This window comes from Chenopodium album, chromosome 3 (genome assembly GCF_948465745.1).
Source record: "Chenopodium album chromosome 3, dcCheAlbu1.1, whole genome shotgun sequence".
Taxonomy (NCBI): domain Eukaryota; kingdom Viridiplantae; phylum Streptophyta; class Magnoliopsida; order Caryophyllales; family Amaranthaceae; genus Chenopodium; species Chenopodium album.
Genome location: NC_137836.1, coordinates 19,447,920 through 19,520,008, shown reverse-complemented (window position 1 = coordinate 19,520,008; position 72,089 = coordinate 19,447,920). Strand labels below are relative to the sequence as shown.

Genomic DNA, 72,089 nt, shown 5'->3' with positions numbered 1-72,089 from the left:
CGAGCCCCAACTCAGATAAATGGATTGAGGCCATGAAGTCCGAAATGGAATCAATGACTGAAAATGAAGTGTGGACCCTAGTTGACTTGCCTGATGGGGTAAAACCTATTGGTTGCAAATGGGTTTACAAGATTAAAACAGACAAAGATGGAAATGCCTACATCTACAAAGCAAGACTGGTTGCAAAAGGATACAGACAAATTCATGGTATTGACTATGATGAAATCTTTTCCCCAGTAGCTATGCTTAAGTCCATTCGGATTCTTCTAGCGATTGCTGCATTTTTCGATTACGAAATTTGGCATATGGATGTCAAAACCGCCTTCTTGAATGGGTTCTTGACGGAGGAAGTGTATATGATACAACCTACGGGTTTTGAAGATCCAGAAAATCCTAGAAAGGTATGCAAACTTCAGAAATCCATTTATGGATTGAAGCAAGCATCCAGGAGTTGGAATCTTCGTTTTGATAAAGCAATCAAACAGTTTGATTTTGTCAAAAGTAAAGAGGAACCTTGTGTATACAAGAAGTCTAGTGGGAGCAGCATTGTTTTCTTAGTCTTGTATGTAGATGACATACTACTCATAGAAAATGACATACCAATGCTTGACTCAGTCAAGGAATGGTTGAAGAGTTGTTTTTCCATGAAGGACTTAGGTGAGGCTGAATACATATTGGGGATCAAGATACATCAAGACAGATCTCGAAGGATGATTGGATTAAGTCAAGAAACTTATATTGATAAGGTTCTTGATAGGTATTCCATGAAAGACTCTAAGAGAGGATTTCTCCCCATGTCTCATGGCATTACGCTCAGTAAATCTCAATGCCCTAGCACGCCAGAAGAGATGAGACGTATTGTTGATAAACCTTATGCTTCGGCAATAGGGTCAATCATGTATGCCATGATATGTACGAGGCCGGATGTTGCATATGCTCTGAGTATGTGTAGTAGGTTTCAGGAAAATCCAGGAGAAGCACACTGGACAGCTGCTAAGAACATCCTTAAGTACTTGAGAAGGACTAAAGGAATGTTTCTAGTATATGGTGGCGAAGATGAGTTGGTTGTCAAAGGTTATACAGATGCGAGTTTCCAAACAGATAGAGATGATTTCAGATCACAATCTGGATACATTTTCTGTCTGAATGGAGGAGCAGTGAGCTGGAAGAGTTCGAAGCAAAGCACTGTCGCAGACTCTACAACAGAATCAGAATATTTAGTTGTTGTTGAAGCAGCTAAGGAGGCAGTTTGGATTAAGAAGTTCCTAACTTGGCTGGATGTCATACCAAGTGCTCAAAAGGGAATCGAGTTGTATTGTGATAATAATGGCACCATTTCTCAGTCAAAGGAGCCTAGGTCACACTTCAAATCCAAACATGTAGAGAGGAAATATCACCTCATTCGAGAGATCGGTGACAGAGGAGATGTCAAGATGTGCAAAATTCATACGGATGAGAACATTGCTGATCCACTTACTAAACCCCTTCCACTTCCAAAGCATGAGAAACACGCTAGTGAATCTGGATTGAGGCAAATGATGTAATTAGAAGTTGTATTTATTTTTGGAGAAAAATAAGTTACATATGTAATACACTCATTTGAAGAATTATGTTTAATCAAAAATTTTATTATTTCTCTTATTTAATGATGGTTTTCAATATTAAATAAAATGTCCAAAATAATTATGGATTGATAGGCTCATCAGGTTGATGACCTGGTGAATGAAACCCCACAGGTGAACAAAATCCATATATTATTTAAGTTCCTAGTTCAGAATCATTAAACTGGACATAAATGATTTCTTAAATTGGACTAGCATGTAAGATTGATTAGATAGTGCAATTTCATGGGCTATAGGAGCATAGTGATGATGCTCGGTCAATCACATGGATATGCATGAATGATGCATGATCGAACTATTGACCTCTTTGAAGTTCAAGTATAGAGCTTCCGGATATATTAGTGGATTCCTTTGACATGAGTGGAACACTAATTCCATTCAATGATTGATTTAACTGTGGTACATTCAAATGTCCAGCCGTAACTGGGGATTATAAAGGGTGTTTCCCGGTTGCTTCATGAGTTGAGTGGGAGCTTTGGTTGCCACAAGATTGAATTGAGTCTACCTATTTAATTAGGAATGTGTCTTGGCCCCTTGAAGAGGGAGAATTCAGAAAATGCATGGCCGTGCTCAAATGAATTACATAGTAATCATTTGTTCTGTGAATCTCACTCAATATTTCAAGAAAAGATTTGCAGACTAATATGATCACGACATGAGATGAAATCATATTATCAAATCGACACACATTGACTTAAGGAATTTGAATATTGCGCACTTGTCTCAAACAAGTGGGAGATTGAAGGAGTTATGTCTTCGATAAGTGCAATTACTAGATATATCAAGGATCACTATTATGGAGATAATAAGTTCATTCTATACGGTGATCAATGTTTGGTGCTAGATATGACAATTGATCCTTGGGCTAGCTTAATAGCCCAAAGCCTTATAGAATGGATCCTACAAGGTCACACATAAGAGTATTGGGTTAAACAAGTTAGAGGCCCATTATTGGGCCTCATGAGTTCATGACATACCACATTGATATTTGGGCTTTGATAATTAGAAGAGTCTAATGGGTTTTGGACTTGACATGGTTTTATTTCTAGTTATGATATATAAATATAAACCATGCCTAGGGTTGCATGACACAACAATTGACATACAATAAATTGTCACACAAGCAACCAAGCATCCCAAAACCCTAACTCTCTCTCTACTAGGCCCTCTTTCTCTCTCCTCCCTGTCCGTACGGCCCTCCCTTGTGGGTGGCGCGTGTGGTGACTCGTAGGTGGTGTTATGATGTGTTCGTGGCTCGGATCTCCGTTGAAGGTTGATTGAAGTGTTCAGTCACAACTAACTAGCATTAGCGGAGGTTTAATCCGTGCTCGTGGACTAAGTAGAGGAATCACACGTGGGGTTCTTGTTTTCCTTATCGTTCTTGTTCGATCACTTGTGGAATCGCGCTTCAAAGGTATTATTCTTACTCTTTATGTGTTATGCATGAGATCCTTGGTTAGGTGCTATATGAATATAATTCATCATTATTTCCGCTGCGTAATACCTATATTTCCCTACAGCCCGGTCACTTTAAAAAAAAATATCCTTCCTCTTTCGACCAAGTATAACATACAAGACAGCAAAATGCAGCTAAAATGGAGAAAATCCTACAGTAGCAGCTACCACGCCTCGTCAGGGTCCACCGCGCCCCGACAGCAGCCACCGTGGCACGGCAGAATACCCCGTGGCACAGCAAAAAAAAAAATCGTCGTTCCACGTCAGTATCCACCACGCCACGGGAAATGTTACCGTGTCACGGCAATTTGCACCGTGGCACGATGGATTTTTCAAGCATAAAATACAGCAAACATCCCCCGTGTCACGGTATTTTCCAGCGTGACGCACTGACGCGGCAAATTTTTCCGTGCCGCGGCAAACTCTGGACTTTGCAAATTCTGTTATTTTATTGTTTTACAAATATTTGTTCGACAATTGTTATTATTCTTCCATTGCGTCCGACTTCTTGACTCGGATAATAATTATAAAAAAAAAAAAAAAAAAAGAAGTCATTGCAATTTTTATTCAAGGCGAAAATAAATATGCTATTATTATTGAATTAAATGTGACTACAATTATTGGCATCATGCACCTTATTTAAAAATTAAAAATTTAAATCATATAAGCAAAGCAATATCGATCTAATCCTTCTTCACTTTAGGAACTTCCTTCTCTTTTTCATCTAGGTCGGCCTTCACCATAATGTGTCTTTTGTAGCCAGAACCGTCACACCTCTAGTTGAACTTTCACCCCTTTCACCTTTCTTAGAATTCTTCGATTGCTTCTCTCTATAAACCATCTTTTCCTTACCCTTTCCTTTCACATAATTCTTCTTTTAAGGCATTATAGGAGTCTTAAACTTAATTCCTTGTTTTCTCGAACCTAGACGATCTTTAGGAGTGACCTTCTTACTTCCTTGACGTCCCTTCGCATCAAAGTTGTGTGATTCGACTCGATCCCTTCTACTTCTAGGATTCAACCATCCCTTGTATGCACTAGACAAGGGAGGAGGAGCTTGGCTACTCGCAGAAACGGTCCACAAAGGTCTTCCAATCCAATAAGTCTCGTACTTATGAACATTACTTTCATGCAACGATACTTCACGAGGACTATCGTTATAGCATGGAACTACTTGTTCAAGTCCATATTGTCACATCAATCGAGGATGACAATAAAAAGTCAATTTTGAAATACTAGAAACGCGACAATACGGAGTAATTCTTCTACCTACGAACTAGATCATTGGGACCATATTTTTCAGTATTGTTGGGAGATTCAAAAAGTTCTAAACGCTCCATCAACCAAAACTGCAAAAAAACAAAAAAAAAAATCAGTCGGAAAAAGAAATGCAGAACAACACCGTGACTTGGTGCCTACTATGTGTTATGGAGGATAATTAGGGCCCGTTTTTACCAGCAACAGTACTAAGGAGCCCTTATTGATGGCTTTCCGGTCATCTTTTGTTTCGTCAAGGCCACGTAAAGTTTCTCCAAGGCAAGTAGGCATAGGAGATCTCCCAGATTCAACATTTTCAAGCACAGACGCTAAACAATTCAAGCATGTCCTACCCTACCGTTTGCAAATAAAAGTTTGCTAAACATGCAAAAAATATAAGTCCTTCTGCGGTATACATGATAAGACTCAGAGACAGGACGATTGAAATACAAATTTGCAAGCTTTTCTAAATCTACTTCATTACCACACACAATTTTATTTAAATCTGGATCCGTAAAATTCAGATGGCGTTCAAAGTCTTGGTAATAATACTCACGTAGGGTAGGCATTGCAATGAGATTTCTGGCAGGAAAACCAAAGATGGCACCGAATTCCTCCGGAAGGGGATAGATTTCAACATAATCAAATTTGAAACAATGTGTTTCTAGACTCCAATAATCTAAAGCTGCCCTAAGAAAATCATGTTCAATTGCTACATGCCTTAAGGCTAATAAGCCTCTGGCATGAAACAATTATTCCAGCTCTCTTTTGTCCGCATTGGTCAAAGAATAGGACCGGTCACGCAATGTATTATCAAAATTCTAAGACATTATTATTGAAATAAGAAATTCTAATTATTTTATGTTTCGTAATTATGCATATCACGAATAAATTGGTCCAATTTTATAGCCAAAACGCTTGGAAACACTCAAAATCTATCTTTCTATACGCGCAAACTACACCGCTGCAGAACACGCGCATCGTGACACGGGAAATACCACCGTGTCACGGGAATTAGTGCCGCAACACGGCATGTTTTTCCATGACACGGTATACAATGCGTGTCACGATGCCCACGAGTCTTCATATTTTTATCATTTACCTATTTTTATTGTTTTGCCTTCACCGTTTATCTTTTTTTTCGAGAGTTTCATTCCTAATAAAATTCTCCATTTATTTTATTTTTTATTTTTTTATTTATAATTTTTTTTCTTTTTATTTTGGGGGAAGTTGTAAAACTTGTCTCATTTTCATTTTCATTTCTTTTTCTTTTGGGGAAATTGCAAAATTCGTCCCATTTTTTTATTTTGGGAAGTTGTAAAACTTGTCCCATTTTCTTTTTTATCTCTTTTTCTTTTGGGGAAATTGAAAATTTTGTCTCATTTTTCATTTTCTTTTTGTTTTGGGGAAGGTCGGTACCCTCCACTTACAATTTTTTTTTCACATGATTAATAAATACACAATCACACACAATGAGTCTCAAGCACACACTAATACACACTAATAAATGCATAAACTGTGAATAAAATAGTGAATCATGATGCATAAACAGTATCAAGTGTCATCAATCAAAGTACATAATAAAAACCCTTGATCAAAAATCTGCTGAACTAGAAGAGTTATGATCAGTGTCATCTCCAGCCTGCGAATACGAAACGGCGAACCAAGGAGTCCCTCCATCATTCGGGTACGAGGAGTAGTATCCCTACTAGTCCCCATAGCTCCAATAGCAGACAAACTCAAAGCAAGACCTGTCCAACTAGCAAACGACGTAGGCTGACTCCAAGAGGTAGGAAGCATCGGTGGAGGCATCATACCAGACAATAGAACTGAAAATAAGCCCTGCACCGGTGGAGGAAGCGCCTCAGACAATGGAACTGAGTATAAACCCTGGTCCACAGGAGTAATGACTGGCCTGAACTTAGGCTGTGAAGGCTGGGAAGATGAAAGCTGCTGCCACTGATCCTGAAAGTGTTGGAATGGCTGAGAAGACTGAGGTTGTTGCCACTAAGCCTCCTGAAACGGCTGAGAAGGCCGAGGCTGCCGCTGAGACTAAAAATGCTGACGAACCTCAGGAGATCATCTACCGCGACTAGGCTCCCCCTCGTCCGAGTCTCTGTGCCTCGAGCGCGAGCGAGACCTCCGTCGTTCCTGAAAGACACAAAGTGAAAAGATATCAATAGTGCAAGATAAAACAAATGGTAAATATAGGAAAAAAAAGGTGAACATACCTCGAGAACTTCAACAAAGCCGCCCCGACAACTCGCACCACGTCGAAGCTTGATGATGCAGTACTTGAAAGCGTCAACCAACTTTATAAATCCCATCATGTTCGAGTGCGTAGGTTGAGAACAAAGAAATATCAGTAACAAGCGGTATTAAAAAGGATGAATAACGTGTCATAAAGCTTACCGGCTCAAACACATCAGGAAGAGACTCCTGTGCTTGTCTAAAACCCTCTGGCACATCAGCAATATGATCCTCAGTAATACCGATTGGCCCCGGGTAACGGACAGATTGAGGCGGGACCTCAATCTTCCCCCTACGACGAGCAGTCGTCTGAAAATACGATCAAATAATTAGGTTATTCGACGGTTTAAACAGAGACTAGCGACAAAATTCTCAAAAGAAATCATATTTCGGGAAGATCGGACGGAGGAGCCAAAGAAGGAAGCAAGTCTTGTGAATAATCGCCCTTCATACGCACAAGCTCCTACCAAGGAAAAGTGTAGCGCTCCCCCTATTTATCAACGCCTTAAGAAAACGTAAGTCCAGCATCTACTCCGGTGGAGGCAAAGGCACCACAAAGCGGTCAGCGCTGTGCTGACAAACAACGCGCTCCCCAAGATACCAAGCAAAGTGTGCAGTACCAACAAAAACAGTACGATATGCCGAAAGATGCAAGGCCTCGAGAAGATCAGTCATCCCAGCCTAAGGTTGATACTGGATTCAACAGCTACTTGAAAACCACAAAAAAGTTACAATGAATGCCGAAAAATAACATCAAGGTAGAGAATAAAATGCTGCAAGATTAATTCTTACACCAACAAAAGAGGTGCCTCGGCGCAGCAGCCCACGCAACGTAGAGACGGACTTTACTAGTGACTCGGCTCGGTCACGGCAGCTGGCTCCAAAAGGGAAATCATGGACCGCTCCCCGATGCCGTCGAGGGGCCAATCCTGAAAAGTACTCGTAGAACCACAGCTGCAATGAAAATTAATCTCTAAGTGCAGGAGTTAAACTGGTTAAAACAAAACAATAAGAAGAAAGATCGTCACCTCTGCGACTCTCCATAAATCGTAGACAGCAACAGGGGACTGGTGATTCAGCTGTCTGCAGCCATGATGCAGTGACGAGAGTAGATCAGCATATCCAAGGCTAGCCCAACTATAGGATCCTATATCGCCGATCCTAAATAGAGAAGGAAGGTAGCAAACGAGCGCACGTGAACTCCTATCAGGAGAAAGAGTCCCGGAAATAAGGTTCAAGATAAAGATCCGCACTTGCTGCTCAGGTGTCGTCTCAGCCATGTCAAAGCCATGGGCAAGAACAGAAGCCAACTCTGATCGCCCGCTCTTAAGACCACCTCGAGGCACCGGCTGATTCCTGATATACTGAACGACCAGACCTCACAAATCTGCTACCTCAGCAGCCCCCTAAGTGAGATTAGGAATCTGTCGTACGGCCCGCTCGGTGAAGCGTAAGCAGCTGGTCATGCTAAAATCCAGAGGGGTCACTGTCATCTCCCCCCAAGCAAAGTGAAAAGTGTTGTTAGTATCCCAAAAATACTCCAACAACGCAGGAACAACTGTCGAACCACAACCCTAGGGGTTGCGAAATCCTACTACCACTGAATAGAAATCTCCAAAACTAGTAGACTCCCACAAGGCGTTAGTGATAGGATCCCCGTGATAATCCCGTATAGCCTGGGAATCAAATCTCCAGCGTCGGATCCATGATGGCGAAGCGTGCCATCGACTATGCCGGCAATTGGACGGTGAGAAATGTGGTTCTCACGACAGAAAACCAACTCGTCTAGTGTCCACGAAGGTGGAATCCACCTACCCCTACTCGAAGAAGGGCGAGGCTCAGTCTCCAAGGCATCGTCGTCCATACCCTCAGGAGCTATGGGTGTGTCCTCTCAAAAAGCCTGATGCCGGCTACAAGTAGAAAGATCGCGATCCCGTTGTCTAGGCATGCTATTACAAAAATAAAAATCTAAATTCTTAGCATCATTTCCTAAGTTATTTCTTTATTTATTCAAAAGCTGCTTAACATCTACCTCAAATTGCATTTTCTATTATACGCAAGATTTTTACCTCAAGGCTAAAAATTAGCAAAATAATAGAATTAGTTCTAGTATTTAGTTTCTCCATGATGAACTAATGCCACAGTTCTCCTAATCGCATGATACTATGTTCTCCATGACAATATAGTACATACACAAACAAGAGCATGTTTCAAAATTTCATAAAAACAATATATCGGCACATCATATCATATTTTACAAGATCTATAACCAGTATATCACCATTTCCAGTGCAAAGAAATAACATGAACAACAAGAGCACCATTTCACACAAGTAGTACCAAACACTAGTAGAAAAATACAAAAAGGCAACCCCCAAATGCCACCGGTTCAGGTCAAACCGGTGGTAAAAACCAGCCTAAAAATAAGCGGGTTTTTAGACAAAGAGAAATGGCACCAGTTCAGCTCAAACCGGTGCCAAAAATACAAAGTCCACCGGTTTGAACCGGTGCATTCAAAAAAAAAATTAACGCGCCTCTTGTCTTTCTTTCTTCTTCCTTCTCTCTTTCATCTTCATTTCTTTTTTCACTGTTTCATTCCCATTGCCGAAACCCTCACTGCACTCTCTCCATTTTCGCACCACTAGAGCCGCCACCGTCGCCGGCCACCAGCCCTGCCCTTCTCTTTCTCCCCTGCCCTACTCTTTCTCCCCTATCCTTCTCTTTCTCTATTCAATTTCAAGTGGGTTTCCCTCTTAATTAGAGGGTTGTGAAGGTCTTGAAGCCGCGCCACCACCTTAAGCTCGCCGCGCCACAACCCTAAGGTCGCCGCGCCACCGTGCTTCTGCTGCCCTAAGGTCGTCGCGCCACCTACTACTGCTGCCCTCCTCCACCACCGAGCTGCTGCTGCCCTCCATCTTCCCTTCAAGGTTTTTCCTTTTTTTCATTTCACAATTATTTTCCAATTATGTACTTATATTAATGTGTTTTGCATGTTTAATCATTGTTTGCAAATTAAAATTTAGGTTTGAATATAATTATACTCTAATTTTTCTCAATTTTAGGTTGTTTGATTGGGAATTTGTGAAAATATTAGAGATTTTTCTCAATTAGTTGGATTTTATTATGTTTTAATGGTTAATTTATTAATTTGTTTTGGTGGATAATTTTGAATTAATTATAGAATACATATTAACCTTGGTACTTAAATAGTTGAAATTTGGTATGTTACTTTTAATGGTTAATTAGAAGTTGTTTTGATGGGTTATTTTGAATAAGTTAGAGATTAGAAACCTTGTTATTAAATTAGTTGAATTTTGAAATGTTTAAATGGTTAATATTAAGTTGTTTTGATGGGTATATTTGAATAAATTAGAGATTAGTAACCTTGTTACTAAAGTAGATGAATTTTAGAATGTTTTAATGGTTACTTTTAAGTTGTTTTGATGGGTAATTTTGAATAAATTAGATATTAGTAACCTTGTTAGTTTAGCAATTTTGAATAAATTAGATGAAAATTGGAACAAATTAGTGAATACATAGTTTAGCAATTGTTAGTTTGATGAATGATGTGTTTTAGCTTAGAAATAAATTAGTGAATTGACATATTATGAGAAAGAAATAGTAAATACATAATATATAAGCTAATTTTTGTTTTGTTTTTTTTTTTAATAGATTCATATGTGAAACACGAGTTTAGCTTGAGGACTACATATTGAGCTCAAGTGGGTAGTTCATAAGTGTACATCCACTGTACTTGTTATATTGGTATGAATTATAAACTTTACTAAGCTATATTTTTTTCTATTTATCCATTTAATAAAAGTTTATTCATGATATTGCAACTTGTGTATTGTTTAATTGCAAATAAATATAACAATATATAGAATTCTTGCATCATCATATGCCTAGATACCCGTTCAAGGCTTTCTCATTAGGAGAAAGTCTTCAATAGTCCCCGGTTGGGACTTTTCTTGAATGTGTACTCTCACTTAGATGGTGAATGTATGTTTTCTATTCGATTTTAAGGAACATCTTGGCTTACCATTTCCTCACTATGTTCTCTGGGTACATATGTGGGTAATTTATTATCTACATCGTGTACTTGGAGAACTAGGGGAAAATGCTGCCGGATTTTCCTTAAAATTGGAAAGTTGACATACATTTATTAGTGAGAGTAGACATTCAAGGATGGGTTAGGTTGGAGTGATAAGGACCCTTTGGAATCATGCATTTTTTCACTATATGAATGGTATATTCACGTTTTGTACTTGAATTTGATTTATATAAAATATGTAGCAATTACACATTATTCATTATATGTTGCTATATATGTTTAAAGACGATTTAATAAATGGAGAAGGACCGTGGTTGGATGTATGGTAGACGCGATACATTGGAATTTTGGAATGGGGTTCAAGAGTTTTGCGAGAGGGCTTTAGCTTATCAATGCAAACTGGGTGGCAAAGGCCTTTATTGTCCTTGAATTGATTGTAATAATGTGAATGTGGTCGATAGTGTTGAAATCATTAGAGATCATGTATTATGTCGTGGTTTAGGCATAAATACCATGTGTGGATTTGGCACGGAGAAAGTGGAGAGTACAGTGGGGATCTTGATCGGAATGATGTGCGTGTTAGAAGCAATGAGATTCATGTGGACGAGGAATACGAGAATGATGACTATATTGTTGATAATGATGAGGATGGAGTCGATGATGATCAGGCGGATGAGGTCGAGGATGAACAAGTGGATAAGATGTTGCATGATGTTGAAGGTGGAGTGTTTGAGTTGTTATCGGAGGCTTCCAAAAAGCCTTTGTATCCTGGGTGCAAAAAATACTCCAAACTATCGGCCTTGCTAACACTTTTCAACATTAAGTCGAAGCATGGGAGGACGGACATTAGTTTTACTTCTTTGTTGATCGCATTAAGTGATATGTTGCCTGATGGGAATGAAATTCCCAAGTCTTACTATTACACAAAGAAGCTCATGTGTCCCTTTGGTTTGGAGTATAAGAAGATAAATGCATGTCCTAATGACTGTATTCTGTATCGAAATGAATATGAACAATTGCAGGAGTGTCCACGATGCAAGCGGTCGCGCTACAAGCGCATGAGTTGCAATCCTGGTATGGAGGGACCTCATGCTAAGGTGTTGTGGTATCTTCCCATTATTCAAGGGTTTAAGCGTCTATTATCAATACCAAAAGACGCTAAAAACTTGAGGTGGCATGCAGAGGGAAAAAATAAAAACAGGATGCTAAAGCATCCAGCTGACTCTCCACAGTGGAAGAACACTGATTTGAAGTTTGAGAAATTTGGTGATGAAGTTAAAAATTTAAGGCTTGGGTTGTGCACGGACAGGATAAATCCATTTGGCACTCTTAGTACCCAACACAGCACATGGCCGGTACTTTTAGTGATTTCTAATTTGCCTCCTTAGCTGTGCATGAAACGTAAGTATGTAATGCTTTCATTGCTAATAACGAAGCCTAGGAAACCTGGAAACGACATAGATGTTTACCTTGCGCCGCTTATTAACGACTTGAGAAAGATGTGGGACGAAGGGGTTTCCGTTTTCGATGCTCATCAGAACGAGATGTTCACATTACGTGCAGCCCTTATGTGGACCATGAATGACTTCCCTGCATATGGCAACTTGTGTGGGTACAAGGTCAAAGGGAAAAAAGCATGCCCCGTATTTATTGATGACACATCAAGCGTATACCTTACTCATTCTCGCAAATACAAATATGTCTACTTGCGGACTCAAAGGTTCCTTAGGCATGATCACCCGTACCGTAGGCACAAAAAGGATTTCGATGGAATAGTGGAAGAGGATACTGCGCCTAGACCATTGACTGGTGCTGAGATTTGTGCTCGGGTGAAAAGGATACGAATGATCTTTGGAAAATAAGAAAAAACTGTGGTCTCAGCTGCTCTGTTTAAGAAAGAATCAATCTTTTGGAAGCTTCCGTACGGGAGAGAACATGACGTTAGGCACTGTCTTGATGTGATGCATATAGAGAAGAATGTGTGTGATGCTCTTTTGGGAACGCTTATGAATATCCAAGGCAAAACAAAGGACGGTAAGAGTGCACGGTTAGATTTGAAAGAGATGGGGATTCGTTAAGAATTGTGGCCTCGGGAAAAGGTTAGAAAGGGGAAGGAACCGAGAAAAGAAGATGAAAATGTTTCGAAAAAAGGGAAGGAGAAGAGCAAGGGAAAGGGAAAGGGAAAGGCCACAGATGCGTCAAAGAAGAAAGTTGACGGTAAAGGGAAGGTTGAAAAGAATTATTTACCGCCGGCTTGCTATACATTGTCAAGGGTAGAGAAACGTATGTTTTGTGCATGTCTGTACGGCTTTAAGGTTCCATCAGGGTACTTATCTAACATGAAAAGATTTGTAACCTTGAATGGAGAATTGAAGTTGACAAGTATGAAATCCCATGATTGTCACATTATGATGCAAGTATTCCTACCGATTGCAATCCGTGGTATTCTACCGAAGCACGTGAGGGAAGCAATTACAAGCCTTTGTTCGTTTTTCAATACAATTTGTAGCAAAGTGATTAATCCTTGTACACTAGATGCTTTGCAAGCAGATGTGGTTGTGACTTTGTGCAAATTTGAGATGTATTTCCCACCCTCATTTTTTGACATAATGGTTCATCTGTTTCTTCATTTGGTGCGTGAGATTAAGTTGTGCGATTCAGTGTTCATGAGGTGGTGCTACCCTTTTGAAAGGCACATGGGTACATTACAAGATAAAGTACTGAACCAGGCTCACCCTGAAGGAAGTATGATGCAAGGGACCGTGGGTGAGGAGATAGGTAACTTTGTGGCGGACTACATAGCCCTTGCTCAACCTATTGGTCTTCCTACTTCTCGAGATGAAGGTAGACTTGATGGTCATGGCACAATTGGGTCGAAACGAATGTCACCTGACCGACATCAGTTCTTACAAGCACACCTTTATGTGTTGCACCATGTTTCAAATGTGCCCCATATTTAGACGAGCACATGGCTAGTTTGCGTGACGAATTTCCGTCGAAAGGTGAAAGGGCACTTATGCAATTGCATAATAAGAGGTTTGTTAATTGTTTTCGTGATCGAGTAATGAGTCGATTGGATGATACTAATGTGACCGACACAGCACGGTGGCTTGCGTACGATCCTAGGGATGATGTTCATTCATTTGATGGATATGACATCAATTGGTACACTTTTTGGACCGAGGGTTATGATTTGAAATCTTCCTCCACCCAAAACAGTGGTATAACGCTTGTGGCATCGTCAAGGGAGTTTGCAAGTGCTAAGGATAAATCACCTGTCGATGTAGAGTTGTCATACTATGGTCAAATTCAAGAAATATGGGAGCTTGATTATTGTAACTTCACGGTTGCTCTTTTCAAGTGTAAGTGGGTTGATAATATCAGGCGTAACGTCAAATATGAGGACTTTACTCTTGTAGATCTTGGCCACTTGAATGATAGTGCGGAACCATTTATCCTTGCATCTCAAGCTAAGCAAGTGTTCTACGTAACTGACCCAGTCGATTCAAAATGGACTATAGTGCTAGCTGGCAAAAGAAGAATCCTAGGCATTGGAGATGTTAAGGATAAGGAAGAATATGATGCGTTTGATGATTCTGCACCTTTCACTGTTCTTAGACCTGTTGTACTAAATGACATAGACAACGAAGGAGGTTATATGCGATCAGACCACAACGAAGGAATTTCAAATTGAGGTAGTATGATTAAAAGTTAGTAATGGTTTCATTGCAAATATAGTTTAGTTATCATGTATATAGGAGCATAAGTAGGCGAAAATTACCATAAATGACATAAATGAGCGTGTATTTGAACCAAATCCTTTGTTTTGTATATAAACTACCATGTTTGTAGTTTGAAATTGCGTAAGTGTACTCATTATCATGCATATACAAGGTTATAGGACCATAAGTAGGTGAAAATGGATTAAATGACCTTCTACTTTACTCAATTCCTTTGTTTTGTGTATGAACTAACATTTAATCATTCTATCAACTCATATTTATTATATTTAATATGTTTGTTGTTTGAAATTGCCTAAGTGTACTCATTATCATGAATATACAAGGCTATAGGACCATAAGTAGGTGAAAATGGCTTAAATGAGCTTCTACTTAACCTAAGTCCTTTGTTGTGTATGAACTAACATTTAATTATTCTAACAACTCATATTCATTATATTTAACATGTTTGTAGTTTGAAATTACCTAAGTGTACTCATTTGCACTCATACTTTACTATACACTAATATTGTTTTATGATTGTTTTGACAGGTCCTTATATCTCATGGAGGACGATCATGACCCTCTTTGTGTAGAGGACATTGACAATGATGAGTATGAGGACGAGTACGAGGATGAGGATGAGCCTTTTGATGTGAACATGGAGGATGACTTGGGTGAGCCAGAGGATCAGGCTCAAGATGGGTTTGAACGTAGGCTTGAAGAATTTGAAATTTCAGTTAAACGTGCACCGCCTATTGTAAATACAACATGTGAGATTGTTGGTGAGAACCCAACTCCTGAAACTCATGGCAAAGGACAATATTAAAACACCACAGGTGGTGGAGGGGGGGTAAAGGCACTGGCTCAAAGAAAGGGAAGTGGTCCGACGAGAAGTTTTAAGAAACCGGACGGTCCCATGGTCATGGAGTATGACAACAACGGCCAACCCGGGGACGAATGGCGTCGAAAATATGCTGATCAGGTTGGCATGTGTGCTCGGAAAATCCCCATTACACTTGTAATGCGGCAAGTACCTCCAAGTTTGATTCAAATCTTTTGGGATGATACAAGGGTAAGTGTGTTTTTGGCACATTTAGACAATTTAAGAAACCTTAACCTTATGGTTGTTAGTAAATAGAAACTAATAATCGGTTTTTATTTGTGCTTGCAGAGGCTGTTTTCTATTCCTAATGATGCCAAGAAGAGAAGGGTATTTGAATCTTTATTAGCGGAAAGATTTAGAGGCTTTAAGAACAACTTGACTAATGGATGGATCTACAAGAAGAAGAAGAAATCAAAGAAAAAAGTTGTTGAGGATGACCTTCTCCCGTGGAAAAAATGGCCGACCGTGTCAAAAGAAGACTTGGAAGAGTTTGTTACAATGAAGACTCAAAACAAAGCCATTGTAAGTTTGTGTAAATCTGATCTCAATTGAATAATAGCGTGACTCTTTTTTTCTAGTACTGATACTAACATTTGTTTTTATGTAGGAACTTCAAGAGCAAAATTAAAAAAAAATGCAGAGAAGAAGGAGTACGTTTATCATGTGGGGGCTAAAACATTTGCTGAAAAGAGACCTAAGTGGATCAAAAAGGGTTAATACCCTAAATCGCTTCTAGTGGCATCGAAGGAACCCTCTAGTTCCACGATCACTACTTTGGTGAGTCGTGCTGGTGATTTCTTTTGTTTTCTCCATATGTTTGATAAGGAAACCAAAAAATAGGTCATTAAGGGTCTGGAAACCAAAAAAATGGCAGATAAACTTGTTAGTTACCTTTGAACTGTTGAATTTTAAGTCGCTTTTGCATCAAAATCACTATACAAACCATTAACTGTATTACTGGCATCCTTTTTCCTTTTGCTACAGCTTGAGCACACTCAAGAGCTGGTGGAGGGAAAATTGGTCCCAAGTGTGGAGAATGACCCTTTCACCATGGATTTGGGAAGGCCATACCATCCAGGATGAGTAGTAGGTTTGGGAGGGCCATTGCTTGGATGGCAAAAGGTGATGGGTCCTGTTGGGGTTTGGTGAGTCCGACTCACCGCGGAAACAACCCCGACCCAAGGAACCACTCTTAATTAATAAAACCATAAAGCATAAATAAATAAACACAAGAAAAGGAAGAACGAATCATACCCTTGAAGCGAGCTTCGCCCTCTCAAAACGGGCTCTTACTTGAAAGCCTTGAGCACCGCAAATTCCGTGCCTCCAACGGTATCCACCCACAAAGGACGAACACGACTTTTTAGGTCCACTACCTTGGAGTTAGCATGGTCCGACCAAAACCCAAGTGTTAATGGAGTTTAAGAGTTTTTCCCAAAATATGGAATGCTCTTTCTAACTCCCACTCAAGCACTTTACTCCAAATCCACATGTTGGTATTTATAGAGGAAAGTATGAGTGGGAATTTCTATCCCATCAATGTGGGATCATGAAATTCCACAAATTAATTTAAAGCTAAATTAAATTAAAATTGCAAACTAATAATATATCTACAAGTGGCATTACCATGTGAAATGGGTTAGTGAGGACCATATGGAGAGTAGGGGACCATACTTGCTCCCCACTCAATACTCTCCTTGTGCCACATGTCCTTACCCACTTGCTCCCATATTCCTCAAGCTTCCCCATAGTGACCGGCCCTATGGCCCAGCCACGAGCCCAGCCCCGCACCACGATGCGGGCTGCTGCTGTGCGCGCAAGCCACGTACTTGGTGCGGGCTTGCTGTTGTGCGTGGCTGCTAGTGCGTGCGCTGCTAGCACGCCTAGCTTGCGGCAGCTAGCTGCTGCACGCACCACGTGCACGCGGCTGCTAGCTGCTGTTGTGCGTGGCTTCTAGCACGGTGCGTTAGCACGCACCTAGCTAGCCATGCTAGGCTCGGCTTTGTGCACTTGCTAGCCACCTATGCTTAGACATTTTTGCCCCTAGCATTCGGATGCTCGGGGCATTCCGATGCTAGGGGTATTTTGGGAATATGGTCGATTTATTATTATTTTGCGCGTCTCGTCTTTTTATTATTTTTGACTCGACTTTCGACGATCGGTTTCGACGCTCCAAGCTCGAATTACCGACGTCTAAATATTTAACACTCGGGCGACGAATTAATTTCTTCTGAATTAATTCGTCGAGTCGGTTCGTATATTTTGCTTAGGTGTGACCCGAAGGGTTTAGTCAAGATTAAGCTGTAATATTAATTATATTAATATTACTTATCGGAAGCGGCCTCCACCCAGGCATTCCGATCACTTGACTTTACTGAATATATTAGCTTTCTAATAATTCTGAACCCGCTATCAGAATAATACACTTGTTTGAAGGACACCATTCCTTTCTGGTCCAGAATACACGAAATCGGGTAGATCTCGAGCCAGTGTTAACTCACCGGGGGAGTTGGATGCCAAGGTGGCATCAATTAATGAACAAGTACGCAACGAGTTAGTAGGTGAATTCAATGCTTGGGCGAAGCAGATGAACTTACCGACTTTGCCGTTCCTCGCGACTACACCAGTCGCTCATGTTCTCAACCAAAAGGACAAGGAGAAGGTGATAGACATGGAGGAAATGAGTTACATGGTGAAGATGTGCCACTTGAGGTAATTTCCATTGGGTTATTAAAAGATTTAAAATACTGAGTTAATTGAGATCTGAGGTGGCATGATTGATGAACTGTTGCAGGGTCCTACTCCTACGCATGCAGACTCGAGGGAGCTTGATAATCCAACACCGCATGAATATCCTGATTTACTGGTGATTTGTAACCCTTCACCTTAATGAATTTCGTTTTATTATCTATGGTGTAGTAAAGGACCTATTTAACTATCTTCTTTTAGTACTTGTGTATGAAGAAATCCGGTGTGCACTTCTAGCCCCAGGGCATGCAAATAGTATGGAATTGAGTTTCGTGGCATATGGTCGTGCACAAGCGACGACCGGTGCTACGGCGGGGCCACATCATTACTCAGTTGGGATCACTTCGGTGGTTGAGGGGTTCGAAGACATCCCACTACCTGTACCGAAAGAGGAGGTTAAGATAACAAAGCTTTGGTAAGCTATAGGTAGCTTCGTTGATTGGCCACGTGCGTGGGTCAGGTTGATTAACGAGGTAATTTATTTAATTTCAAATTTTTTAGTGTTAAATAACCGTTAGGCACTCTCTAACTACACCTCTGAAAATAAAAACGCCGAAATAGCACGACTCCCCAGCCCCCATCTCCGATGCCGAAACAGAGGCGGCCTCGGCTGGTACTCTATGCGCTGCTCCGGCCCCCGGAGCGGCTGCCGGGGCTGCTCCGGCCTTAGAAGTTGCTAGCGGGGATGCTCTAGCCTCGGAATCAGCTGGTTGCCGGGGCTGCTGCCAGGGCGGCGGCGCCGGCTGCCTTTGCTGTTTCGGCAGCGGGGGTGGCGCCCTCGGCTGGTCCGGCCTTAGCGGAAGGTGCAATTTTAAAAAAAAAAAAATATTTTGAGTCATTATTTTTTTTTTCTCAACTCACTCGGCGGAATGGCTTCTCACATGCCTATTTTCTGCATTTCTCAACTTTTGAACTTATTCTTTCTCAAACCATATCATAATTACATATTAATAAGTGAATGTGACTTGAAATGACATAAAAGAAGCTAATTTCTAAGTTTTTTGCTCCATTTCATCAAAATAAAGCAATTTCTTTCCAAAATGGCTTGTCACTTGCCTATTTTGTTCAATTCTCAACTTCTAAGCTTATTATTTCTCAAACCAACTCAAAATTACATATTAAAAAGTGATTGTGACTTAAAATGACATAAATGAAGCTAATTTTTAAGTTTTTTGCTCCATTTCATCAAAATAAAGCAATTTCTTTCCAAAATGGCTTCTCACTTGCTTATTTTCTTCAATTCTCAACTTATAAACTTATTATTTCTCAAACCCACTCAAAATTACATATTTAAAAGTGATTGTGACTTAAAATGACATAAATGAAACTAAGTTCTAAGTTTTTGGGTCCATTTCATCAAAATAAAGCCATTTGGAGCCGAAATGGCTTCTTACATGCCTATTTTCTTCATTTCTCAACTTATGAACTTATTCTTTGTCAAAACATCTCATAATTACATATTTATAAGTTAATGTGAGTTGAAATGACGTAAAAAAAGCTAATTTCTAAGTTTTTGTGTCCATTTCACTAAAATAAAGTCATATTGGGCAAAATGGCTTCTCACTTGCCTATTTTCAGGTAATTTGAACTTATAAACTTATTCTTTCTCAAAAAATCTCATAATTACATAATAAGTGATTGTGACTTGAAATGACATAAAAGTAGCTAAGTTCTAAATTTTTGGGTCCATTTCATCAAAATAAAGCCATTTTGAGCCGAAATGGCTTCTCACTTGCCTATTTTCTTCATTTCTCAACTTATAAACTTATTCTTTCCCCAAACCATCTCATAATTACATATTTATAAGTGATTGTGAGTTGAAATTACATAAAAGAAGCTAATTTCTAAGTTTATGGGTCCATTTCATCAAAATAAAAGCATTTTAAGCCAAAATAACTTATAATATGCCTATTTTCTTCATATCTCAACTTATAAACTTATTCTTTATCAAACTATATCAGATTTTGCATGGAAGAAAAATTTTAAAGAGAAAGAGGGTGGAGAAGCCTAAAAGCATTGATCAACCTAACAAGAAGCTAAGTGAACAACGGTCCAAGTGTGAACGAGCGTCGAAGTTGTACTCTTCGAAAGGTTCACCCATGCAACCTACTCCACTTGTTGAAGACATTATTCTTCAACCGCTCTCTGCTGACATGACCTTTCTTCACAACCATGCTTGTCATTTGGTCGATCCAATGGAAGTTGCACTTCCTAAGGCAATGTTCCACTATGATGAGGATGTAGTTGCATGGATCAGCAAAGAAGATGTGACGGAATTTCTACGTGGTACAAAGCTTAACATTTCCCTCATTCAAAAATTCATGAGGTACTTCAATGCCCACATAAATCTACACTTTATTCAAGTTATTCAAATTTATGGTGATTATCCTACATGTGATTAATTATTCAATGTTCATGCACGCAACTACAGGAGCACTTAACTGAAATTGATTCTCCTTGTAAAGTTGGGTGGTTATGCCCCGAACAATTATCCACTACTATAATCATAGGAAACCCCCCCCCCCCTGGCGTGTTGTACTATGTTGAACAGAGTATCAGGGAATCAACGCGTACGGGAGACAAGTTCATATTCGCCCCATGTTATAAAGAGTAAGTCTAACCATGTCAAATTCAATCGATTTCGCATCATTATATGTTGACTCCAAAATATTAATTTGCTTGTCTATTGTGAACTTATGTAGGGAGCATTGGAGCCTCACGGTGATTTGTAATTCCAATAACACAATTTATCACCTTGATTCAGCTCGATCATCAGAGAAGTGGCTCGTGAAGTCTATATTGCAAAAGTAAATATATATAGCTACTTAGTGATGATTATTGCTAATAATAACTAATTTAGTAGTCAAACGACTAATCAAATTTGAATGTACTTTATTTACTACAGTTTCATGAAGAAGCTACATTGTCGTGCTCCACAGGGGTCCAACATGGAAGTCACCGTTGGTAATTTACATGATATTGTGATTATCTTCAAAATCTATGTTATTAGTAAATATTTGCTAATTTCCTTTGCATGTTTCATTGATGTGATTTTTTCGTCATATGCTAGTGCACACAACAAGAAAATGGACTTGATTGTGCTTTGTATGTGATGAGAATCATGCTTGACATAGTGACTCATTGTACGAACAGTCAACATCTTGATGAGGTAAGTCCTAAAACTTAATGAAATGCTATTTTGATGTGATTTCTAGCCTTAGACACTTAATATTACCCAACATTGACATGTTATGAGAAATAAATGGGTCATTTGATAAGAAAGGTAGAAAATGGGCTGAAATTAGAAGTCATATGGGCCATATTTGGGCCGTTTTGTGTTATTATGCTCTTTTGATGTGATTTCTTTCCTTATACACCTATAACTAGATAATATTGACATGTTATGAGATCAATAAAGTTCGTTTGATAAGAAATGTAGGAAATGGGCAAAGTAAAGTCATAGGCCATATTTGGGCCATTTTAAGTAAAAAGCGTCTTTAACCTTAATAAAATGCTCTTTTATTTCAATTCTAGGGCTTAGACGCATAAAACTAGGTGACATTGACATGTTATGAATAAGAAAAAGTTCATTTGATAAGAAATGTAGGAAATGGGCTAAATAGAAGTCATACAGGTCATATTTGGGCCATTTTGAGTAAAATGTATCCTAAAACTTAATGAAATGCTATTTTGATGTGATTTCTAGCCTAAGACACCTAATATTACCCAACATTGACATGTTATGAGAAATAAATAGGTCATTTGACAAGGAAGGTAGAAAATGGGCTAAATAGAAGTCATATGGGCCATATTTGGGCCATTTTGTGTTAATATGCTCTTTTGATGTGATTTATTTCCTTATACACCTATAACTAGATAATATTGACATGTTATGAGATCAATAAAGTTCATTTGATAAGAAATGTAGGAAATGGGCAAAGTAAAGTCATATAGGCCATATTTGGGCCATTTTGAGTAAAAAGCTTCTTAAACCTTAATAAAATGCTCTTTTGATTCAATTTTAGGGCTTAGACACATAAAATTAGGTGACATTGACATGTTATGAGAAATAAATAGTTCATTTGATAAGAAATGTAGGAAATTTGCTAAATAGAAGTCATATAGGTCATATTTGATAAAATACATATTGTTTTGCCTAATTAATTAATTCTAACATAATTTTTTTGTATTTCAAGTTTTGCAAGGTACAAAAGGATGGTCCGTTGACAATCAAGGAACTTAATGAAGTTCGTGACATGTTGGCGTCTTTTATCACCTTCAACATGTAAATGTCATTTTAATTGTAAATTTATGTTAACTTTTTAATTATATTATTATTCATTATTTACTTACTATCATTTGTATATATATATATAACACTTTTTTTTATTGTAGTGCGTTTGGAAATATTATATCTATACATCTATGAATTCTTGTTTTTAATATTATTTATATCTTATTATAATATTTAATAATATTATTATTATTAATTATAATTATAATATTATTAATTATTTTATTTAATATTATTGCTGGAACTACAGTTTATTATTGATGGAAACAGGGTGTTTTTCTTTTTAATATTATTGCACGAAAAAAGGAAAAAAAATATTTTACTGAAAAGGCACTGGTTAACTGGTGGCCAAAATAATTAAAGGCACCGGTTAACCGATGCCAAAACCAGTTTAGGGCACCGGTTTTGAATCGGTGCCAAAAGGGGGGGTAATTGGCACCCCCCACATTGAAAGCGGTTCAAACCGGTGCCTTAGACCGGGTTTGAACCGGTGCCCTTTGCCTTTTTCCTACTAGTGAAAAAAAGGTGATTTGCTCAATTCTTCACCAAATCACAATAATTTGGTCTCAAATTGCTCACAAACAAACATACATTCATATACAAATCAATTCATAGCTAAAATTTTGACATAAAAGCTCAAAATAAAAAACCCCCAATTTAATTTTTTTTAGGGTTTCAAGCAAAGATGGCATTTTACAACAATATTTGAGACAAAAATCAAAAGGAAACTTACATGGATCCTTGTGAAAAATCAAAAATGAGGAAAATAGCAAAAAATTGGAGCGAATTTGGTGAAGAATTGAGCTCCTAAAGCTCGAAAAACCGCTGGATTTCTGCAGCGCAATCAAAACAACCACCGCGACACGGTGGTATAATCCGTGACATGACATAGCTTGTCCGTGTCATGGTGAGACTCTGACAGCAACGACGAACTTCTGACAGCAACAGCGACAGAAAAACGGCGAATCGGAACATCCGGCAGCGGGAACAGACGACGTGACACGGTGGAGACCTCCGCGCGCCGGTGATGAGCACCGTGGTACGGTGACAGGAGATATTCAAAATGAAAAGAAAATAAGGAGAGATAATAGAAGGAGATTGAGAATGAAAATGGTGAAGAAGAAGTAACAAAATGTGGAAGCAGCAGCTAATATTTAAAGCCCCAAAAATGACCGTTACGCGACACCTTTCCCGTTCTACGAATCCCGTTACCTGGTAACGGCATTTTCGCGCGTGGCACGGTGATAATATCAAGGCGCGTGGGAAATTTCAGCACAAAAAAACATCCCGCGACACGGGATTCCCCTCCGATTGACAGGGTCAGACACCGTGTCGCGGGAATTGTCCACGTGGCACGGTGCTTAGTTGTGTGCCCTGCACACATTTTAAACCTCCTGGCGAATATTTTGGCATTTTTTATGGCTTTTGAACGATTTTCCGCAACTTTTGGACAATTATTTTCTCACTGGAATTGCGCGGAAAATTCATCAGTCGGCTTTCCTCAAACATGGAAAGCATTATCGGTGGATTTTTCTTCAAAGTATAAAAAACCGCCAAGTCGGCTTTCCTCAAGCATGGAAAGCATTATCGGTGGATTTCTTCAAGCATAGAAAAACGCCAAAATCATATGTCGACTTTCCTCAAGCATGGAAAGTATCATTCGGTATGTTTCGTCAGGCTTAGAAAGCTACCAAATTCATCAGTCGACTTTCCTTAGGCATGGAAAATGTTTCAGCGAAACATCATCTGGTGGATTCCTTCAAGCATAGGAAGCTACCAAACTCATTTGTCATCGATACATAGGTGTCTGATATGTATTCTATCCTTTTACTCTTTTATCTGTGGAACTAATATTTTTCTGCAGGTATCGGCATATACAGAGTGATTTAGGATCACAGAACGTCTTAAATCATTCTCCGTCCCTGTCGACTACTTTGACTATCGTTTTCGAAACTGACGTTTCTACAAACTCAGTCAAAGTGGGGGCTTATGTAAACAAATAAAAATGTCTCTCTGAAACCAATCGCGATGATGAACAATATTTCACCGCCATTATTGGTCGGGTTCAGTATTTAATCCCGAGAGTGCTTAAAAAATCGTATTTAATTAAATTCAGTTTTAATAGTCCATGGATCAGTCTTGATGTTTAGTCAAAGCATGGTTTATTTTTAATTTTGGCCCAAACCTTTTATTTTATTTTATTTTATTTATTATTTTGGCCCAAACCTTTTTATTTTATTTATTTTAGCCCAATAAATAATAAATCAGAAATGGCCCGAAATTATCAAGCGTCACTTAAAAAGGCCGAACGAAATTAGGGCAAAAATGTATTTAGACGGAAAAATGGACACAGAATTTCCCGCGTCGTGACAAAAAGCACCGTGTCACGGGGCACAATGCCGCGCCACAGTGTGCATTCCCGTGACACGGTGCCAGTGCTGTACCACAGGTAGCTCCGTGTCCTTCCCGCGTAAACCCTTCACGTGTTTTATCTCCCGTAACCTAATTATTTCCCGCGTCACTCTGTTTTTCCCTGTGTCACGGGATTTTCCCCCGTCTGACGGTTCCTAGAACCATGTCGCTGCGTGCTCTGCCGTGTCGCGGTGTTATTTTTTAGGGTTTTTATCATTTTAGGGTTCCGTGTGTTCCCTCTACTCGTTTTTCCTATAAATACCCCCTCATTTCTGATGTACGGGGCATCAATGAACTCTCTTTTTCTCTCTTCTATGCTCTAGCCTAAACACTATCCTACCCTTCTTCTTTCAAAATTCCCCCTTCAAGCACTCCAAGGAGTCCATACTTTACTCGAGGTTCTGTCCTTAAGCCAAGGCGTGAAAGGTAGAACTGTTTGAGGGTTTGGCCCCAAGTCAACTCTATTTAATTTAATTTAATTTAATTTAATTATTGGTTTATTATTTTTCCTTCAAGTTACTAACTCGTTTATTATTTTATAGTTGCAAGCAAACATAATCAAAGTAAGAATTATGTTCCTTTTATTTCTATTATTTTTCTAACGATTTTATATTGTTGGATTTATTGTTAAATTGCTTCCAATATTAATGGTAATTTTATTATATTTATTGATCACCATATTGCATGTTAAAGGGAATATGTAATTGAAAATCACGTCTAATAATATAATTCGAACAACCGGTTTTAGGTTCCTTTTTAATCTTGTTGTTTAACCAAGTGATCACAAATATTCTAGAATTATGTGTTGCATTTATATTCAACCAATTTAGCCTAATAATCATTTGGAGCAAATTGAATCTTTGTTTGCATGCCTTTGAGATTGCAGGAATCACTTTTCACAATAAGAATCGAGTAGAGGCCAAATCGGGCGAATGTGACTCCATGACTCATTTCGTACCATCATCCCCGATCCTCCTTTCGTGGTTCCGAACCATATGGAGTTAGTAATCTCATGGATTATGAATGGGGTGTAACCTTTACGGGTCAATCGTTGTTGCCTATTGTTGTCCCTTTATTCGTGGTTGCCTTTTATGATCCATGAACGGTTTACAAGTTCCTTAAAAACTTATTGGCGGCTCCCCTACTTTGCTTTGTCCCTAATCGTATATGTCAATTCCCACTTCCTAAGAGTGTCAAGCATATTCACAACATGCTTTTAACGTAGGCGCACTTCGAACGACGCTTACAGTGTGTATGGTCAAGATGTTGGCTAGGCATGAGAACTCAAAGTATTGGAAATGATGATGATGTGTGTTCTAATAAGATAACAAAGAAGGTTAAGGACATCAGCCAGGCAACCACCACTTGCAAAGCATTCCCATCTAGTTCCTATTGATCTTGAATAACAAGATATGCTCTTGTGGTGCTTAGCAGCTATCTAGGTACCTTGCAGGCATGCCATTAGGGTAATGGTCCATGCAAAGGTTGATCCTTACAATTATATCAGCTCTTGGTATTCTATGAAAACATACAAGCAAGTGTACTGCCACTACATAAAATCCAGTGCCTGATATCAGTTAGTGGCCAAGCATGGATATTTTCCCTTCAAAAATGAAAAGATGGATATGCAAGCCTAGCAGGAAGGGAAGAAGGGGAGGATCATCCTAGGAAAAGGTCAAGGGCAGACAAGTGTGGCAGCTATACTGTGAATGTTTTGGACATAATTCTAGGACATGTAAGAGAGGTTTAACCAACAAAGAGATTGCACAACATACTACAACAATGATTGATGCTTCACATATGCAAAGTCAACCTCCTCTCAGCCAGTCACAGTCCCAAACTTAGATAGCTTTGCATTTTCTAGCTTGAATTTGCTTATATTTTGTCAGAATTGAACCTTTGTGTTGGTCAATGTCTATAATTGCTTTTACAATCAGTTTTAATTTCAGAATTTTGTATCATGCTTTTGACAATCACTTTTGTACTCTTTGCTTTTGACTTATGCAATGAATGGAAAATGCAGATTTCTTTGGTCATTATTTGTGTATTGAATTATGCATTTTGATTTGCACATCATTTGTAATACTTTAAATAAGCATTTTAGTAAATTTTAAATTAGAAGTCCATAAAAATAACATACTTAGCTTTAATATCAAATAAAAGATTACAACTGCATTACATTATTTCTAAGCTACCACTAATAACACCATATACATAACAATAGCAATTTTGACCCCCAAATGATCAAAGTCAGCAAATTCATCTGTTTTGTGCATGAACTCATTTAATTCCCTCCTTATAAGGTTGAAACCTTGTAGCTTTAGGTGTATTAGCAACCCTACTTGATGTGTCAATAACAATATGTTCCTCCTTAACCCACATGAAGAATTCACACAACCTGCACTTGTTTCTTCACACAACCTGCACTTGTAGTAGGGTCAACCTAGGTTTGTAACAGAGGTTGATAATCTGATATCAGCCCATATCTTGAGGGGTCACAGTTGCAATTAACTGATTTGAACCACAAACTCCTACTATTCCTGTTGCTAGAAAACCCCATGTCAGAAGAAGCCTCTCAGAAGAAAAAAAAAATTAAAAAGAAAGTAAAGAGGGAAATTCGAGAAGAAGGAGAAGAATAAGCTGCAAAAGAGGGGGGAAACTATATATGCTATTGGAGAAAAGGAGGGAAAGTAAATAGGGAAAAAAACGGAGAGAGTTTTTAAGTTAAAAAAGTCGAATAAAGCCAAAATTAACTTAGGATTAACGTTAATTTAACGATAAGATTACTACAGATGAGTGTGTGAAATCTTGGGTGTACTGCTGATAAACAATAGTTAAGTAGGTGTACCATTGATAAACGCTCGAACCTTGATTGTAACATTGATAATTTCCCAAAAAATAATACCGCATAGTTATATTTTGATATGGGGAATAAGGAAGGGGAATAATGGAACTTCATAATAAATGTTTTCTAACTTTGGACATATTCTAAAGTGCCAAGTTCCTTTAATATTAATACTACTCGTAGTCAATAATTATTAATTAGCTAGATTTGTAAGCTAGAGTAATAATTCTATTATTCAATTTAGTTAGTACTCTCTCTAATCCTAAATGTTCTTTCCATACAATTTGACAGTGCATGTGTAGTTAGAACTGTCGATGGGGTTAGTCTAGTCGGTTTAATGTCGGGTTACTCCGGGTCATGGGTCATTTTGGGTCGAGTCACTTCAAATCACGGGTCAAGATATGCACAACTGTAACCTAAAGTTTCGGGTTCATATCAAGTTGATTTAAGAAATATATTTTTCTTTACTTTATTATTAAGCAATTTTTAGAACATTTTGATTTTTTAAGCTTTATTTGTTGTTTAGTTTTCAATTTTAGTAACATTTTCACCAAAATTATTTTTAGCCAATACATGTCAACTACTCAATCCATTCCATAATATTTTGCCTCATTGCCAATTTTTGGGTCAAAGTTTAATATTCTTAACTATAAATTCTAGTTAATATATAAGAGGTATGTAGTCATGTTACATTTTTATGAATTCGTCTAATTGTATTTTTTTTTTTACACAATGCGACAAGTCGACAACAGGAATCAAACTAGACACGAAAACAATCAGTTAATATCAAAGGTTTTCATCAGTTTACTTAAACTGGTCGAGTTATGTTGAGATTTCTAAAATGAAATTAACCCGCCAACCAGCCTAAGAAAACAACTAATAATTATGGAATTGTTGATACATATATTGGAAGAGGCTAATACATTTTCAATGTTTTCATATAACACAACATGACATATATAGTACCCCGTACACGGTAAAAGCAAGTTAGTATAAAGGGTAAAACGTTTAATTAAACACGTACACGACAACCCATACGATTGCTAATTCTATTTTAGATCATCACTTTGGTTTAATTCATTCCAAAATAACATAGCTTCAAATTGGTAGTGACGACTTTTTAAAATTACTTTTTATCTTTTCTTGTAATGTGACATTTAAACATTGTGCAATTAATTTGAAGCTGGATTAGTATGAGAAATGCACTAATTTTTGCTGCCAAAAGGCCCAAGAAGACTGACAATTTTGCAAAAAATAAAATAAAATAAATAAATAAATAAATAAATAAAAAGGGAGAAGCTACATGGAACAACTCACAGGTAATCTCACCCACGCCAGAAAAAAACTCGGCATAATGTACTGTAAAATTGTAATACTGTCTAAGAATGATTCTTTTCTCTTTTTTTTTTTTTGTTTTTTTTTTTGGGGGGGGGGGGGGGGGGTGGGGTGGGTTAATACTAGGTATCCATTGATATCCTATACGAGAGAGATTAATGTATTATGTACATTTTAACTACTAAGTTAGGACCATCTGAGATATTCTGCAACCCACTTCTACTATTGAATACAAGCAGTCAGAACACAGTGAGAAAAATCAAAATATATCTAACCAAAAGATCTTGATGAGTCATGTATTGGATATACGTTCTCTACATCGTTAGTCTACTCGACAACCTGCATAAAAAGCCCATAGTTATTACTTGGAAGGACTGAAGGAGTGAAGTACTGAGAGTGAGAGAGACAGGATAGGCAGACATTTTTTTTAAAGAAAGGAGGGGGGGTGGGAGGGTTCGTGTGGCAGTAGAGGGATCTAGATTAAACCGACATGTTTAGATTGAATGTAGAACAACACAAGAGGCAATCAAAGCACATGATGGCTAGCATAAGTGAACACAGTTAAGTAGGATCATGAAGATATGAACTGGGTAAAACATATAGAAAAAAAGAAGAGAGCCAAGAGGAAAGACTTAGTATTTGAGCATTCCATCGTATCTCTCAGACATGTACAGCTGGAGAAAGCATGCTTAAGTGAAATAACAAGGGCAAAGTTCATATAGAAATTTATCACTAATTCAGGGTTCATATATATGCAACAGAAAGTAATTTAAATCAGATAATTCACATAAATGTGACGGGTCTTTATCGATCATGCCATCTTCAAGAAACATTATAGAATTTCGGTCCATGATTTAAAGTTTTAGCAACTATTTTCCATTACAGGTACATCAGACATGTGATACATCAACAATTTTAGTACTCCTCAATTAGAATTATTCACAAACTTTCCAAAAGATATACAACGGCTTGCATAGATTCTTGCATAGATTCATAGGTACATATATGCTGAAACCACAGAAGTCTTGAGAAGGCATTTAGAACTCTATAGATTCATATTTATTTTATTTTTTTTCTTTCAGTAATTTACTCTGTTCACTTTCCCTTGATTTATAGGTAAAGACAGATTCTAGCAGTATAAAATAGGCAAACTAGCAAAGTTGCAAACTATATCTCTATCCTGACACGGAATAGATTTGAAATAAGCTTTAGATGTATGGTACATCTGTCAGAATGATGAAAATTTCCTTGACAGCAAGTGTTTCAGGCAAGTAAAAAAGTTAGTAGTAAATCAAGCCATAAGCAAAACACCATGGCAGAATAATGAACAGGTATTGGCTCGAGATATTCAGCTCTGAGCCTCTAACATAAGCCAGCAAAAAATATAAATAACAGAACAAACAGCATCTAGCAAATGCAAGCATACCTACATATACAAGGTACATGAAATGTTACACACAAAACTCAGAATTTTATAGCAAAATACTATGACACTAAACTCAGAATTCCCGTATCTCCAGTACATCATGCAGCTAAACCATGCACCAGCCAACAGTGAACATTTCTAAAACCAAACCCTCATCAAGTAAGCCCCAACAAAACGCACTAGTTAAGCCCTAATGATTAGGACAAGAAAATATCAGCCATCAAAGTCAATATTAAGACTTAAGACTAAAGTATTGACCAGGAAACGCAATCTTGGGTCTACATTATTTCAAATTTCAAGTAAATACCACCTTGCTATAGTCTAGCAATCTGATTTGTATATTTGTAAACACCACCTAGCATTGACAGTATTTGTAATTAACAATAAGATAGAAGGGAAAAGATTGCTCTGATTGATAACAAACGATTTCAAAAGTCAGCAGCTTTATGCTGCAAGTCTCCACTAGTGAATTGAGGTCAAAACTCTAAAAATAGGCACTTACAATCACAACTATCTTAAGGATTCACTCCAAAAATCTGCCTACCCTTTCCTTTCTCCACTTTCCCTATTTTGCAATAAAACTTAAAACTATTAAACGAACAATTCTAGACTACCCATATTAACTCTCCTTAGGTCAGTTTATTACACACCTTTTCCACGGAACTACATCATTAAAATCAACCCCAGATCATAAGCAAAAGTGCCAAACATCAAATACATATATTCATCTTTTGGAGGTTATGTTACATTAACTTGCAAAAATGAAACACAGGGTATTTTCTACAACATTTTACAATTTCTGTAACTAATACAAAGTATCCAAGCACCCACATCAATGCCAATACTCAAGTTTCAAAAATGGACATGGAAAGGCCAAAGTGTCAAACAAAAGTCAGTATAACATTTTTTTTTTCTAATTCGATGTCAGCCAAATAGATTAGAAAGTTTGACACCATAATAGCTTGGAGGGGGGATTAGAGAGAGATTAAATCATTACCTACACAACGAAGACTGGAAGAACACCCGAAACCACTTTCCAGGCGCGCCAAATGGTCAGCTGAGACTACATAGAGTCCAAACTCCTTAGCAACCGAACTCAAAGAATTGCTCAAGTCCTCCTGTAATGCAATGCTTCCCCAGAAACCAGTAACTTCCTGAACAAAGCAGATAGTCCAAAACTCCCACTCCGATGTAATATAAACATTTCGAAGAGACAGATACTTTATAGCCATTGCCAGCCTATACATTTGACTACCATGATCACTTTTACTATGATGTCTTCTCACCTTCCGCTTGATCACCATCCTCAACCTCGACCCCAACACCGGTCTCATTTGAAACCCGAAAACAATCTTTGATACCGCAACATATTCTTTCCTTTTCATCCTCTTCCCCTTCTTCAAGCTCAACTTCCTCGCCCTCAATTTACCCGGTTTTCCTCGCCTTTTTTTCTTCTTAACACTCCATTCTTTAATCTTCTCAGACAGTTTCTTCTCAAAATTTCTTCGTTTCGCCATCAGTTTATTACTCCAAATTAACCTCCCCAATGCAACAGTGAAAGACAACAATGTAGGACTATCAGCAGTGAATAACAAAAAATGAAATCTTCGCATTCGTTTTCTACTCAATTTACCATCTCGCTTCCATAATCGACTATTAAGTTCTTGAGAAAGCATAGATTTATAATCTCCATTGTAACCCATAAGCATCATATGCATTGACACTGAGATGAATCAAAACAAGAATTGCCATAAATACACACTCAATTTAAAACAAATTTTCCATAAACTCAAGAAAACAACAAAGAATTGAGTATCTAAAAAGGAGGCAAATATTAACATTATATACAATCAATTTTAACCAAATTTCCCACAAATTCAAGAAAAACAACAAAGAATTGAGTACAAAAATCCTTACTTTTTTCTGCAATTTTGGTTCTATCACCAACCATCTGTTTCCGATAAATCTTCCCCATCTTCTTCTCTCACAATCGATCAAAACCCTCAAAAACTGCGGTGTAAAAATGCAAAATTTAGAAAAGAAAAACCTCGACAATTGAAGCAAAAAAAAACCCCAATTTAGCACTAAATTTTGAAGAACCGAAGCAAGAACAAGTGAAATTGAGAAGGAAATAGTGAAAATTTGAATAAAAAGAAAAGGCGGACTTACATAATTTCAAGGGTTTAATGTTGGAAGGAATTTACACTGTTGAGTTGAGAAGGTACAGTTTGCAGGTTTATGTTTTTGCACCAGAATTTATTTCAAGGGAATGAGTACGCGCGCTAGAGTGTTTTTGCCTAATTTTGGCGGACGATAACCCGTATCATATGTGCTTTTGTTGTCAAAAAATTTCATTTTGGTATAAGAGGGCAGATTAAAGTGGGCCGGGTGGATGCTATGGCCTTAGGCCATATGACTAGATAAAGGGCTAGCATGATCTATTTATCGAGCGGGTTGCGTAGCTAAAGCCGCATCTACAAACCCTTTTTTTTTTTTTTTTGGAAAATTTTCAATGGTAGCTACTACATCCGGTCCAAATTACTCGCAACTTTGGAATAATTTATATCTCACAAATAAGACCCCAAAGTTGCGAGTAATTTGGACCGAATGTAGTATATACTTTTCATCATTCTCAATGGTAACAAAATATTTGACAAATTCCCACAAATAACTACTTTTTATAAAATTCCTTTACATAACAATATTTTTACAATTTAATTTAACAATAATTAACAAAAAAAGTCTTTTAAAAAAAAAACTAAAAAAAAAAAACACTCCTCACCGAACTCCTACCCAGCCACCCTAAAACGAAATCTCTCTCACCACAGTCACCAGAATCTCACTCAGCCACCTATAGAGAACCACACAATCCTCACCAAAATCCCACACAGTCACTCCTAAAACCACACACCCTCACCTAAATCCCCACCTAGAAATCCCCAATGCCCAACTTAAAGCCACGAAAATCCAACCCCAAAATGAAAACACCGGAAGATGGCAGGACGGAGGGCGGAATTTAGGGATGCCAGTTAAAGAGAAGTGGAGGGATGTTAGGATTTTGATGGGGGTTTGGTTTAAACACTATGTGGGGGTTCAGGCGTCGGTGGTGTATTTTTGGGGATGGGGATGGGGTTTCAATGTGTAGCCAGCAGCTTAAGGGTGGATGAAGGAAGGGTTTTGTATTGTTTTTTTTTTTTTTTTAAATACTCTAATTATTGTTTGATTAAGCTAATTAGTTGCTAATTGGAAGAATATTGTCATGTTAGAGAATTTTATTAAAAGTAATGCTATTTGAGAGAATTTGCCAAATATTTTGTTACCATTGAGAATGAGCAAAACAACATAGCTACCATTGAGAATTTCCCTTTTAAAAAAAAATCCTTTGTTTGATGTATTTCATATAATTAGAGCTGTCAAAATCTGACCTAACCCGAGAACCCGGCCTGAAGCAGCAATGATCTGAACATGACCTGTACCCGAACAATAGGATGAAACTACTAACCTGTAACCCGACCTAAACCACGTCAAATGTTAACCGATAACTGACTTGATTCAATACTTTATGACCTTAACCCGAACCTTCACCTGACCAGATAGTAATCGTCAACTAATTTGATCTGACTCGACAACAATTCGAACCCGAACTAGTACCTGTAGACACCTAAAAATGTCTCTCCAAAATCAAACCCGATGATGAACAACCTTTCATCGCCGTTATTGGTCGGGTTGAGTATTTAATATTTGGAGTGCTTAAATCCATGTTCTATCCAATATATTTTATGAACCAATCCAATTTCTAGCTCATTTCCCTAAACCATAACCTATTTTCCACTTTTCGTATCCACATCACAACACCGAGATAAACTGATTTTATGGATATATAATTTTGATCCAATTATTATTTGGTTGGATAGGCCTTGAAATAAGCTTTCCAACCATATATCATAAGCCCAATTCCGAGCTATAACAAAAAAGATATGAGCAAAACACTAAACTCGGCCCTAAACCGACACCCTTTCACTAAAACGACCATATCTTAAAATCTACAAATCATTTTTACCTGATTTTAATTAGGTTGGAAATTAGACTTGATAAAATTTCCAATGATATATTATATGCCTTATTCCGAATTACGGATCAAAAGTTATAATGATTTTTAAAACGGTTAAAAAACTGGAATCGTAGCGTAAGCAACAAAACCACCGCGTCACGGGGGAATGTGACGTGGCACGGGGCCTGGTACCGTGACACGGGAATTCTCAACGTTTCACAGTGCCAGGTGCTGTGACACGAGAATTCTTATGCTTGTTTCCGAACGCGTAAATTCCCCGCGTCACGGGGGAAGATGACGTGTTACGGGGTATGGTACCGTGACACGGAATTTTCACCGTGTCACAGTGCTTTTCCGTGTCTTTTCCGCGTTTCATTCCCACGCGCTTAAGAATCTAGACGCAAAAACTCCAGCGTGTCACAGGGGATGATGACGTGGCACGGGGTATGGTACCGTGACACGGGATTTTCACCGTGTCACGGTGCTTTCCCGAGTCTTTTCCGCGTTTCATTCCCACGCGCTTAAGAATCTGGACGCAAAAACTCCACCGTGTCATGGCATGTCTTCCCGTGTCATGGTGCACACCCCGTGACAAGGGATTGCTTCGCGTTTTCTTCGCGTAATCCCTAAACGCGTTTTATCCTCTGTAGGTTTGTATCTGTCCCGCGTCACACTGTTTTCCACCATGTCACGGGATTTTCCCCCGTCTGACGGTGCCTGGCACCGTGTCACGGTGTTAATTTTTAGGGTTTTTTTTATCTTTTTAGGGTTCTTTGTGTTCCCTCTGGTCATTTTCCCTAAAAATAGGACCCCCCTTTCTGCAGTTTGGGGCATAAATCATTCTCTCTTCCTCTCTTTTACACCAAAAATCATTATATTCTCTCTCTCCCATATTCTAAGCCTTAAACCTATATTCCTAATTACGACATTATTCCCTTAAGCACTCCAAGGAGTCCATACTTAACCCGAGTTTCTGTACTTAAACCAAGGCGTGAAAGGTGCAAATAGCTGAGGGTTTTGACCAAATCAACTCTAATAAGATAATTTAGACAACCGGTTTAGGTTCATTTTTAATCTTATTATTAATTAAAGTGATCACTAATATTTTAGAATTATATGTTGCATTAATATTCAACCAATTTAGCTTAATAATAATTGGGAGCAAATTTAATATTTTGTTTAATTTGTATGCCTTTGAGATCGTAGGAATGCTTTTCACAATAAGAATCGAGTAGAGGCCAATACAGGCGAATGTAACTCCATAACTCACTTCGTACCATCATCCCCAATCCTCCTTTCGGGAATCCGAACCATATGGAGTTAGTAATCTCATGGATTATGAATGGGGTGTAACCTTCACTGGTCAATCGTTGTTGCCTTTCGTTGTCCCTTTAATCGTGGTTGCCTTTTATGATCCGTGAACGGTTTACAAGTTCCTTAAAAACTTGTTGGCGGCTCCCTACTTTGTTTGTCCCTAATCGTATTATGTCAATTCCCACTTCCTATGAGTGCCAAGCATATTCACAACATGCTTAACGTAGGCGTACTTCGAGCGACGCCTACAATTTGACGACTCCACTAGGGAGGATTCTTGGTTATTTATCGATTTGAGTGGTCGATATTTAATTAAGATGAGTGGATGAGACTTGAAAGATTCTTGAAAAATATTCCTGTGATTAATTTGGCATTTTTGCATAAGCATAGACGTTTTAAAGTCGCATTTAGGTCTGTCCTGTAGGAAAAATTGAATAACTTGATTGCGAACGAAGGAAAATAGGGCACCAGTCAGATTTTCTGACTGCCACGCCACGGAAGATTCTGCCGTGTCACGGTGCAGTACACCGTCACGCGGTGTGCAGCACCGTGACACGGTGCACTCTTCCGTGTCACGGCAGACCTTAAATTAGTCCAGTGGCTTATTTTCTCTTCTCACATTCAACTTCCTTCGGTTTTTCTGAAAAAAACGTGTGTGTTCTACATACGTCTTAGCCCCGGGGAATTTAAGCTCTATCAACCCAAAAACGCTTATGGCAATAAGGGTTCATCCGAGTTTTTAAATCCACCCAAACCATGGAGTCGAGTTCGATTTCATCACGAACTCGCGGAGCCGCCCGTTGGCATACACCCTCAAGGGAGGATGCCTTGCTCATGTGTCCAAACTCTTAACCATGGTACCCTATTGACACCAAATAAACCTGACCATAGTCGAACATAGAACTTGACCTTAGGTTGCAAACTCTGCTTTGCATCATTGTGCCTACATGTTCTATGTGAGCATATTTGATCGTTTTGACCCGAACCTTAACGATCATTCTTTGTCTATGGTGGATTATTTTATGACTAACGATTGCCAATGGACCGTACTCACTTAGTAATTAGCACAAACTCTAAAATCTAAAAAAAAATGTCGTGCCACGTTAGCTCCACCGCGCCGCGGAAATGTTTACCGTGTCACGGCAATTTTCACCGTGGCACGGTGGATTTCCAGCAAAATAAAAAAAATGGAAATGATCACCGCGTCACGGCAGCTTGTACCGTGACACGGTACAGTTTGCCGTGTCACGGTGCCTAGGAAATAAGTCTAGTCATCTTTTTTTAAATCTTCTGTGTTAATTTGGTCCTCGCGTAGTCATTTTGGTTACTGTTCACATGTCTAGCCATACGATCATACCACGAGTCTTATAACATCACTTAATTACTCACAAGTCAAGTATAGTCCACACATTTTCTTTATGTTCCGACTCCAGTCGTGCACCAGGTCGTTTATGATCGTATATTCATGCACCCTTTTTTTCGTCATAATAAAAAAATGAGTGGAGTTTTCTTACTTGTTTTCAAATGTCTGTTTTTTCCTTCCTTTCCTATCTTGAGCAATGAGTCAAACAATTAAGTGAATTTATTTCATTTCACAGTACTTGGTCAAGGAGCAGGGGTAGATTGGTACGGTTCGAGTCATTACTGCATCAACCTCTTAGGCTTTAAAGAGAACTTCACCATCTCCACATCACTCATCACCTTCAAACTACTTTCAATTTGTCCCAATGCCCACTAAGGAAGATATTGAGAGCATTAACAAGTCCATTGAAACGATGTCTACCATGTTGCAAGCTCACTACCAGAGTCAACACAGTAGAGCAAAACAATGTTACTGCGGCTGCAATGGACAAGATCAAAGAGCAAATGAGCAAGATTTATGAGGATTTCACCTATGTGGAACAGCCTCCTATTCCTTTGGATGTGAAGGAAAGACTCCCTGAAAAGTTCTCCACACCTGATATTCTAAAGTTCAAGCCTACTGACAATCCAATATTCCATTTGAAGGCGTTTTCTGCAACCATGGCTCTTAAGGGATTGGATGTAGCACTCTTCCCTATGGTGTTCCCTCTCTCCTTAGAACATGCTTGCCAACAATGGTTTTATTCCCTAGATGCCAAGCGTACTGCGACTTGGCAAGATGTCACCGATAGTTTCATGAATCGTTACAAGTGTAACATTCAAACTAAAACTTCTGAACGTGAACTCTCCATTCTCAAACAGAAAGAGAATGAAGTCCTCACCGCTTATCTAAACAGGTGGAGGGAAACAACTTCACTCTTGGTAGATCCTCCCAAAGGAAGAGAGATGGTTCGCCTCTTTATTCAAAATCTGACTCACAAGTATAGGGAACATCTCAAATTTCTTCCATTGAACACTTTTGAAGCTATATACGACATCGGCATCAATATCGAGGATGAGCTAATAAAGACTACTGTTAGTTACAATAATAACACTAGGAAAAACAAGAAGAACGACCATCCTTCTTCTTCGTCTTCTAAGCACGAAAATACTACTAACAATATAAGCCAAGTTGATCTCAATGAAGTGTTAGCTCTTGATGCTCCATTGCCCAAGAAAAAAAAGAACTTACACTCCTTTAGGAATGAATTATGATGCGGCCTTTGATTGCCTTTACGGTCAAGGCTTGATCACACCTATTGGGTCATTTCCAGAGCCAAAATCTGAAGAAAGGAGCGCCAAATGGAATCCCAATGCCCATTGCAAGTACCATCAAGGAAGAGGCCACACTACGGAGCAATGTTGGAATTTGAAGGACGTCATTCAAGACTTGGTGGATGCAAACAAACTTCCTGTCTTTCCAGGCGGCAAGAAGTAATGAACATAAGGCGCACAACAGATCCTTCGTGCAAGATTTCATGATTTCTTTTTTTTTTTTATCATTCATCTCAATCCCCCATTCATGTCTAGCATAGGTTTTCCATTTTGAATTTATATGTTTCATGTGAGCAAATTTCCTTTACATCTCGATCATAGCATTTTTCATTCATTCATTCTAAAAAAAAAAAATCAGTTACTGAACTAAACACAAGGAACACCAATGACTTGAGGCACCTTTGCAACCCTATCATTCCCTGTTAACCGTTCAATCACATTCCATTTCTTCATCAACCACTTTGAGCCTCGTCTAACATTTAGCCTTCATTTCTTCAACCCATATTCACTTAACCCTGGGATTGGAAGATGTGTAATTATATAACATTCAAAAAGTAAGTAAAAAAACAAGCAGCAAAGCAACAATAAAACAATGTCTAAAGGCAAGTGTTCCAATGTCTTTGACACGAACACGTCTCAAATTGCGTTTCTTATCAAGTGCTTGGTACCGTGCCTGAGAAACATGAATGCTAAGTGAGTGATGGACCCCATGATCCGAGATTGCCTATATTGATTCAAAGGAATTAAAAAACAAAACGAAAAGCTTAAAAAAATAAAAAATAAAAAATAAACTTGCAAAATTCAAAATTTTCAAATTCACAATTACACATCTTGAGGCTTCTCACGGGTCTTGAGCCTTTTACCCCTTTCTTCCTTAAACCATCAGCTTAACCACATTACAACCCTTAGAAGACCTCTTTGAGGTGTACATACACTTGTGCAAAGTTCGGTTAGAGCTACGTTCGGCCTGATTCCTAACGGGTACCTAGGCAACCTCATATCGAGGTGCGGCCACATTCACATTCACATTCATATGTATGATCGAGTCAAAGAATATCCAATGCTTATTCCTATGACCCTACCCAGGCCATTTAGGGCCAGACTTGGGGGCTTGAACCCACATCATTTAGCCTACCCAGCCTAAAAAGTCATCATCTTTGACTTTTCTCACATATATTTCCATCACCATAACCTTTGCAGCCAGCCTTAGTATCACACTCACACACTTCACTCACACATCCATATCCATATCATCCTTCCCTTTAAGAACTCTTTATCATGAAATCTTGTTTCGACACTGTGCATGTTTCATCATCTTTCAAGACAACATTCATTAGAAGAAATATCGTATACTTGCTTAGCTTCCTGGCCTGAGAAATATTCATTGTTTCATGCATCACATAATGTACTAAGAAACATTTATATATCAATGATTTGTAATCATACAAAGCATATTGTGCTTAGCTCCTTGATCTAAGCAACGTTCATTATGCAATAAGCAGTTCATTTATATACGTGCTTAGCTTCCAGACCTAAGTGACGTTCAAGATCGTTTCTTTACACCATATATGATGCTTAGCTCCATGACCTAAGTTCATTCATCTATCGTGTCACATGATGTAATTGTCCTCAGCCTCCTGGCCTAAGAACATGCATCATGCATACATTATTTTCAAGAAAGCAATTTAATCCATATGATTTATTTCGTCTTGCTCAAGGAGGAAGTTCAAAACTTCTTCCCTTTTTCATTATTTTCTTTTGGGGAAGTTCAAAAACTTTTTCAAAATTTTTATCGAGGGAAGTTCGAAAACAAAACTTCATTTTTTACGTCTTTCTTTTTCGAGAGAAAGTCAGTACCTTCCACTCGTTTCATGACAAAAATGACGGAAAATTTTTGCTTTTGCATTTTCTGTTGCTTATGTTTGCAGACACACACCATATACACACACAACCACAAGCTATACACATATCATGTCGTGTCAAGTCAAAGCTTGGTCAAGTCAGTTAGTCAAGTCAATCATAGTCTATACGAGTCCCTTGGCAAATTTAATTTTGCAAGTCTCAAATACAGCACACGTCCGGGGACAAGCGGACCATCTACAGTCCACGTCTGGGGACAAGCGGACCATCTACAGCCCACGTCCAGGGTCAACCCACATTCGGGGACAAGCGAACCATTTACAGCCCACGTTCGGGGACAGGCGAACCAACTAAAGCACACGTTCGGGGACAAGCGAACCAACTACATCCCACGTTCGGGGACAATCGAACCACCATTATTTCACGACGCAAGGTTCTCGATACACAGAGACTTGCAATCTCATCATCTGCTAACTTTCCTCAAGCATGGAAAGTATTATCCGGTGGATTTTTTCAAGCATAGAAAGCTGCCAAAATCATCTGTCGACTTTCCTTAAGCATGTAGAGTATTATCGGTGGGTTTCTTTAAGCATAGAAAACCGCAAAATTCCTTTGTCGGCTTTCTTCAAGCATGGAAAGTATTATCGGTGGGTTTCTTAAAGCATAGAAAAACACCAAATTCATATGTCGACTTTCCTCAAGCATGGAAAGTATCATCCGGTAGGTTTCTTTAGGCTTAGAAAGCTACCAAACTCATCAGTCGACTTTCCTCAGGCATGGAAAGTATTTCAACAAACGTCATTCGGTTGATTCCTTCAAGCATAGGAAGCTACCACACTCATTTGTCACCGATACACCGGTGTCAGATAAGAATTCTACCCCTTTACTCTTTAATCTGTAGAACTAACACTTTTTTGCAGGTATCTGCGTATACAGAGTGATTTAGGATCGTACAATGTCCTGAATCTTTCTTCCTCCCTATCGACTACTTTGACTATCGTTTTCGAAACTGACATTTCTACAAATCTGTCAAAGTGGGGGCTTTTGTAGACACCTAAAAATGTCTCCCCAAAACCAAACTCGATGATGAACAACCTTTCACCGCCGTGATTAGTCGGGTTGAGTATTTAATCTTTGGAGTGCTTAAATCTATGTTCTATCCAATATATTTTTGAACCAATCCAATTTCTAGCTCATTTCCCTAAACCATAACCTATTTTCCACTTTTCGTATCCACATCACAAAACCGAGCTGAACTGATTTTATGGATATATAATTTTGATCAAATTATTATTTGGTTGTATAGTCATTGAAATACGCTTTCCAACCATATATCATAAGCCCAATTCCGAGCTATAATGAAAACGATATGAGCAAACACTAATCTCGGCCCAAACCCGACACCCTTTCACTAAAACGTCCATATCTTAAAATCTACAAATCATTTTTACCTGATTCTGATTGGGTTAGAAAGTATAATTGATAAAATTTCCAATATTAAAGTGATCACTAATATTTTAGAATTATATGTTTCATTAATATTCAACCAATTTAGCTTAATAATAATTTGGAGCAAATTGAATATTTTGTTTGTATGCCTTTGAGATCGCAGGAATGCTTTTCACAATAAGAATCGAGTAGAGGCCAATACGGGCGAATGTGACTCCATGACGCACTTTGTACCATCATCCCCGATCCTCCTTTCGTGGTTCCGAACCATATCGAGTTAGTAATCTCATGGATTATGAATGGGGTGTAACCTTCACAGGTCAATCGTTGTTGCCTTTCGTTGTCCCTTTAATCGTGGTTGCCTTTTATGATCTGTGAACGGTTTACAAGTTCCTTAAAAACTTGTTGGCTACTCCCTACTTTATTTGTCCCTAATCGTATTATGTCAATTCCCACTTCCTATGAGTGCCTATCATATTCACAACATGCTTAACGTAAGCGCACTTCGAACGACGCCTATAGCACCCGACACAATTAGAACCTGAAAATGGTTATAACCTAACACAACCTGTTATTAACCCGCCGAGTCATGGAAAGTTTAATAAAATTATATATACCTTTTGTTCAACTTATATATTGGTACAATTTTGTAAACCCTAAATCCATAACAACGTATTGGTACAATTTGTTTAGCTTATATACATTTTGTTCAATAAAATTCATATATAAGTTTAATAAAATCTTGATAATACTTGATCAAATTATGCAAGACGTAATTATATAGATTCAACTTGACCACATCAGTATTTATTTGAATAGAACTTGAACTAAAACCAAGAATGATCCAACTTTAAGATTATCGGACCAAATAATTATCTGACCCAACCCTAACCCGAATCCACATGTACCATATATTAACCCATCCATACCCGACTCAACACCTGAATCGAACCAACTGGCCGGGGGAAAAAGAAGATTATAAAAAAGAGTAGTTAAAAAAACTTGCTTGTTGAAATTGAAATCAAAGATCTGAATTTAACTCGAATCGAACCCAACCTACTCCCGAAAGAGTGAAGGACCCGAAATAACCTTGACTGAAACTGACCAGACTCGAAACTTAACCTGATTTGAGGCTTGATTGACCTGACATAATCTTATCCTGATTTGACTCGATCCGAACCCGATTTGAATATCCTAATTGATAGCTCTACATATAATGAATAAAAAATTAGTCAAACTTATTAAAATAGAAATTTTAAAATTGACAGAAAAAAATGGAAACATCTTTTTCTTGTTTACTGTTTTTGGTTTTTGTTTTAAAAAAAAATCAAAAAATCAAAAAACTGAAAACAAAAAACAATGTCAAACTAGCTTCTAAATTTTCAATAAATTATCATTGGAATAATAATTTTGATTTTGTAAGTTATTAAAAAAAGGGTAATGTTATATATAGTTGTAGACACCTAAAAATGTCTCCCCAAAACCAAGCCCGATGATAAATAACCTTTCACCGCCACTATTGGTCGGGTTTAGTATTTAATCCCGAGAGTGCTTAAAAAATCGTATTTTATTAAATTCATATTTTTGAAAGGTCCATGGATCAGTCTTGGTGTTTGGTAAAAGCATAGTTTTAATTTAAGCCCAAACCTTTTTATTTTATTATTATTTTTGGCCCAAATATTTTATTTTATTTATTTATTATTTTAGCCCGAATATTAAAAGTCAGAAAAAAAGCCCGTAATTATCGATCGGCACTCAAAAAGCCGAAAGAAATTAGGGTTAAAAATGAATTTAGACGGAAAAGTGGACTGGAGTTGACCGTGTCACGGTCAGGCTTGACCGTGTCACGGGAACTCTTCCCGTCTGACGGTGGGACTTCCCGTGACACGGGAGGTCTGCCGTGACACGGGAAGCTCCGCGTCCTTTCCGCGCAAACCCTTAACGCGTTTTCTGTTCCGTTTTCTGAAAATTTCCCGCGACACTCCAAAGACTGACCGTGTCACGGGAACTTGTACCGTCTGACGGTACAATTTAACCGTGTCACGGTACAGTCTGACCGTGTCACGGGATATTTTTTAGGGTTTTTTTATCATTTTAGGGGTCCGTGTGCTCCCTCGGCACATTTCCCTATAAATACCCCCTCATTTCTGATGAACGGGGCAACGAGAATTCTATTATTCTTATTTTTTCTCTCTTCTATGCTCTTAACCTAAACACTAGCCTACCCTTTTCACTTCAAAATTCCCTCTTCAAGCACTCAAAGGAGTCCATATTTTACTCGAGGTTCTATCCTTAAACCAAGGCGTGAAAGGTAGAATCGTTTGAGGGTTTGGCCCCAAAATTAACCTTGTTTTTATTTAATTTAATTTAATTGTTGTTTTATTATTTCCTTGAAGTTACTAACTTGTTTTATTATTTTGTAGTTGCAAGCAAACAGATTCAAAGTAAGAGTTATGCTCTTTTTATTATTATTTTTCTAACGATTTTTTCTGTTGTTAGAATTATGATTAAATTGGTTCTTTTTATGTTTATATTGATTCTATTATTTATTTTGATCACAATATTACATGTTAATGGGAATATGTAATTGAAAATCACACCTAATAAGATAATTTGGACAACCGGTTTAGGTTCCTTTTAATCTTGTTGTTTAATCAAGTGATCACAATATTTTAGAATTATATGTTGCATTAATTTTGAACCAATTTAGTTAAATAATAGTTTGGAGCGAATTGAATTATTGTTTGTATGCCTTTGAGATCGCAGGAATCACTTTTCACTATAAGAATCGAGTAGAGGCCAATACGGGCGAATGTGACTCCATGACTCACTTCGTACCATCATCCCCGATCCTCCTTTCGTGGTTCCGAACCATATGGAGTTAGTAATCTCATGGATTATGAATGGGGTGTAACCTTCACGGGTCAATCGTTGCCTTCGTTGTCCCTTTATCGTGGTTGCCTTTTTATGATCCGTGAACGGTTTACAAGTTCCTTAAAAACTTGTTGGCGGCTCCCTACTTTATTTGTCCCTAATCGTTGTCCCTAATCGTAATGTCAATTCCCACTTCCTATGAGTGCCAAGCATATTCAGAACATGCTTTTAACGTAGGCGCACTTCGAACGACGCCTACAATAGTGTTCAAACTATATGTAACCATTAAATATCTTTTTTTTTTATTTAATAGTAATTAAAGAATCAATGACAAAATCACGCTCAAATCACTGTAATTAATAAATACATTTCATAAATACTTTCTTTTTATAGCAACTTATACATAAAAATCTTGCGTGGACCTGGTCCACAATAATATTATTGTGGACCTGAGATTTATACATACGTAGCTGGCATTATATTCAACATAGTGTCCTTAATTTTAATATAGTAACCTTATTTTTAACATAGTAACCTTTTTAAAAACTTGTGCGACCTTTAATGTTATTATGAAATTAAAGTACGACATTATGTTGATAGTAACTTAATTTTAACATAGAGGTGTTTATTATTCATATTGACCATTGAATTAAAAATTTCATTAAAAAAATTAATTAACCTCTTATAGCTTATGACACAGTACCTTTCATTTCAACATAATAACCTTTATTTTAATATAGTGACTTTTTTTTTTTTTATTAACAAAACAATCATATTGTCTCTAATATTGGTGGTCCACAATAAATTAGTGTGAACCAGGTCCATTTAAAAATTTGTAAGCCCTTATAGCCTTATAGCTTTTTCCATTAAAAAATTAACCTTTTTTCCCATTTTGTCGGATATTGAATAAAATTCTTAATATCAGTTACACCGAAAAATCCAAAATTTGAGTTTTCTTGACTTTTCCTTGAGCTTAATCCAATTGACCGAGTTGTATAAACCGAGCCAATAAAAGGTTTTGAGTCAAAAAATGATAGCAAGTGAAAATGGGTTGAAGTTAGTCAAAGGCCTAACGTAAAGAAAGGAATGGTTTAGAGGTGAAGTACGCAATCTGATTTTCAAAGAGAGTTGGTGCAAAGAGAAAATAACTGCAAAACAGTTATGGGAGTCAGCCATAACCACTCTAATTTGTTCATAAATAGAGACAAGGGAACCGTATGAATGACATAACAAATCAATAAACAACAACCATTCCATTTCTTTTAAGCTTTCTTCTTAGCTTCTTATATTTCCCTTGGGTTAGTAGCTAAACGATAGGGTAATTTTCCATAGCATGTATTGAAGAATTGGTCATCTTTTCTAATTGTATGAACATAGAGGTGACTTCTCCTTCAATTTGTACAATTGTAGACCAGACTTTACCCTTCAATTAGTAAAAAGCATTTGTCTGTTTTGTAATATATTCATCTACTCGCTTCTTCAAGCAATCTTACTTGTCTAATTTCTTTGGAAAACCTTCCTTATTATTTGTTTTTGTTACGTTAGCAAGGTTATATTCTTATGAAACAGATAACTTGAGGGGCAACCCCTTGATACTCAGAATAAGATAGGGTATTTGACTAGTTGACAATGAACAATATTTTCCTCAACAAGTTTTGTGGCGACTACATTAGGAAAAACTAAACAATGTCCATTTAACTATGTTATTATAGAAGTTTTTCCAATGGCTCCTAAGCGTTCAACACGTAAAGGAAATACTCAGAAAAATGTTACTTCATCTGAACTCAATCTTGAGACAATTTTAGAGTATCAACAAGATCTATAAACTCTACTGCCAACTGAATACATGGCACACTCTTCTAAACAAAGCCTCAAACTCAAAGGCAAGATGAGTTGGTTTTGGATAGAGGGGAAAGCCATTCTCCTACCAAAAACTTACTCAATATAATGTACACAAAACATGTGGAAATTGCAAAAGTCTAATGGAGGATCTAAAGAAAACAATAGAGAACAGCTGGATAACTACTATCGTATCATGGTAGAACAAACCACCAGAGTGGTACCTGTCGAGTTAAGGAATTTTGACTCCATTTCCCAGCAAGTGGTTATGAGACACAGGGGCGGATCTATTAAGGTGCACAGTGAGTCACGTGACTCACCAGCACAAAAAAAAAAAACCTAAGAGACCGCCTATTAAAAATAGGCGGTCTCTTTGTTTCTCCTTATTTGAGATTAGCCCACTGTCAGTTTTTTAACATCAAAGAGACCGCCTATTAAAATATCACATAGGTGGTCTCTTTGTTTCTGCTATTGACACCACGTCATTAGAGACCTGTTATCTAGATAACAGGTCTCTTTTTGTCAGTTATAATAACTTTTTGCGCTGCTTTCATATTTCATTAAAGAGACTTGTTATATTTAATAACCGGTCTCTTAAGTTATTAAACTTTTTTTTAAAAAAAAATAATTCTTGTTTTTAAGTAAAAATCATAAAGTTAGTTTAATGTAATAGCTTTGTAGTATGTATTTTTATATCCTATTTTTGGATTGAAATCATTTTGGTGAAATATAATATTTTTATATAATTTTTGGATTGAAACAAGTGATCAATTATTGATGGTGACTCATAAGTTCGAAAATCCTGGATCCGCCACTGATGAGACAAGTGGATAGGATCATTCTAGATATTAATGAAACTCTGAACACTACTTACGTGGCTTTAAATAAAATTGTATCAACCGAAATAGTTACAAGACTTGAATCTTTAGTGGAAAAACATAACCAAGTTAATGGCAAGTTGATGAATCTTCTAACTGCTTTAGGTACTAGGATTAACTAATCAAATCAAAGGAAAAATATCCCTTTGGAATATCCTTGAGTAGAAAATATGACTATATCTCATGCAAATATTCCCCCTCTGTCAATGCCAACAAGTATCCCTCCTATTGGTACCGATGAGGAATATCGGGGTCAAGGGAGAGTTAATGGTTTGAAACCAGGTTATGAGTCAAAGCTATAACCATAATGTTCAGGGGCCATTTTACTCATACTTTGATGAGTGGCATATATGTCACTGTTAGGGTAGTGTCATGCCAATCAGCAAAGGCAGATGACATGACACGGCGTGGCTGCCGTGGAGCGATAGTGGTCTTCGTGTCACGGTAGCTACTGTCGTGGCGCAACGGTCTCTAAAATGTCACGATGCCACTAGCGTGGCGCAGAAAATTCCTACACGGGCGTGCAACCTTGTGAGATGTCGCACAAGTGAAGCAAATTTAGAATGGAGGCAGAATGTTTTGCACAGGCTGTGTGCGGCTTGTGCACGGGCGCACATCCACCATGTGTGAGCGTGCATAAACATGCGCGAGCGCGCAACCTAGCAGCACGAGCGCACAACCCCAGCACGAGCGCGCATCGGAACCCTATTCATCTTATTTTCGCGACTTTATAATGACACGTGGCTTGTTTTATACGGGGAACAATTAGACTTCTTCTATTCTTTTTAGATCTCTTTCTCTAGTTTTAGGAGAGCTTCTCTCTCTAGGTTTAGCTTGGGATCCGAGAGAGAAAGTGAGGATTTCACCATTATTGAGCTTAGATCTTGAAGAGGTAGACATTCATCATCATTTAATGAGAATTTCGTACCTTCGCTCCTCTATCTTTATTGCTTTCTTTTGATTTTTCTTTAGTTGTCAGATGCTTGTTAATTTGTTGATTAATCTTGTTATTAGCATGAAAACTGATTAGTTTCCCCATTAAGGGAATGGTTGTGGTTTAGTTGGATCTTGAGCGTGTCTTAACGTTTGGATTTTATTTAGTTGTGATTAAAGTCTTTATTTGCTTGACGCTCTTCAATATTCTTGCAAAGTGCACATTGTTTTTTGATTGATGGTGAATTAATGCTATGTGATGCGATTATTATTCGATTGCACCTCCCAATATATGGTTCTAATGTGACAACATATAGGCTATGTTAGGAGAATCCAATTGACCCTTACAGTTGGCTAGATTGGATTTTTCATCAATATTCAAGCATGTTTTGTTCATGATTAATTTAATTTCATGCGTTGGTTATGCTTGATTGAATGCTACATCTAAACCATTTCTTTTAGTGTTTTATTTCTTGTTTTAGTGTCATTAGACTTTAGTTTACATTTCCTCTATTTTAGACTAGCTTAATTATTTATAACATTTGGTAGTGCTTAATTGTTCCCTGTGGTTCGACCCCCTATGCTTACCTTATACTCGTATTAGGTTTGTTTAGGTTGTATAAGTTGTATTTGATCTAGGGATACATACAATTGACGACGCATTTATTCCCTTATCATCCTTGCCCCCACCTTTTATTGCAAACCCATTAACCTCTTCAATAAGGACTATGCATCCTATAAGAGTAGAAATTGAGGACAGTTATGCCAATTATGGTATTGGGAACCTACTAGACACATATATGCCATACACAAGCAGTTGCATGTGCACAAGGGTGTCCTCTCAACATATTGGTGTAAATGGCCAACAATGTTCTACATAATCTGAAAGTTATAATCAACGTCAATATGGATACCCGAACTCTGGTTACCCTACACATGGTTTTGCATGAAACTAGGGCTAAGCTAGTGGTCTATATGGTGAAAGATATCCAGCGATGTTTCAACCAAATTATAATATTTTAGGAGGGACGAGCACTAGATATAAGGGTTTTTATAATCCTCAAAGGAATCAACATAATTCTTTTCATATGCATGACACATAGTTTTAGCTTAATGATCCAATGCATGATCAACCTCCACAAATGGGACAGGAACCCAACTCAAACAGGTGGAAAAGATGATTTAAAGGGCCATAGGTAAGAATAGTGGATATGCCAAAAGAGACACATGTAGTGATAGGAATGGTGTCCTTTGAACAAGTGTATTATTCCTATTAGAGGGTTCGGAATTATTAGAAAGCTAATTATTCAGTGAGGTCAAGTAATCGGAATGCCTAGGTGGAGGTCGCTTTCAATCAGTACTATTAATGAGTAATTTATATTACAGCTTAATCTTGACTGAACCTTTCGAGTCACACCCAAGAAACTAATGAACCTACACGATGAATTAATTTGGAAGGATTTAATGAGTCGCTCGAGTATTATGAACAAAGACATTGGATTCTAAGATTAAAGAGTCAGAACCGAATCTTAAAAGGCAAGCTAAAATTTAGGAATTAGCGAGACGGGAAAATGCTTTAAGTAACAAGTAAAAAACCTAGCCGCGCGAAAGGCTAGGGAAGCATGCCAAATAGAAGTACACCGCGTGGCATCACACATGGAATCCACCAAGTGGCAACACGCCACGTTGCAGCCACCATGGTGGCGACGCGCCACGTTGGCAGCCACCAAGTGGCAACGCACCACGTTGGCAATGCCATGTGGCAACGGGCCACAAATTCGGGTGACGGGTCATGGACGCGGGCCGAATGGTGGCGGCCCGACTGAACCAAACTTGGGGCTCAAGGTTGTGTGCCACATGGTTAGCTCACAACGCATGTAAGTTTCCTTGGGGAGCAAGTGAGGAAGTGGTCCTTGCCTAAGCATGTGACACTTGTTACTTTGTTATTCTTTGGTTTATTTAACTAAGGATTGAATTCAACATTCTTTCCATGTGGGATCTTTTTGTGAAAAAGTCCCTCATTGAAAGATGAGTGAAATTCACAAGGAAGCACTCCTTATAAATAGCCAAGGCATACCTTGGGATTGTTCACTTGAGTAAGGTGTTAGAAAAGGCATCTCCATTGAGAAAACCTTTAAACACATATAATTACTCAAGTATTAGGTTGGGCTTAGCTAACCTCTAAGCATTGGACCTTGTCGGGGTCGAGTTGCTGGTTGATTTCCGTAGGGGTCTTCGCGCGTGTGAGATTAAAAGCTTTCCCAAGTAAGAGCTGGGGTTACGAGCGAAGCACGCGTCAAAGGTAATTAATCTTTCCTTAATTCTTGTTGTTTAAGTTAATTATGTCTTAAGATTATATCAATTGTGAGTGTGATCTTGGCTCGGGTTTTCATCCGCGGTGAGTCGGACTTATCGAAACCCAACATGTAGTCCATATCTAGAATGGATTGATAGAATGTATCCATTCCATAGAGGGTTCAAAGTTCCTCAATTATCTTCTCTCTTTTCGGGCATTGATAGAATATATCCATTCCCAAGAGAGTCCAATGCAGGTCGCGGGTCAATAGCGGGTCGATAATGGACGGGCCAACAAAATATCAATTAAAAAAATATTGGACAAAGCCATTATTAAGTATATATGAATATAAATTTATCTATGTAATTATTTTTATATTATCTATTTTCTTTATCAATTAAATTGGAAAAACATTTTGGCCATATATTGACCCTGTCCAATAAGGGCCCTGTCCATTAAAGGCCCTGTCCATTAAAAACCCTTTAAGCTTGGCCCTGACCTTATTATCATTGGACTACTGTATGGAATAGTTCAATCATTACCCCAAACTTGAACCCCACTGTGATCATACACTTAAGCATGGTGGCGTCCAAAAGGAAGAAAGCTAGGGCAAAAGAGTCGCTAACAAGTTTTAGGAACTTGTAAACCGTTCACAGGGTGAAGGTTACACCCCTTAACGATCTAGGAGATCATTAACTCCAATAGGTCTGGAACCAAGAATGGAAGTTTGGGGATGAAGGTACAAATCAATTCTAACAAAGAAAGAACCTTCCCTAATAATAGGCCTCTAGTTTATTCTTCTCGTATTCATGTGCGCTTTTTGACTAACATGCAATCAATAGGTTAACCCTAAACCTGTTTAATCTATGTTGGTTGAATATTTAATGCACAAATAAATCTATTATTGGTGATCACTTGAATTGTAATCAAATTGACCCTAAACAAGATTATTAATTATCTTATTAAGCGTGATTACAAGTACTAATTCCCTTAAACATGCATAAAAGGTGTGACCAAGAAATAACAATGAATATAATCAAGCAACATAATAATAATCATAATTAAAACAATAATCATAAAAATTATAATAATAATCATAATCATGTTCAAGCATAATAATAGCAAGATCCTAGGCCTGATACTAACAAGAATAATAATAAACCCTAGCATGTCACTAAAACATTAAGTATCAAAGCTTTAGCCCTACCATGATACTAACATGCTATTAATATTAAGAAAGAAAATAGGAAGCACCATATAATCATAATTGATTTAAGGAACTTATTCTTTACCCTAAACATAATACTAGGAAAAGCATCCTAACATGATACTAGGAATCGAAATAACAATCTAAACATGATTTCTATATTATAATATCAATTAAACAATTAAAGAACTTACTTGGATGCGTCGTATCTCTTTCTAATAACAAAATACACACGTTAGTAACTTCAAGGAAAATAATAAATCAAAACAATGAAATTAAATAATTGAAATAGGATTTGGGACCGAACCCTCAGAAATACCAAACTTTTCACGTCTAAGGCGAAGACAACTTCGAACTTGGCTAGGTGTGTCTAGCGCTAATGTATGAGGAATTGTATTTGTAAAAGGCTAGGCTTGAAAAAAGAGAGAGAGAGAGAGAGAGAATAAGCTTTAGCTTAGAAAGAGAGAGAAAAATTAGAGAATTCTTGTTATTGAAAATCAGAGGTGCAGAGACCCAGTTTATTAGAAAATAGTCCGGAATTGGGCTTATAATATATCGTTGGAAAGCTCTTTTCAAGCCCAATCCAACTACACTATTATTGGACCCATACCATGGAACAAAATAAACTTGAATGCACGTTTTTCATAAATAGGGTAAGAAAAGAAATGTTTTCAAATACCGAAAGAAGAGATATTTTAATAAAAACATCCTCATCACTAGACTTTTCACGCTTTCGCTTTGTTCGATAATCAAACGACATGAAAGGTATTCATCACTGGGTTTGGTTTTGGGGAGACACATTTAATCACCATTAACATAACCCCAACTTTAAAAGCATGAACAACTAGCAACTACACCATCCCTACACCCTTGGCTAGGTCACTACTCACAAATCATGTTGAAAACAATATCAATCATCAAATCAATAAGCATTAACATGATTAATAAGCAAAGAAGAAAAATAAAAGCAAATAAGCAAAATAAAAAACAAAGGTAAAGAGAAAGAGTAAGAGATTGCTCATTAATTGAAGATGAAGGTCTACCAAGGATTGAACAAGCTCCTTCTTCAAAATCCAAGTTCATTAATGAAGAAAACCACACTTTCTCTCTCTACCAATGAAGACTAATCCTAACCTAAAACTAATTAGAGAGTAGAATAGATAGTTATTGAATGTTTTGTTATTACCCCAAAAATGGGTATTTATACTAACTTAATAAAACTAGGAAAAATAGAAAAAAGAAGGAAAATAAATAAAGAAAGAAAAGGAAAATAAAAAGAAAATAAAATAGAAAATAAATAAAAGAGAAAAGAAATAAGAAAAGGAAAAGCAAAAGAAAAGAAATAAAAATAAAACAAAAAGGAAAAATAAACCCACAAATCCCCCAAAAACCATTAGACCCCCCATTTCCCCTTCTTCGAAAACTATGGCTGCTACTATCAACATCATCGAACAACCATCATCAACGGCTCAAAATCATCACCGACATCTTCATCAACCAGCAATCAATCAAGGCCGTTCAATTTTCATTAAAACTCGCGTGAGAAGCTCGTGAAGTGGTTTGGTCGAACCACGGGTTGGTGCGGCCGAACTACGGGGTTGGTTCGGTCGAACCATGGGTGTGTTCGACCACTCCTCTTCGAATAACAAAACCTCCAAAGTCTCTGACTCGTACTTCGACCGAACCCTCAATGGTTTGCTCGAACCTTGAGAATTTGCTAATTGCTCTGATTTTTGCTTAATTGTTGCTGGTTGTTGACGGTGGTGCAGGTGCGGTGAAGGGCTGCCGTTTTGGGTGGCTAAAAGTGGTTTATTGCGGTGGTCTGGGTTGTGGTTTGGTGAGGTTGCTACTGTTCGAACGAAGGGGCTGTTGTTGTTGTGGGTTGCGCGGTGGCTGGATATTGAGGGTGAGAAGGTGAGCTGGTGTGGCTGGGTTGTGGTAGGTTGCGGTTTAATTGCTGAATTGTAGAGTGGTCGGACGGTGGAACAGGGGAGGTTCTAGGTGGTCAGGTGGTTGTTGGTGCGAATTGGAGCAGGGGAAATGGAGGTGAGTGGTGGTCCTTGGTGTGCGCTGTTGCGGCTGGTGGTGCTGTGAGGGTGGCAGCAGGTGAGTGAATTGGAGTTGCGCTGAGAGCTGGTGCGTGGATTTGTGGTTGGAGATGCTGTTGCTTGGGGTGGTGTAGGATAGTGAAGGGTGTGGTGATGGTTAAGATTGGGCAGCAACTTTGGGGCTTGAAAGCTTCTTGGATTGACACCTTTGACTCGAGCCTCCGACCTCCGAGCACGATCCTACACAACCAAATAAAAACAAGGGAGATTCGGGACAAAGATAAAATAAAATAAAATGAAAATAAACAAAGGACGAAATAAAACAAAACCACGACAAATAGAATAAAATAAATAAAATAAAAATAAATAAAATGAAATAGAAAATAAGAGACATAAAACTAAACTAATAAAAATAAAACAAAAACTATACAAGAAAATAAAGTAAAATAAAATACGAAAATAAACTAAAGCTAATAAAATAAAGAAAATAAACTAAAACGCTCCAAAATTACCAAAATAAACTAGAAACTTTATTAAAGAGAAAACAAGAGAATAAAAGGAAAATAAGGGAAAATAAAAACGGAAAAGACTCTAAAACTACTCCTTAGGAGTGACATAAATGTCACTCATCATGTCTACAAAAGCCCCCACTTTGACTGAGTTTGGAGAAACGCAAGTTTTGAAATCAAAAGTCAAAGTAGCGATAGGGACGGAGAATGATTCAGAACGTTCTGCGATCCTAAATCATTCTTGTAACGCCGATACCTGCAAACTAGCGTTAGTTAAAACAGATAAAAGAGTTAAGAAACGCGTATCTTGCACCGTCGAGTACATGTCTCTGAAGGTAACTGTAAGCGTCGTTCGAAGTGTGCCTACGTTAAATCATGCTGTGAATATGCTTGGCACTCATAGGAAGTGGGAATTGACATTACGATTAGGGACAACGATTAGGGACGAGGAAAGTAGGGAGCCGCCAACAAGTTTTTAAGGAACTTGTAAACCGTTCACGGATCATAAAAGGCAACCACGAAAAGGGACAATGATAGGCAACAACGATTGACCCGTGAAGGCTACACCCCATTTATAATCCATGAAATTACTAACTCCATATGGTTCGGAACCACGAAAAGAGGATCGGGGATGACGGTACGAAGTGATTCATGGAGTCACATTCGCCCATATTGGCCTCTACTCGTATCTTATAGTGAAAATTGATTCCTGCGATCTCAAAGGCATGGAAACAAAGATTCAATTTGCTCCAACTATTATTAGGGTAAATTGGTTTAATATTAATGCAACACATTATTCTAAAATATTGTGATCACTTCAATCAACAACAAGATTAAAAAGTATCCTAAATCGGTTGTCCAAATTATCTTATTAGGCGTGATTTTCAATTACATATTCCCTTTAACATGCATCATGGTGATCAACAAATAATAATAGAACAAACATTAATATTGGAAGCAATTTAACCATAATAACGTTAGTCAAATCAAATAATAATAATAAACCTTAATCATAATACTAGCAATATAAAATAATAAGAGTAATTAAGTGAATTAATTACTCACTTTTCGCTTTTCCTTAAATTGTTACATCATGAATAAACTGTTAGTAACTTCAATAAATATATAAATCAAATGGAAAAAAATAGATTAAGTTAAATGTATAATTGATTTGGTCCAAACCCTCAGTTAATTCTACCTAGTTAAAGTATAGAACTTTGGGTATGGACTCCTTGGAGTGCTTAAGGGAAGAATTGTGTAATTAGGAATATAGGTTTAAGGCTTAGAATATGAGAGAGAGAGAAGAGAATGATTTTTTGGTGTAAAAGAGAGAAAAAGAGAATTATTTGGTGATCAAGCTTGTTGATGATTTAAAAAGGGGTGATATGACCTCTATTTATAAGGATAAAGAAGGGTCGAAGAATGAAGTAAAGATAAGAATTCGAATCGGATAAAACTCTTGCGATAGACAACAGTTTTTGCGGTTTTTGTTTTTATCATATATTTTGATTCAGAAACCGGAATAAGATAAATAATATATCGTTGGAAAACTGTTGACGTCTTATTTCTAAAAAAATTGAAATTAAATTAAAATATTTTGTAGAATAAAAGATATGGACGAAATAGTGAGACATTGTCAGTTTTGGATAGAGTTTGATATTTCATTCATATCTTTTCCTTATAGCTCGGAATAGATATTATAATATAACATTGGAAAGATAATTTCAAGGGCTATCCAACCATTTAAGATTTGTATAAAAACTATGAGGCAATAAAATAATATCTGGCTATCTTTGAACGTCTTTCAATTCGGATAGAAATAGGACTTTCAAAAAGAGGAGTTTTATTCAATTTCAAATTCTTTTATCTTATCTTTTCAAAAAGTATAATTAAGATCTTTTAGAAACTTATAGAAGCTTCTAATTAATCCTAATTGGTTTAGGAATGGGATTAAATAATTTGGACCCTCCACATGATCATTGGGTCGTAGGTAAAGTGGGCTTAGGTTCGGTTTGAGCTCAGTTTAACATTTTGGTCATAGCTTATTCGTTATAACTCGGATTTGAGCTTATAATATATTGTTGGAAAGCTCTTTTCAAATCCCATCCAATTATTAAATCATTGTACCCAGATTATGGACCAAAATAAACTGGACTAAATGTTTTTTATTAAAAGGACACGAAATGAATGATTTTAAGGGACACGAAATGATTTATTTTGGATTTAATGGCATGAAAAGAGGAAAATAAGTTATGGTTTAGGGAAATGGGCTAGGAATTGGTTTTTTTATGAAATGTATAGGGATTGAATATGGATTTAAGCACTCTAATGATTAAATACTCAACCCGACCAATAATGGAGATGAAAGGTTGTTCATCATCGGGTTTGGTTTTGGGGAGACATTTTTATGTGTCTACAGTAACCGATCTGTCGCTGCCTTTGTTGTTGTGATAACCTTCCACAAGCTAGGGAAAGCCATCTTGCTGTTTTGATGTTGTGGTCGTTTTTTCCGCTGCTGATGTTTACTCGTAAAAGAGCTTCTTTTTGAGGATTGTTCACTCGTCTCTGAACAATGGAGCCTTTTTTAGGATTGTTCACTTGTCTCTGAACAATGAAGCGATTGATGAGATGTCCACGCGTCTCTAAACAAAGAGCTTGATAGGGTGCCCACGCGTCTCTAAACAAAAGAGCTTTTTGATATGTCCACGCATCTCTGAACAAAAGAGCTTTGATGATATGTCCATGCGTCTCTGAATAAAGAGCTTTGAAGATATGTCCACGTGTCTCTGAACAAAAGAGCTTTGATTGATATGCCGACGCATCTTTGAGTTGGAGAGCTTGAAAGACATTGTAGACACCCATTTGTGTCTCCCCAAAACCAAACCCAGTGATGAGTACCTTTCGCGTTGAATCATAATCGAATAAAGTGAAAGTGTGGAAAGTCTAGTGTTGTGGATAGTTTTAATTTCTTTTCTCTTCTCTCTGTTTTTGAAAACTTATTTTAAGAAAACAGCCAATCCAGTTTAGTTGGTCCATGATATGGGTCCAATAGTAGTGTAGTTGGATGGGGCTTGCAAAGAGCTTTCCAACGATATATTATAAGCCCAATTCCGATGAATATTGAGGAAGTTATGGCCAATTTACTAAACTAGGCCCGGTTTGAGCCTTATATGCGGCCCAATGATCTTAGGGAGGGCCTAATATGATTTATCATTCCTAATGAAATTAGGAATGGTTTTAGTCTTCTAGAATCTTCTAGAAGGTTCTTTTCATTCCTAATTCAATTAGTATTGATAAATTGACTTTTGACTTTTCAGAGTTTTAATTAAAATCAAATAGCATTTTCGAGGAAATTATATGATTTTATCCTCTAGTACGGTAAACTTATCTGATTTTCGAAAACGCGTTGGAAATAAGCCTGGCGCCTAACCTCAGGCCTTGGCGCCTGGCGCTAGCCATTGGCGCCTGACGCTAGTGTTGGTGTCTGGCGCCAGTTAGCCAAGGGTGGCGCCAGCTCTGTTTTCTGTGCGTCAGACTCTGTTTTGTTTATTTTATCTTTTTGGCTGATTTTCTCTATAAATATCGTATTAAAAACTCTGTTTTCATTCACCTACAATCAGTTTTCATTCGCAATAATTAATTCTCTAATTCTCTCTTAATCATTCACCAATTCTCATCAAGTTTTCTTCATTATTCTTTCTTTCTCTTTCTAAACTTGCTTTTTACATACAAAATTCCGCATTCGCAAGACTTAGATACACCTAGCCATATTCGAAGTTGCCTTCGCCCTAGACGTGAAAGGTTTTAATTTATGAGGGTTTGGTCCCAAATCTCTATTTCAATCATTTAGTTTAATTGTTTGTTTTATTATTTTCCTTGAAGTTACTAACGTGTGTATTTTGTTTTTTGAAAGAGGTACGAGGCATCAAAGTAAGTGATTTAATGGTTTTAATTGATATTATGATGTAGAAATCATGTTTATATTGTTATTATGATATTCCTAATATCATGTTTAGGGAAAAGGTTATAATATCAAATATGCTTATTATGATTCCTGCAATGCCTTTTATTCTCTTCCTAATATTTATGATTGTTAGTATCATGTTAGGGTTAAAGATTTGATTTTTATTGCTTAGTGACATGCTAGGGTTTGTTATTAATCTTGTTAGTATCATGCCTAGGATCTTGCTATTATTATTATGCTTTAATATTAACATGAACATAATTATGATTATAATTGTTATAACTGTTATGATTTATGAATATTATTATTTTGATAATGATTATTTTATTTATTATGATTATAATTTTTATTGTCATGATCATTATTATAATTATTATTATGTTGCTTGATATTTATTCTTTATTGCTTGATCACACCTTTATGCATGTTAAAGGGAATGGTACTTGTAATCACGCTTGTTAAGATAATTAATAATCTTGTTAGGGTTAATGTGATTATAAATTCAAGTGATCGCCAATAATAGTTTATTTGTGCATTAAATTCAACCAACATAGATAAACAGGTTTAGGGTTAATCCTATTGATTGCATGTTAGTCAGAAAGCGCACATGAATACGATCAGAATAAAGTAGAGGCCTATTATTAGGGCAGGTTCAATCTCTTTTAGGTTGGATTTGTACCTTCATTCCCGAACCCTTATTTGGTTCTAGACCTTATGGAGTTGACGATCTCTTGGATCGTTAAGGGGTGTAACCTTCATCCTATGAACGGCTTACAAGTTCCTAAAAAACTTGTTGGCGATTCTTTTGCTCTATCTTCTTCCCTTTTAGACGCCACCATACTTTAGTGTATGATCATAGTGGGGTTCAAGCTAGTGGGATTAAAGCTTGAAATTATTCCCTACAGTTTTTTGGCGACTCCACTGGGGAGGATTTCTATTTTAATTCCTGAATTTGTTTCGGCAATGATTTAGAATGAGTGGATGAGACTCGAAAAGTTCTAAGTATTTCATGTGCATAATTTTGATTAACATTATTGTCATATGCATAAAAAAGATCTCATTTGAAAGACCATCCGTAATGAGTTAAAACATAGGATTTTACACGTAGGAAATTTGAGGAATATCTTTCACAACTAGGACTGAAATAACACCGCGCGAAACTGGAAAATTTTATCGAGCACAGAAAGCTGCTGAGGCATGTGGGAAGTAGCGTCAGGGGCCAGAGCATTGGCGCCAGCATTTTAGTCGTAGTGCCAGACACCAGTATTGGCGCCAGGCGCTACAGTTAAAAGCTGGCGCCAGTCTCTGTTTGCTGGCGCCAATTTCCCCCAATACCGAGCCAGAAATATGCGTTCTAATTTCGACCGGTTTTTCGTATTGTTTGCTCGATCCTACTTCCTAATTGAATTTTTTCTCACTTTTCTGAAACCCATATGTGTTCTACATATGGACATAACCCTCTGGGAATTCATGCTCCATCTACCCGATTGAACGCTCTGTGCAACAAAGGGTACATCCGAGATGTTGAATTCACCAAACCATGGAAGCGAGTTTTTTCTAAAATTCGCGGTGTCCCATCCACTCGCGCCAACCCTTCACGGTTAGGCTTCCGCGCGGTGCATCTGGACAATTAACCATGGACCCTCTATTGACTAAACCATATCCCGAACTTTAGAGAACTAGAGCCATGGTTAGGTTGCAAACGCATTGCATCATATTGTGCCTACTTGACTAATTGTGCATTATTGGTTGTGCATATATGTTCTATGTTTCTCTTAACCGTTTGTTGACTTGTGTTGAGACTAAATAAATTAATGACTTAAAGAACTTTGCCTAACTAATTAATTAATTAATTAATTTGAGTCAGTAAAGTCTAATATTTTAATCGGAATTGACCTAGTACGACTTTAGGCATACCCCAGTTGACTAATAACACCGAAAACAGTCCCAGACCGAAGCTCCAATATTGGCGCCAAGGTCTGAGCTGTAGCGCCACATTATGGAGTGTAGCGCCTGACGACAGTTCTGTCGCCTCGCGCCAAGCTCCACAGTGTGACACTAGTTCTGTTGCTTGGCCGACAGTTCGGATTATTGGTCGAGTCATCACCTAGGGTCTAATTAATCAGTCTTCTGTTTAAATCGGTTAATTTTGCTGTCAATAGTATTTAATTGAATCAATGATCGAGTTTAGGCACTAAGTCCCATGGTCTTACACAAGAGTCCAAGTATGTCACCTACACTCAACGCACACACCAACACACATACTTTGACCATGATTAAGAGAGTCTTGTGTGCGCGTTTTTTTCTTTCGTCATTTTTTTAGGGGGGTAAGTCAGATATTAATCCTCCAATAAAAAATAATAATACTTAGTTCCCAAAAAACTATACTTAGTTCCCTAAAAATATGTACATTATTTTTTCCAAAACATATGCACCCTTTTCTCTTTTTTATTTTTTCCTTAAAATAAACCGTAAAGTCAAGATGATTCGAGTCGAGTAATTAAAACGCAAAATGGTTTATTTACAACGCGTGGTCAAGAAAGGAAGGACGATTAATCAAAGACAACCTCTTCGTACAAGTCCAACTTTTCGACAAACCCATAGCTCGTAAGAGGAAAGCTAAGGTTATAATGGCAACACAAGAAGAAGTCAATGATCTTAAGAACCAACTGGCTACCGTGACTGAAACACTGAAGCTTCTCGCACTTAGGATCGATGATCCCGTGAAGCAACCACAAATGGACCTCATGCAAGAAAGTTTAAGCAAGTTGTCTAGCGACTACAAGTTTCAAGAGCTTACATCACAAGGGGTCTCGGTGGACAAAGATCTTCTTCTGCAGAAGTTCAACGCCAACGACATCCCAAAATTCAGAGCAACTGACAACCCATACTTTCATTTAAGAGCATTCGAAACCATAATGAGTATTAAGGGTATCGATAAGAAAGTCTTCCCCTCTCTGTTCTCACTATCTCTCGAGACCGTTTGCCAACAATGGTTCTTTTCTCTCGAGAAGGAAAAGACCTCTACCTGGGAATCAATATCAAACGCTTTCGTTGATAGGTACAAGTGTAACATTCAAGTCGAGACTGATCATAGGGAACTTGAAATCCTCAAATAGAAAGAAAATGAAGGCTTCACCTCTTTCTTTAACAAGTGGAGAGAAACCTCAGCTAAGATGATCGAGGTGCCAAGTGAAAAAGAATCTGTGAGACTGTTCATCAAGAATCTCCAAGAAAAATATTACAAGCATCTCAAATATCAAAATAATCTCCATACTTTCAAGGCCGTTTATGACATTGGGATCAATATTGAAGATGACTTGGCTAAATTAAAAGCTGCCAACAATAACTCCAATAGTGGCTGGAAAGGAAAGAAGAACGACAATCCTTCTTCTTCCAAAACCGCCCACTCAAACAATGTGAGCACCTTTAATTTAGGAGAAGTCCTTGCTATGAACAACCAAAGACAGAAGAAACCATTTAGGAGGAACTTCACTCCTATTGGCATGAGTTATGACACCGCGTTTGATCGATTAAATGCAAAGGGTCTTATAACTCCTATTGGACCATTTGGGGACCCACCAGTTGAGAAGAGGTCAGCTAATTGGAACCCCAATGCACACTGCAAGTACCACCAAGGTAGGGGTCATCTTACTGAAAACTGTTGGAAGCTTAAGGAAGCTATCCAAGATTTGATCGACAACAACAAACTGCCGTTGCCCCCTGCTAGTAAGAAGCCAAGCATCGACAATGCACCTCTAGCTCATACCCAGGCTATCTCCGATGAGGAAAACGAGGTTGACCCCTCCTCTCTCATTAGACCTGTCAAAGAAATTAGTGCCATAGAAAAAGAAGAGGAGATCTTTTTCGATGTCAAGGATAGTCTTCCAGAACCGGCGAATAAAGATGATATACAATTGCTCACGCTGTCTATGAGGGAGGTATCGCAATTACTACGTGAAGCTCTCAAAGTTATGAACGAACTCCATAAGAAATATGATGAGCTTCCACTTCCGAAAGATGAACCTAAAAGAGAATCCACACCAGTGAGAACGACTTATGAGGCAAAGTATTTTCCCTTACAAGTCACTGAGAGACCCAAGAAGAGCAATAGAATCTACACTCCAATCGGGATCCCATATGCGCAAATGTTCGAAATGCTCTCCGAGAGTGGCGAGATCAAACCTCTCGAACCGAGACCATTAAAAAGGACAGATAGATATTACTGTCAGTATCATCAATCAGGGGGTCACACTATAGAAAACTGTTTCAAATTCAAGGATTTGGTACAGAAAATGATTGATGAAAAGAAACTAGTCCAAGTCCAACAAGAAGAAGATGCAACCATTAATGGAGTTTGGGACACTGATGAAGAAGATGTCTATCTAAAGGACTTAGTAGAACTTCCACCTTTTGTGTCATACACCACAGATGACATTTGGGCTGAAGAAGACTCATCGATAGACGTCCTCACAAGATCTGGGAGAATGCAACCTCCCGTTTCAACACAACCTATACCAACCACACAACAAGTTCCCATACCTATCATCGAAGACAATGACATTGTTAAGCAGTTTAAGAAGACAAAAGTTGAGATGAATGTATGGAAACTTCTGGCAACATCTCGAGAACATAGGTTGGCTGTAATGAATGCCTTGGACAAAATTGGGATAGACTCTGACACTACTCTTGAGGGACTAGCCAACTTCCTCACAAGTGACTTCCAAGCCCGATTAATTTGATCATCTTCTCTGACAAAGATTTACCTCCAGAAGGTGACAAACACTACAAGGCATTAAACCTCACAGTAGTTTGCAAAAGAATGAATGTTCCTATGACTCTCGTAGACAATGGATCAGCCATCAACGTTTGTCCACTTAGAACCGCAAGGATTCTCGGCATAAGGGACGAAGATTTAACTCCGTCTACACAAGGAATAAGGGCCTACGACAACACTCGTCGTCAAGCTCTTGGCAAGATTACCCTAAATGTAACGGCAGGAGCGATAGAACATGCTACCACTTTCCAAGTAGTAGACATCAAAGCTTCATTCAACTTATTGTTGGGACGCCCTTGGCTTCATGATCTAAAGGCCGTCCCTTCATCTCTCCACCAACAAGTGAAAGCTATAGTTGGAGGAATTCCAATCATCATCGATGCTTCGCCAATGAGAATCAAATCTATAGAAAATCCAATTATTAATGTGGAACACGACGAGGATGATGAAGACCTATGGGGCTTTAACGAAGAAGTCTCCTTAATCCAGGAGGATGAAAGGACCCCTCTTTGCCATGACCCCCATTCAAACATGATTGTCAATGCCATGCTGAAGAAACAAGGACACTTTCCTAGCTAGGATGACCCTAGGGAAGAAGAAAGGAATGGAAAAACCGCTGGAGTTACCTGGCCTCCCTAAGTTAGACACTTTCGGACTTGGTTTCGAACCGACTCGGAAATATCTCAAGCGAGCCCAGGAAAAGTCGAAAGCACGTAGGGACGCTCGCATTCAAAAGAAAGCAATTCCAATGGATCAGTACCCCCTCACGCTTAATGGTCAGTTCATAAAAGAAGGAGAGGACTATCCATGCCATGAATTTCCCGAGCCATTTGTCGTAAACGGCATACGACAACCGGGATTCGAGATTTTCTTGGATTGCTACTTCACTGATGAAATCTCAACTCCCGTCCACAAGGAGAAAGCACCCCCATGCTTTGACTTTAACGTCATGGGATTACTGTTTGGGCGAGAAAAGAATGGGCCAACTTATAAAGAGGATAACTCCTCGCTCATTCAAACAGTCCTACAAAGTGAAAGCTTCGATCCCTCGAAGCTAATTACTCCAGCTGAAGGATCACTACAAGGGTGGCGCAAGACTATCAAGGTGACTACTCCAAGCGGAAGGAAGATATCCATCACGACAAGACGAGGACCGATGTTTGAAGAGTCGTCTGAGTCAGAGTTCGAGTCAGAGTCAAAGTCTTTCCCTTTAGAATCTTCTATGTCTTTAGTAGTAACACCTCCCCCTCCTATTGCTTCTCCTAGGATAGTTAGTGATCCAGTCCCTGAGGACATATCACTCTTTGATGTAATGATCTTAGAGTACAATAATATTTCTCATTCTTCTTACTTCTCGTGTTCTTCCCTAACCCAAGATGACGAGCATTGCTTAACTAACAATGAAAAAGACAAAGAAATTATTAGAGCAATGGAAACACTCGAAAAAAAACACCGGTAATTGAAGATACTGAAACAGTTGATATATCGAATGATTCAACTCATAAAAGAGAAGTTAAAATCGGATTAACATTGAATAAACAAGAAAAAACCGATTTAATTAACTTACTTAAAGAATTTATCGATGTATTTGCTTGGTCATATGAAGATATGCCAGGCATTAACAGAGAAATAGCTCAACACACTATACCACTAATTCCAGGAATGAAACCTGTAAAACAAAAGTTGCGTCGAATAAAACCCGACGTAGCACTTAAAATAAAAGAAGAAGTTCAAAAACAAATAACTGCAGGTTTCATCAAGGTATCCAAATACCCCGAATGGGTCGCCAACGTCGTCCCAGTTTCGAAGAAAGATGGAAAGGTAAGGATGTGTGTCGACTATCTAGATCTAAATAAGGCAAGTCCAAAGGACGACTTCCCTTTGCCACACATCGATATTCTGGTAGATGACACGGCAAATCACGCGCTTCTCTCGTTCATGGATGGGTACGCAGGTTACAACCAGATTCTCATGGCAGAAGAAGACATGGAGAAAACAACTTTTAAAACGCCATGGGGCACTTACTGCTACACGGTAATGCCATTCGGATTGGAAAACGCGGGTGCTACTTACCAACGTGCAGCAACTGCCTTACTCCATGACATGATGCATAAAGAAGTCGAAGTATATGTCGACGACATGATTGTAAAATAAAAAGACCGTCTAGGACATCAATTGGCCTTAAGGAAATTTTTCGAAAGGCTAAGAAAATATAACATGAGGTTGAATCCATCAAAATGTGCTTTTGGAGTCACCTCAGGCAAGCTCTTGGGATACGTCATAATCTCTAGAGGAATAGAGGTAGACCCAACCAAGATTAAAGCAATCATGTCAATGCCACCGCCCAAGACTGAGAAACAGATTCGAGGATTTATTGGCCGGTTGCAATACATAAGTAGGTTCATATCAAAACTGACGACAATATGCGAACCAATCTTCAAGAATATCAAGAAGAATGTACCAGTAATATGGGATGACGAGTGTCAAAAAGCCTTTGAAAAGATTAAAGCCTATCTCGCAAATCCTCCCGTATTAGCACCAGCACTTCCCGGAATACCTCTTAGGTTATATTTGACGGTTACCAAAGAGACAATGGGAGCCATGCTAGCACAAGAAGTAGAAGACAAAGAGAACGCAATTTATTACCTAAGTAAAAGATGCTCGAATACGAAACACGCTATACACCGCTCGAAAAATTGTGCCTGGCCTTGGTGTGGGCCACAACTAAGTTAAGACATTACATGTTGGTGCATACCGTTTTCGTAGTCTCCCGATTAGATCCCCTCAAGTATCTATTCGAGAAATCTACGCTCAATGGACGTATATCAAGATGGATAGTAAATCTAGCCCAGTTCGATGTAAGGTCTATGCCACAAAAAGCTATTAAAGGATCCGTGGTGTCAGACTTTCTAGCAGATTTTCCAATAGAAGACTCGACGCCAATACAGGACAATGAATTTCCAGATGAAGACCTAACGGTTACTGAAGATGATACTTGGACCCTGTATTTTGACAGAGCCTCAAACCAAAAGGGATGTGGCGTTCGAGTACTACTAGTATCACCTAAAGAAGAGCACGTTCCAATCTCAATAAAGCTTGATTTCGACGTTACCAACAATGCTGCTGAATATGAAGCATGCGTGGTAGGCCTTGAAACAACTTTGGCATTGGGAGTAAAGAAGTTAAGGATATTCTGAGACTCTTCTTTAATCATCAATCAGATATCTAAAAGGTGGAAAGTAAGGAGCGAAAGTCTAGCCCCTTATCAAACCTATCTGGAAACGCTCACTGATCAATTACACAAGGTTGAATATACGTATCTACCTAGAGAGGAAAACCAATTTGTCGATGCTTTGGCAAGATTAGCCTCAATGGTTAGGATTCCCACGGAAATCGAGCAAATGCCTCTAACTATAGAAAAAAGGCACAAACCAGCATATATCCAGGCTATAGAAGACGACGACTTAGTCCAAGAAGAAGAAGAAGAAGAAGAACCGTGGTACACGGACATACTCAATTATGTCACCAATGGAGAATACCCTCCTCATGCTGACAAAAGAGAAAAACGAGCATTAAGATTTTTGGCTTCCCAATACGTACTCATAGATAACGAGCTACACAAAGGGTACCTAAAGGTCGAGCTCTCTTATGTGTAGGAAAGATGGATGCACAAAGAGAAATGAGAATAGTTCACGAAGGAATCTGTGGCACTCATGTAAACGGCAAAATGTTAGTCCAGAAAATAATGCGAGAAGGATATTATAAGACTACAATGAATAAGGATTGCCATCAATATGTAAAAAGATGCCCTAAATGCCAAATTTATGCCAATTTAAAACATGTCCCTCCATCTTTGCTCTATACTTACACATCGCCATGGCCATTCTCTACATGGGGAATTGACATCATTGGCAAAATCACTCCCCCAGGAACAGGAGGCCACGAATTTATTCTAGTAGCAATTGATTATGTAACACCCTAGAAATTCCTTTATTTTAAAATACCTGTTTTGCCCTGTATAAAACTTCGAATAGGAATATCTAAGACATTACCGCCACCGTGAAAACGGTTAAGGCAAATATCAAAGATACACAGCGGAAGACTAATTTTAAAAACCTTTCCAAAACAATCCAACTTGAAAAGCTAACCAAACGAAAGTAAAGTTAAAACCAAAATGAGCGAAGTAAAATGAAAATCAACCTACAACTTGGAACCATTAAAGGCCCTTATTAAAAACCAAACCAAATCCAAACTTGATGTTACCTTCACATATAAATATTAGCATAAATAATTAAAGTAGAAACACATTGTAACTAATATAAACTAGCATGATTCGCTCTTCACTCGTGCGCCATCATGAATATGCCTCATCACCTGAAAACCTCCTCTCTACTTGTCCCCACTACTCACCATTAGAAAATGGGTCGTCGTAGGGCCAAAGTAAAGACATGGCCAAACACACACAATCAGCAAAGCTGAGTACATAAGCGTAATTAAACACACTAACAAGCTTTCACCTATCAACACACACTTACCTCATTGCACCTGTTCAGAACACACCATTCAACACAACAAAATGACTAGACCCTAATTAATTCATTTTGCATTAATTACGCATCGAACGGGTTTCCACCTATTAACCTCCCCCAAATAAATTTGAGGTTAACTGGTACGGGAGCTAACCGTGCTAGCGACAAACCACACAAAGGTGGCGGAATTCCTGCGCATAATAAATAATAAAAAGGAATATACAGCGTCCTGTACTCCATTGGAAGTTATGGTTAAATATAAAACCCCATAACCCCCCCCCCCCCCCATTTTTCATACTCAAGGTATATACGTTCCAAAAGTTTTGGTGCGTAATCTCTTTCACTTTACGTTATTTACATATTATTAGACTTGGTGATGACTCTCAAAGCATAATGAATCAATCAACAATAATTATTTAATCAAACAAACATACCAATTTAATTCTTGAATAATTAGTGACCACATATTATTTAATGTTGAACCCTTTTTAATTCTATCTCAGTGTCAAAGACACCTTAAACGCATAATGCGCCAAAAATCCTATCCCTCGGCGTTAAAAACACCTTAAGTGCACAAAGGCACCAACGTACAATTTATTCCTTGTGTACCTAGACACTTATATAGCTCCTTCCTCATGCTTAAAGCATCAATAAAAATTATTTGAACCATAATAAAATTTCTTTTCAATATTCCGAACATAATTAAACATGTAGTTTAATTAATCATGCCTTCTAACATGCCATAAATAAGAATGTGGTTCAAACACAACATGCCAAAATACAATTTTCCAATCTATAAACCATCTCAAATAATTCATGCTTCACCATTCAATCACAAACACCATAAACTCACAATTCCATACCTAAACCTTAGCATGATTCTACTTATAATCAATTACAAACAAACCTAGCATGATTCTACATCACCAAATTATGCTAAGTACGCGTACGTACCTCAAATAAGCTCTTAAAATAACTGAGTACTCTACAACAATTCTCGAACCAAGTCTCCTACATAAAGGGACAATAATACTATATTAATTACCCTTGTATACACAATTTCCAGCAACTTAAACTCACTTTAAATAACTTATAATAATCAGAAAATTAATTAAACTCCTTTTTAATGGATAATCACACCCTTTTATTAAAATCACAATTATACTACTTTAAATAAAATTCCAACATTTTAAACTAATCAAAAATCCTTTAAAACTTCATCAAAATACATCTTTATACTTAAATTATCCATAGAAACATTAAATTATCTCTTACCCCTTTTAAACTCAAAGATAAAATTTAAAGCATAAAAAAAAAACTTCGTTAAAAATCAAAAACTGTTGAAAATCATATTTAGAGGCTGAATTTGGCCACGACAGGGTGGTGCTCAATACTAAAGATAGTGAGTCTTTCTTAAAACGTTGTTTCCACTCGAAAAACACTACTTTTTTTTTTATCAAAATCAAAGGAGTTTAGAACCTGATCGGGATTAAAACGAGATTAATATTAACGAACGGAAATCTAATTATTAAAACATGAATTTGCGTGTTCAAAATAAATCTGGAATTAAGTTAAACTAATAAGTAGTTGTAATCACCAAAATTTCAAAACATCATTACTATAAAAGCCCTAAATCAATTATTCATAAAAACCCTAAAAATCAACACTTTAATAATTAAAACCCTAACTTATAATTTTATGAAATCTGAAAATAAAACACTTTATTATTTAAAATTTACAATCTTTAATCATCAAAACATAATTATAATACTAATCAAACATACTTTGAATAATTAAAACCAAAACCCATAAATAAAATCATCAAAATAGCTAGAATGAAAAGAGGAGAGAAAAGGGAAGAAGGAGGTGACCTGTGGTGGTGGTCGGCTGGTCGCCGGCGGCTGCTGGGCGGCCGGAGGTGGCTGACGGCGGCTGGGGTCGGTGCCGGCAAGGTGGTGGCAGCAAGTGGCTGAAATTTGGGTGGGTTTATGTCACCCAAAACCCACGTAAATGCAAGAATAAAAGAAAGAATAAGAAAAGGAAAAAGGAAAAGAAGAAAGAAAGAATAAAAATAAAAAGAAAATAGCTTACCTTGACCATTTGACCTTTTTGGGTGGTAAAATTTTGGGGATAAGTAGAGGATTTATAGTGTAGAGTAGGTTAGGGTAGGTTTGGGCTTCATAAAGATAATGGACTTAAATGATGAAGTAGGTGGCCTAAAAGTAAAAATAAGATGATTGGGTTCAATAAAGATGGGCTACGTTTGGATTGAATACTTATTGACCCAAATATAAATACTTGCTTTATTTATAATTCAATAATTAAAATAGTTTGACCCAAAATATATTTTATAATTAAATAAATAATTTATAAAATACATTAAAAATACGGGGTTTTACGGTCTACCCCCCTTAAAAGAAGTTTCGTCCCCAAAACTTAGGTACGAAAACAAGAAAAAGCTCGCTTGAAAACGAATAAATGTTTGTAAAATCTAAAAATTTCCTTAATATTTTTAGTTGCTGTACTTTTGTGATACTTCCTTTCTACCTCATCTATTCATTCACACACAAACTAGTGTGTAAAGTAACCAACTTGCTGACCTTCTTACACAAAATAATGTGTAAGATAACAACTTTATTAACAAACTTACACAAAATAATGTGTAAACTATTAGACTATCTAACAAACTCACACTAACATTAGTGTAAGAATCAACTTTGGTAATAAGCTTACACATCTTAGTGTGTAAAATAATCAAACTTATCAACTAAATCAGTGTAAAACTGACGAAAAAGCACTTTACAATGCCAAAATTCTGGAAAAAGCGCGTAATTCTATCGCACTCTACCCCCCTTAAAGAAAACGAGTTACGCCCCCGTAACTCCACTTAACTCAACTTTAGAATCATGTTGATCTTTTCTCATTCCATCCTTGGTAAGGTCATAACACTTCTCTGTATGCATCCTTTGTTGCGAACCAAAATTCTTATTAATTCTTACTCATTATACCAAAAATAATAAATTTCCATCTATACTATCTTTCACCTATCCTCTAGTAAAATTATGAAGCACTTTGATATTCGAAACTTTGATTTGTCCAGCTTTTTCATGATCAAATTGGCTGAACTCAATATATCTCTTTGCAACTCATACCTTTAGTTAATGTTCTTTCACAATGACTTATGAAAATTGTCTTTACCACGGTCCGATAATATGCCAAGTTATTTGCCACTTTACCAATTCTATGCAAATTCATATATATTTCTATATACTTTGGCTCAAATTTTCTTTCTTACCAAAATTCATCTTTTGTCTTCTGGGTTACACTTTCAATAACACTTGTGCCTTGTCCGTTGTTTAACTTGCACTACTCAGATCAAATCCGTTCATGTATATTTTTCCTGCTTCGGTCACTAATGTTCCCCAACATAGTGAAATTTCATGGTTCTTTTATTTCAACCTCAAAATGTTGCCACACCAATGCTGGATTGTATGGTGACTTTGTTACATCCTCTTCTGAAATTGAATACGCTTGTTTTCTGCATAAATTCCCCTGTCAAATATTATTTCTCTATTATACCAATGGGTGGAGGTTGTAATCGTCTCAAATGTATTACCAAATTTCTCTTGTATACCTCCTTCTAGGATTTTGAAAGAAACTAGGAATTTTTTTATCTGACATGATATTTTCAGGTACTCCATGTAATCTCACAACGAATTTGATGTAAGCCTTCGCAAGTTACTCCATCTTCGAAGTCTCCTTCATCGGGTTTTAACTTTCCTTTTCCAACACTTTCGAGGAGATTAATTTCCTTATTTTCCCTTAAATTTAACATTATTAGCAACGTATTTTCCCAATAAATTACTTCCCTTTCATTGACATTGAATGTCTCTTCCACGGTCCTTTATCAACTCTAATAATTTCTTGTTACGTTTTTAAATTCTTATGTGTGAGAGTCTATCTCAAACTTTAAACTTTAAAATTCATTCGCAAATAATCATTAATTTATACAAAGTTATTTCACACTTATTACTTTCCATGAACTTCCAATTACTCTTCGCCAGGGCATTCACTGGTTAATAATCCTTTCGAATCTATAAAAATCTTCAACACCGTTGTCCAACTTAAACCTCAACTACAATTGTTTTATCACGGAGTCCATAATTCACCGCTTCTATCCCTGTTACATCAACTTTTCCTCTTGTCGCAAGGTTTCCCAAAATGGTCCTTTCTCAATCACAACTCACACTCGGGAAAAACTTGCGTGCATTTGCTTTTTTCTAAGCATCAACACGTTTTATTACAGATGTTCACATCGTTCTTTCTTTCCCATTCTTAGAATTCACAAAAATACCTTCAATGAAAACACTGAATTCCATAAGTCCATGGAAATTATAGGTGATTCATTATCCCAAAAGGCAAAAATGAAAACTCGAATCGTCCAAACCTTGTCATAAGCGCTAAATTCTAAATATCCTCTTTCGAATATTTTTACTTAGTAGTTCTATCCTCAAGTCTAATCTCGAAATTATATTTGCTCCTTTCATTTGATCAAACAAATCGTCTCTTTAAGGCAAAGGAT

The 72,089-nt window shown here is 37.6% G+C and overlaps 1 protein-coding gene across 2 annotated transcripts; it reads right to left on the bottom strand.

Annotated features, from left to right (window-relative positions):
- Nucleotides 1-28,991: 28,991 nt before the first annotated feature.
- On the bottom strand, nt 28,992-32,628 carry LOC145612391 (uncharacterized). Of its 2 annotated transcripts, XM_081667777.1 has the most exons (4): nt 32,473-32,628; nt 32,221-32,313; nt 31,301-32,026; nt 28,992-29,216 (listed from the first exon to the last, which is right to left on the bottom strand). In XM_081667777.1, the coding sequence occupies exons 2-4, from the start codon at nt 32,276-32,278 to the stop codon at nt 29,200-29,202; spliced, it is 801 nt and encodes a 266-aa protein (XP_081523903.1). In that variant the 5' UTR covers nt 32,279-32,313; nt 32,473-32,628; the 3' UTR covers nt 28,992-29,199. The 2 variants fall into 2 exon arrangements, with proteins under 2 accessions (XP_081523903.1, XP_081523895.1); XM_081667769.1 differs by lacking the exon at nt 28,992-29,216 and having other exon boundaries at nt 31,206-32,026.
- Nucleotides 32,629-72,089: the final 39,461 nt, after the last annotated feature.

Excerpts from the sequence above, each read along its gene's own strand:
- LOC145612391 (XM_081667769.1), bottom strand. The coding sequence starts at position 32,278 with ATGGGGAAGATTTATCGGAAACAGATGGTTGGTGATAGAACCAAAATT. Across the intron at positions 32,027-32,220 it reads AACCAAAATTGCAGAAAAAA|TGTCAATGCATATGATGCTT; the intron begins GTAAGGATTTTT and ends GATTCATCTCAG.